This window comes from Triplophysa rosa, linkage group LG6, assembly GCF_024868665.1.
Source record: "Triplophysa rosa linkage group LG6, Trosa_1v2, whole genome shotgun sequence".
Classification (NCBI taxonomy): Eukaryota; Metazoa; Chordata; class Actinopteri; order Cypriniformes; family Nemacheilidae; genus Triplophysa; species Triplophysa rosa.
Window position 1 is genome coordinate 16,399,970 of NC_079895.1, and position 72,089 is coordinate 16,472,058.

General features: G+C 39.9%; 2 protein-coding genes across 3 annotated transcripts; both read left to right on the top strand.

The window, feature by feature from the left end:
• Nucleotides 1–1,836: 1,836 nt before the first annotated feature.
• On the top strand, nucleotides 1,837–17,345 carry wars2 (tryptophanyl tRNA synthetase 2, mitochondrial). 2 transcript variants are annotated; one of them, XR_008963193.1, is made up of 7 exons: nucleotides 1,837–1,947; nucleotides 11,616–11,873; nucleotides 13,930–14,010; nucleotides 14,636–14,718; nucleotides 14,805–14,923; nucleotides 16,021–16,870; nucleotides 16,966–17,344. XR_008963193.1 is itself a non-coding variant. In XM_057336957.1 (6 exons), the coding sequence occupies exons 1-6, from the start codon at nucleotides 1,843–1,845 to the stop codon at nucleotides 16,467–16,469; spliced, it is 1,095 nt and encodes a 364-aa protein (XP_057192940.1). In that variant the 5' UTR covers nucleotides 1,837–1,842; the 3' UTR covers nucleotides 16,470–17,345. The 2 variants fall into 2 exon arrangements, 1 of the variants encoding a protein (XP_057192940.1); XM_057336957.1 differs by having other exon boundaries at nucleotides 16,021–17,345.
• A 3,372-nt stretch (nucleotides 17,346–20,717) lies between these two features.
• Nucleotides 20,718–40,619, top strand: tbx15 (T-box transcription factor 15). Its single transcript, XM_057336025.1, has 8 exons — nucleotides 20,718–21,216; nucleotides 25,278–25,482; nucleotides 27,476–27,577; nucleotides 30,741–30,912; nucleotides 33,111–33,278; nucleotides 33,515–33,579; nucleotides 34,736–34,833; nucleotides 38,684–40,619. The coding sequence occupies exons 1-8, from the start codon at nucleotides 21,015–21,017 to the stop codon at nucleotides 39,517–39,519; spliced, it is 1,848 nt and encodes a 615-aa protein (XP_057192008.1). The 5' UTR covers nucleotides 20,718–21,014; the 3' UTR covers nucleotides 39,520–40,619.
• The last annotated feature ends 31,470 nt before the right edge of the window (nucleotides 40,620–72,089 follow it).

Below are 72,089 nucleotides of genomic sequence, written 5' to 3' on the forward strand. Positions count from 1 at the left end.
GGAGCCGTTGATGCAGGCTGAGGCCCAGGCCTGGTTCCAGCTCTCCCCAGGCCCCTGCCCTCCTAGCCCTGCCCCGTGGTGGGCCGTGGCCCCCTGCCTCTACATATTATCACAGGTGGGCTGTTGGTTACAGCCACCCTGCCCATTCTCTCCATAGCACATCGGGGGCGGTCAATAGGCGCTGGTTCTATTACTCCGATGTGGGGCAACGGAAGAAACTTGGTCGGGCGAGATCCATGAGGGTGGTTGAGTGGATAGATGTGTGGTGAGGAGATGAACAATTAGCGATCGGGGAGTGCGATGAAAGAGGTCGACATTTGTGCAGAAGACAGACAGCCTTGAAGCAAGCAGTACGGGTGCAAAAGAGTTGACAGCTAAAGTGTCACATGAATTATTAAAATGATGCATATGCTTCATTGACTTTTGCCTCTGCAGTATCACAAATATATATGCACAAATATATCAACGTTGACCGCAGCCATATTTTGTTTGTTATTTAGTTACACTCTGAAGTGAAATCTTATCTTTGCATAAAACGTATAAATAAACAGACGTATTGTTGTTGTAGGACAAAGGAACCTCAGTAAAGTCAAAGAGAATGTTATTCAGGGACCACACACACTCACACATTGAGATTAGCCACATATTATTTTTCCAAAGTCTATCACAGTAGGTGTGCTGCCAGTTCGGTCTCTGCATACCCAACCCCTCATTTCTCTTCTCTTTCTCATTCTCTCTGTCTTTTCACACTCTTACCCACACAAAATGGCAACCCAAAGCATAAGGTGCCTCTTCCAAGCACCACAATCTTTTTCTTTTTCTTTTGACTGCAGCAGCACATTTAAACGAAGAAATGGAGTGGGGGCTATAATGAGATGTTAGAGTAAAACCACCTTTTCTCAAGAAATAGAGAGAAATATCATCAGCTCATAGGAAATTCCTCTCCATAGAAGTGCAAGAGGCAGTGCGACTGGGTGGTCAAGAACTAGATGCCAAAGGCACAAACGCGCAACACACAGACAGAGAAGCATAGGTTTCAGCATAGACACACTGCTTTATCATGGACTGATCATGTGCTGCAGCGCACAGTGCCGCGGGAGACGCTCCTGAATCTAGAATATGTGTGCGAATACAACCAGATGCAAAGGTGAGATGAATTAGCAACAGATGTGGATGAGGGGGATTCAGAAGTCTATACTCTGAAAAACAGATAACTGTTTGTGCCTCTTTGTAAACATCTGTTAGACAAACCAAAGGGGTTGATATTCACAAGAAGTACTAGAGCTGCTGGACTGTGATACTGGCTTAAAACCCGAGTTATCTGTCTGGTGTCACAGGTAATTTCTCACCGTGCCAAAATGATGCCCATAATCTTGTCTTGGCAAGCAGTGCTCTTTACACAGACTTTAACTATTTGCCAAGGACAGCAACAAGCATGCAAAATGCTATTTTGTTGCAGTTCTTTAAACCACATGGATGCAGCTGATAGGCTACTGAAATGAAACTTATTTACAATAAGAATGAAAAATCCTAGTAACAGCTGGTATAAGTAAGACGTAACTTGTATAACTCATAACTGATCAGTGGTGCAAGTACAGTCAAATATAAATGTATAAAAATGTTTAAACCAAAGCTTCTTTTCATTATTATAGCCTACTGTAGGTTGGTCGACTGTCAGCAGCAAGCAAACATTGTACTGTCGTTTAAAAAAAACGTTTTAGAACGATCTTCACGACAAAAAAGGTTTTACTTAAGTCTCTGTGAGCATATTTTTTAGAAACGACTTTTTGGCTGTATGTCATGTCCCTCATTGGGCACCGTACGAGAATGAATGGATTCAAAATGGCGCTTTCCATTCGGTTTAACGTTAAATCTGTATTTCGCTATATTACGAAGAATAATTGCCCAATAAGACTGTTTAAAGCCCAGCAAAGCACGGTAACAACGGTAAGAAACTCTTCTTTCACCCCCTGTTTTGTTATTTCCCAATTTGACAGCTTTACAGGGAATATGCATGTTGATTCCCCTTAAGTTGTTACCTTCTAATAAACTGAAAGAAAGTATCGCAGAAAGAGTCAGTCTGTGCAGTTATCGCCTGTTAAGATTTAATGTAATGTTAAGGCAGTGGACACGGAAACATGTTAGTCGTGATTCCATAGTTACCACGTTTAATAGTCTATAATAGTTCGATTTTATGCTCTATAGAGAATATTATTAAAAAATGTTGCAAGTAAGCAGAAGAGGATTTTATGCATTAGTATTGTTTCTGGTTTCTGGTGTTATATTATAAAATATTTCTTTCTTTATGCTTTAAAACGTGCATTTATGTTCTCTGCTCTTTGGCTGAATATTTACATTTAGGCATGTGGTAAATAATATCATTGTGAAGGTGCAGTTGAGATTGTAGGAACAGACCTTTGCCACTTATTTTGATGGATTAATTGGTGCATGAAGTCTCAGAAGATTGGTGGAAAATAATGAAATTCTGTCTGTTCCTTGTGGTACATTTTTCCAAATAAAAATAGTTTGGAAAGTGAAGAGTTTTATTCAGATATATCCCACAACTGCATCTTTGTTGTGACCTTAATGTCTTTTATTAGGCTTTTCCTTACTTGCATACTGACATAATTGTATGTACTTGTTTTACCTAAGGTACTATAATGTTTGTTTTTCTGCTCTTTAACTGCTATTCTAAAGATTTGTTTGTATTGCTTGTAGAGAGATTTTTTTAAATTCTTTAATAGTTTGGAAACGTTTACTGTTTAGAAGAGCAGTCTTAAACAATACATATGATACTCATATTTTGATATTCAAATTTTAAAGTTGCAAAGTTTGATTACTTATAGTCGGAATGCTTGTTTCCTTAGACACTGTTAGAATCCTAACAAATTTGTATGTCTCACTATTAGAATCCAAACAAAAACTAAAATGTCAGGAATTGAGACAAGCGTTACAGCCTTTTGTTTATTTTTAAATGACAATTCTGTCATTTATTCACCCCATGTTGCAAAGCTATATGAGTTCCTTTTTATTGTGAATCACAATAAAGGAGAAATTGGAAAAAAATTACATACTGTGAAGGGTAATGGTGACCGTCAGAGATTAACATTCTAGGTAGGTCATGCATGGAAGAAAGAAATTCTGTTTGCAACAACGTGAGATTAGTAGCTTTTACTGTGCTTCTGTTTAATTTATTTGCTTTGCTTCAGTGGAACAATAATTCTTATGTAAGTTTGCAGCAGCATGAGGTTTATACAGTGGTCGGATATTCATTTTTAACTGAACTATCGCTTTAAGAGACTGTTAATTAACAATGCAATTCCTATGGTGTTTGTAAATCTAACTGGACCCAAACACTGTGAATTCCTATTTTTAAGCCTTTTACAGAGCATGTGGGAGCTTCGGTGTGCTCAGCCTTCAACATGGACTTGATTGACAACCAGGGTTTATTTGATGGCTTCTGCACACTTGCCGTGTAGGAATGTGCATCCACCGCTGGCAGTCAGTCTCTGTTTTGTTAACTACAGGCAGCGTGTCACTTGGGACGCTAAAGTTTGGAGCGCCGCGACTGTGGGAGTGAGTGAGGGGGTGGTTGTGGTGGGTTATAGAAAGACGTCAAAACCATCCCAGCAGTCCTTTATTACCAGCAACAACATTTGAAATGAGGTGTTGGTTTTCATTTCTTTTAATTTTCTCCAAATGTTGGCGAGTGTGTGTTAACGCGGACGTTCACAATGCCCCGAGGTGTGATGTGCGTCAAAACACTGAGCGTACTCTTTGGCAAAAAAAGGTTATTAAAAGTCATTTAGTCGTGATATGACATGACCTGATCGGCACAGATCTTTCTGTCCAAGTGTAAGCGAGAGTGAAATGTAACCTAATCTATATATAAATATATATAAATAAACATGGTTTATAAAAAGTGTCAAAAACGTATCTTGCCGATTTAATTGTGGGAAAACTGTGAAATGAGCAGTTTATATGTAATTTTATTTTCTGAGTCAATACTGGGATTGGGTGCTTCTTACCTCCAAAGTCAGCAAGCTCACGAATGAAAATGAGATGTTAGCCTTTTATTCAGCGTTGAAAACTGTTGTTGTGCTTATAAGGAATTGCTGAAAGACCCCGTTGTGTAAGTGTTTTATGCACTTAAAAATAATAAAACTCAAGTAAATTCTAAGCTTTTGTTTCAATCAAATCCTGTAGCAACTCTGATTAGCCTTCCATACTTTGCAGTGGGCCTTTGCTCCAAGCTGTGTTATAAAACATGAAGTTCCCTATCCGGCCCTCAATCGCCTGTGGTCTTAATGGCTGATATCAGTCATCTCAACCTCGCGCTTCGCAAAAGGGAAATGGCTCTTAATTCTCCTTCAGGTCGAAATGCTCAAACTCTCATGTCAGCTAAAACCATTAAACCGACTCCCGGAGTCTCTCTGGAGAGGAAACTGCAGGAAAGGAGGTGCACATGAGCTTGGCCTGATTACATTTATTAATTACACGATTTGTTTTTACATGTCAGCCGAGCACTTTATTTCACACTACGCTGTGTATTTCAGTTTATCATTCTGAAGGATGAACGCAATATAGGCGGAATAATTCCTCCAGAGCTCTCGTTTTTTGATAATTTGGCGTGTTTTGGATTTAAATTCCTTGAGTTCTGCCGGACCTTTGCTCTATCGTGAAGAAGTATGGGTACAGAAAAACTGACGTACTAGTTAATTGAATTGCACTCACTATCTGGTATCAAGCTTTGGGCTGTGCTCAAACCAACAGTCAGTGCTTATGTTGGAGGAAATTAAAGTGAGAAAGAAGCCGCGAGTGAGGAAAAAACCTGGCGCTTGAGTTTGTGAGAGTTACCATAATTACACATTGATAAATTTATGAGGTGCGTGCAGGTTATTTCTGCTTCGTTGTGACTTTTATGTGTTTAATTTGTCATTAGTAGGCTAGCGCCTCTGCTTTTTTCCTGGCCAAAAAGGAAAAAACTGCAGAATTGGCTTTGTCCTTTATTTGCTGACTACAGTTTATATAAAGTGTCCAAATATTGTAATATAATCCATGCAAAACGTTTGTCATTCTCCGTGCCAGGCATTGGTTTATGGTTTGAGATTTCGACGGCCTTTTCCGTATAGTTCGCAAATAATTATATTTCATGTCAAACTAAGCGCAACTTGTCTTTTTAATATGTAATGTGATCAGCAGTGAGAAGATGGTAGGGCGGTTAAAGTGATTGCTCCTAAACGGTTCTGGGTTTGGGCTCTGGCTCTGAGCACCGGTCCGTAGTGGAGCGGCTGTCCTGTCCTGGTTATTTTTGGAGCGCGGTGCGGCCCTTTCTGCTGGGAGCACTGTTTTTGAAGGGACTCCAGCCCCATTAATCAGGCCGGGGACCCCACGGTGCGAGAGGGCCCCCAGCCCTGGCTCTCCACACTGCATGTTTCTGTTCTTCTCCCTGCGCTCTCCGCACAGTGTGAAGTGTAGAGGAACCTCATCAATCTCACCTGTCCGAAACGTCAACCGCAGATTTAATCAAACGCTCCGTCTCCTGCCCCCTCGCCACCTCCTGTACACCCCCTGAAATACCTTCTCTTTAACGCTGTCTCTTGCTCATTCTTTCGCTTCGTTTTGGCTTTGTCGCTCACTCTTCCCCTAATGTGTTTTCCGCCCAAATCGGGTCTCGTTCCCTTCACCCGTCTGTTTTATTTTTGGTCGTTCGCACTTCGCTTCAAGCTGAGTGTGTTTCAGTGCAGCAAAAACACACACCGAATCAGTCTGTTAAAGCAGGAGAAGGTGCATTTTAATGGTTTTCTGTCCAATGCTCAAGCAAAGCTGGGCTTTGTTGGTGACCCAACTGAGAGCGTGAGAGGCCGAGTGACAGGATAAAGGCCTGTGTTTCTGCCGTTCAGCGTGATGTCTCTTTTAATAGGGCGAGTGGGGCGATGCTCATAGACACTGTAACAGTAGATTCTGTGTGTGTGAAGCTGCTTGGTGGGGGACAAATGGACTGGGACGGGAGGGTCAGAGGTGCCGTTCAGAAATGGCCTCTTTAATATCACCTCCTGTAGAGAGGGTCTCCACATTGACTGAGCTGCTGATGCTTTCCTGCAGAACCATAAAGGGTGCTGAAAGGCCGTGTTGGAATTGGCATGCAAAGATGGCCGTCTCTGCTGGAACGCTGAAGTCTAGTTAGGCTCCCTCTGTTTCGTCAAGGTCAGGATGTCTCTTCGGGGTTGTAATCGTTTCTTTGTGCGTGTCTGTTAGAGATTTTTTTTTAGCATTTTATAGATCTTATTTTGAGATTGGGTTACTGTGAGCATCACAAGGCCTAAATGAAAGAATTTTATAAAATCACTATGAAAACAAGAACATTTTTAAATTGGGTAGTTGATGCATAATGTGTCCCTCAACTAAAAACAGATATAATTTATAAAGAAAGGCTTATAAGTTTTGGTCCTGCAACTGGTCACCTTATTTATGAAATTTTTATTTCTAACACATTTTGTGATCACACCGCCATTTTAAGTCCTGTGGTATGATTGATTTTAATTATTAAATTAAAAAGTAATTTCAATGTAGTCTCTCTTAATTTAATATGAGGTCATGGATTACATCAGGGCTCTTGTAAATTAATATTAGAAAAGTGGTGTGGATAGCAATTGAAGAATTGGCTGTTATTCATGTCAGCTCATCCTGCCAATCCGAGTCTCTGCACCCAGAACATAATAACAAAGTCATGTCTAAAATGGAAAGCTTTATTGCGAGATATAGGTTAGTTTTCTTAACTAATCTAATTTGTTTGTAATGAAGAATTGAAGGAGTAGATCAATTTCAAAATAAATTTTAATGATATTTACTCACCCCCATGTCATCCAAGATGTTTATGTATTTGTTTCTTTAGTCGAAAAGAAATTAAGGATTTTGATGAAAACATTCCAGGATTTTTCTCCATATAGTGGAGTTCAATGGACTCCAAACGGTTGAAGGTCAAAATTACAGTTTCAGTGCAGCTTCAAAGGGCTTTAAACAATACCAGACGATGAATAAGGGTCTTATCTAGCAAAACGATCTGTCATATTCTAAAAAAAATAAAAATGTATGCTTTATAAACACAAATGCTCGCCTTGCTCTGTTCTGCTATGCGCGTTTATGACTTCACGTAATACGTAGTTACGTTGAAAAGGTCACGCCTTTTTAATATTACAACATCCAGGATACGCACACACATTTTAAACAATAAACTGACACAAAGACATTTGAATATGTGTCATTGAACATTCAACAACCTTTGAATGGTCCTCCTTCTCCACATTTGTAGATATGGTCCTCCTTCTCCACAACGTAATTACATATTACGTGAAGTCATGAATGCGCATCGCAGAACAGAGCAGGGCGGGCATTTGTGTATAAAGCATATACATTTTTTTTTTTTTAGAAAATGACCGATCATTTTTCTAGATAAGACCGTTATTCATCGTCCGGTATCATTTAAAGCCCTTTGAAGCTGCACTGAAACTGTAATTTTGACCTTCAACCATTTGTAGTCCATTGAACTCCACTATATGGAGAAAAATCCTGGAATGTTTTCATCAAAAACCTTAATTTCTATTCGACTAAAGAAACAAATTCATAAACATCGTGGATGACATAGGGGTGAGATTTATTTTGAAAATTAACTAATCCTTTAAGTGAAATTCTGTGAAATGGAGGCAGCTGAATATTTAGCTCTGTTTTTCCATCACTCATACTCTTCACTTGCAGTATAGACAATAAAGTGGCTAATATACAAATAAAGATATATGTAAATATAGGCTAACTAATATGATATCTGTATATTTAATATTTTTTAATTATATATGTGACCCTGGATCACAAAACCAGTCTTAAGTAGCACGGGAACATTTTTAGTAAAAGACAAAAATACATTGTGTGGGTCAAAATTATCGATTTTTCTTTTATGCCAAAAATCATTAGGATATTAAGTGAAGATCATGTTCCATGAAGATATTTTGTAAATTTCCTACCTTAAATATATAAAAACTTTATTTTTGTGAGTGGGTGGTCTGCCACAGTGCCCCTGATTAACAACTTCAAAGGCGATTTTCTCAATATTTTGATTTTTTTACGCACTCAGATTCCAGAGTTTTAAACGGTTGTATCTCAGCCAGATATTGTCCTATCCTAACAACTCATATATCTATAGAAAGTTTATTTATTCAGCTTTCAGATTATGTAAAAATCTCAATTTCGAAAAATTGACCCATAAGACTGGTTTTGTTGTCCAGGGTCACATATGGCTTTTTAGTGCAGTCAAATCGATTAATCACGATACTTGATTCTAAAATAAATGTTTGTGTTTATGCATGGGCCGAATACCGGTTTCAAGGTATACCAAGGTTTGAAAGAGTCAACGTTTCAAAACCACAAAAATTTTCTGTGGTACCGTTTCTAAGGTATGAGCTGTGTTTACACAAAAATACATAATTAAGTCATGTAATGCAATGTTTGATGTTTAGGCCTAATATATGGGCTATGACAAAAATAAACAATTTTGAAAGAGTATTATAATTTTAAGGCTTTATTTTTACCTGACATACTGTATATGTTCTATGAATGTTGGTTAAATATAAAATGTATTTGTGTCCAGTTGAAAAGTTGTTGTTTGTATACGCAGACATTTGAAAATAACACAATTTAGTGTTGTAATTGCAATACCGTGAAACCGTGACACTTTTGGTAAAGGTTATCATACCGTCAAAATATCATACCGACCCATGCCTATTTGTGTTTATATATATTTGTGTGTGGCATGTATATATAAATACACAAACATACATGTATACATTTAAGAAATATGTTTAATAGGGGCAGTCGTGGGGCAGTCGTGGCCTAATGGTTAGAGAGTCGGACTCGTGACCAGAAGGTTGCCGGTTCGATTCCCAGGGCCGGCGGGTAACGACTGAGGTGCCCTTGAGCAAGGCACCTGACCCCTACTTGCTCCCCGGGCGCTGCAGTGATAGCTGCCCACTGCTCCGGGTGTACGTGTGTTCACCACTTGATGGGTGTGTTCACTACTCTCTGGATGGGTTAAATGCAGAGGTCACATTTCAGGTATGGGTCACCATATCTGACTAATAGGTCACTTTCACTTCACTTCACTTTAGATATTTATATTTTTACATAATGTAAATTATAATTAAACATAAGTTTATAGTTATGTAAATATTTGTTAACCATGTATGTGTGTGCGCATATTTACAAACATATACATCACACACATATAAACACAAACATTTATTTTGGAATTGATTAATCGCGATTAATGGATTTGACAGCAGCACTTTTTTCTTAGCCATTGATTGCCCCGAAAATAAGATTGTGACAAACCGGTTAGGAATTGTGCTGTAATAGCTCATTGCATTTTTAAGCAAATTATTTAACTATATTTCTAGTCTATATTTCTAACTCGATATTACAGATAATACACAAAATGGGACACTAAATGGGACACAACTAAATATTTCTGGAATGTTTCTGAATTTAACACCAGGGATTGTAGGTCTACTCTATGTAACCTTGTCATCTGGTGTAACATACACACACATAGCTTAATGTATAGTCCATATGTTAGACGGATGAAGAATTATTTCACCACTTTACTGTGTTGTCACAGCAGTGTTTCGTTTGTCAGAGTAAAATATGAACAGAGAAGTAACTTCTGTCATGTGTCATCAAGAATGGCTGAAGAAAGAGTCTGGCGAATGTGTCAGCTTGATGAAAATGGATCGTATTTGTTACACCAGGTGAGACTGGAGGAGCATGTTTCCCTCACCTTTGACCTGACACCATATCCTCAAATTGGTCAGTAATAAGGAAATAATGAAAACCTTATAAAGAATGAATAAAGATTTTTATATGTACTATGTCATTCACATCTTTATTTTAATTTTTCATCGTTACATCAGCCAGCCAACCCTATAAACCTTGTCAGTAGATGGGAGGTGTGATAGGCTGATTATTCCTCCGGTAGTTTGTACTTGTGTTGTTTTAGCTCATGGGCGATTGTCTCAAATGACACCATTACCATGTCTAGATGGTTAATGATCGGCCGGAGGGGAAGAGGGGTACAGCGCGAGGTGAGAACACACATGAACCAGACTCCATTCTGCCCCAAATCACTTCTGACACCTCCGAGAGGCCCAGTGCATCCGGGCCACTGCAATTACTCACCCAGTAATGGCATAAAAAGCCTGTTTCTTTCTATATAGACTGACAAGTCAATGACTCTGGATCAGATTGTATTCTCTTGGATGTAGGCTTCCCTCAAGCCAAACTGACCTCAGATCAGCCAGTGATGTCATAATATGAATGGGCCCCAAAGTCAACCATCTCATGCATGTGATGCAGGTGTTCGCAGGTTGTGTCAAACGTAAACTTTGAATTTTGAATGTTCTTGTGTTATAGAATTTTTTTTCTTAAAGTTTATAATCAAATGCATTTTTGCTATTCCAACTATTCCTTTTTTAATTGATCTTTTACAGAATTTATGTTGCAAATTTTGAATTTGTCTATATTACTTCACTGACAAAAAATAATCCAGTTTCATGGGACGCATACGTAGTTAACTTCGGTCTGTGTTTTTTTATCGGTCTGGCTAATGACTAATAATAAAACAATTTATATTTAAACCGATTTATATTAATATTCTTTTATATCAATATTTTATTGTTTATTAATGTTATAAAATAAAACATTTTTTGAATAGGTTTTGTAACTTTTTAGTTTGGCCAAGTAACAGTTCTACTGGTAACCCAAAATAATACTGGCTAGACATACTTTTAACTTGCTACCTAATGTAACTTGCTTGTTATTTCTTTTGCTTGTTATCAAAAATAATCTTCAGAGACTCTATTCTTTGCTGATCCGTACCGGAAGTTAAGTTCGGGCCACAAAAGCGTGCAAGTACAGTAATGTTTGTTTATGTTATTGCTTTGAAACCGTATATATTGAAAGCAAAATACATCAGAACAAATAAGTACGTGTATTGTGACCCTTTGTAACCCTCATCTCACCTTACCTCTGCACACTGAAATTCTCTTTTTTGCTGTATAGGAAGAAGTGGTGGCTAACTTTTTATTCCATACATTTTCAAACAAGCCTATTGTTGTATTTCTCTCGATCTCTAATATACATTACGGGTTTACAATGTTTGTGCTGCTCTCCTCTATTGCTATTTTGGTAAGGAGCACCACTAATGCGAATGTTATCCCACGATTATGTGGCTCTTAAAAGCTCCTATTGGCTAGCTGCGAACTGTTGAGTGTTTTCATTGGCTGGAAGGCAGTTCCGCTCTAGCACTCTCTCACCCAGTAGGGTGCTCTGTTAACGTAAGACGTGCTTTGGATTTATCGCTTTGATAACATTCATAAAACTGTGTTAGGCGTCCACCTTCTCCCTCTCTTTCTAGCTTTAGCCAAGATAACCCCCACACACCAATCATCTCCTTATTTAACTTCCTTTGCACTTTTAGTCCACTTTTACGCACATTCTCGTTATATTACAGTGTCTTTACTGTAATTTTCATCAGATTTCCGAACAACCTTTTTTCTTATTTCCTCTAGAGTACCCATGATGAGCGGGTCTTCTCTGGAATCCAGCCTACAGGTGTTCCTCACTTAGGGAACTATCTTGGAGCTCTAGAGAGCTGGGTGGCCCTGCAGGGAAAGTACAGTTCAGTCATGTACAGCATTGTAGATCTTCATTCCATCACCCAGCCTCAGGACCCTCAGTGTCTCCGGGAGAACATCCTGGACATGGTGGCCAGTTTGTTAGCTTGTGGCATCGACCCAACTCGCTCCATTCTCTTCCAGCAGTCTCAGGTGAGTCCCGCTTGGGTATAAACCTAATAGGCCTCCGCTGTGCGCTGAAGGTTCCCTTTCATGTAAACACCACATATTAGCGCATTAAAGCATAGCTGCTGCTAGTATTATGTTTTTAAACTGTGCAGGTTGACTTTTTCAAACCTGCTGCCAAAACAAAAATGTCCCGGGCACCTTTTTGCAAGTTTAGTTTTGAGAACAATTGGCAGTCAGCTAAAACACATATCCCGTTGCCAAATATTTATTTAATTGAGGCTCACCCTAAATGCTTATTTTACCAAACCGATTCCTATCTCTACTGCGAAAAAATTCACAGGATGGCGAAAACACAGATTCATTTTTACAGTTCACTTCAAAAGGACCACATAAAGCATAGAGAACAGGATAAGAATAGCTTTCACTGTACGCAGCAACTTGCTAACCCTATGCTACGTTTCTCTCAAACTGAGCAACTTTTGAAGCGTAACTGTAATAGGTGTGGACGTTTTCTTCCCCTCGGCCACCTGATATGCTTTCAACTGTGTGTTTGTGTATGTTGTGCAAGAGAGTGAAAGTGTGTTGGATTTGTGGAGTCGACTGTTTGCTCGCTGGACCTTTGCAGCGAGTTTGTGAAAGCACACACACACACACACACACACACACACACACACACACACACACACACACACACACACGTGCGCACACTTCCCCAGATTTTATTCCATTTTAACTTCATGCCCCATATCTTGGCAGGACTGAGGACCTCCCATCGACCATACGAGCTCAAGACTCTTCCACATGTGAAAATAATACCGTGGCCCAAGGAAAACACTCAGCTTCATTGAAAAAATGGTGACGAGCTAAAATCGATCGGATCTTAGGTTTAGGGCTTCACGTTGTGTATTTGGAATGTGTTGTACTCGAAGCTCTTTTACTGGAATAATATTCACAAAACAAAGAGAGATGAGCAGAAATGTTTTACAGACTTGCATAATTGAACTTACTTTGTGTAAAACAAAGTTTTTTTATTACGTCTAAGGAAAAGTAGTTATATTTAGCGCATAACATTGCTTAAAGGGACAGTTCACCCAAAATAAAAAATTCTGTCATTATTTACTCACCCTCGAGTTGTTCCAAATCTGTATTTATTTCTTTGTGCTGATGAACACAGCGAAAGATATTTGGAAGAATGTGTGTAACCAAACAGTTCTTGGCCACCATTGACTACCATCTCTTAGGAAAAATTACAATGATAGTCAAAAGTGCCCCAGAACAGTTTTTGCTTTAATACATTCTTTAAACTATATTCTTTTGTGTTCAACAGAACAAAGAAATGTATAAAGCAAATTTTCCTACAATGGTGGTTAATGATGGCCAAGAATTGTTTGGTTACAAGCATTCTTCCAAATATCTTTCTCTGTGATCAACAGAACAAAGAAATGTATACAGATTTGAAATTGAGGGGGATTAAATAAGGACCGAATTTTCATGTTTGCTTGAACTGAATCCCTTTAGGTTGTCCTTTCTTTGTCTCAGTAGATCATATCAATCTTTCTTGAGGTCAGATGAGACAGCACTGTTAAAACATTATTGATTCTCCAGCTATATCAGATTTTCTGCAATCCCCCTTCATCTTCACATACGCTGTCTAGCCCTCTCGTGTAGATTATCTGGCTGTAATAAATATCACTCTCATCCCGTGCCATAAAATGCCATAAAATCCCAGGGTTGACGTCAGACGCCTCAGAATCCTTCTGTGAATCTGAGAGATGGCAGCTGTGTCACTGTATTAAATAGAAAGATTTGGGCTCTTTGGATCTATGCGTATTTCTAGAGCTTTGTGGGTAATGTGTAGATTCAAATGAGTCTTTATCATGGATGTGAGACAAGCTTATACTGTGCCACTGTGCACCTGTTGGGAGGTCAGGAGGGTCTTGTTTTCCTCACTGCCACATGGGGGCACTATGGGGTTCCCGGTTTATATTTAATCTACTTCTTCATTTATTAATGCATTTCGTTATTGTTTGATTGGGTTTGCTACTTCATGAAAATTTTATCTCACATTTTACGTGTGCAGGTCTCTCAACACGCCGAACTCTCGTGGATCCTGGGCTGCCTCACTAGCATGCCTCGATTGAGACACCTGCCTCAATGGAAGGTAAAAACATGGTTGGTTTCGTGGCATAGCTGGTAATTAAACCAGCTTAATCGTAAAAAGGTCCCAACTTGGCTTACCGGCTCACACACAACTTTTGTTCGCCTGTGCTAAATAAAAAGAAACACGATATACCAGCGCCCTCTGGAAGATGGTATGATGCCAGCTTGAACATTCAGGCTTCCCTCCTCTGTTTGTTCTCAATGTGGCACGGCGACAGGCTTTTCCTGTACCGGTCGAGGGGGTGGGTGGACCTGGCAGCCAGAGACAGGGCTCGATAATGACTGTGATTCACCCAGAGAGGACAACCCTTTTATTGCTGCTTACAGAGCGCTGGGCCAGAAGCCTCCTACCGCTGCAGGGAAAACACCTAGCTGTTTACTCAACAGCTGAGTGCACGTGAAACGTGGCGGAAAGAGTCCTTTGGATGCTGCCCGTGTGTGTTAATGTGGCAAAACTCCTCAACGCAGCCCGAACTGGGACACGGAGACAGCGCTTGATGTTAGACACCATTGTAATAAAAAACATATAGAACGTCGCAGCCAAGAGTAATGAAAGGTGCTTAAGATTTATTTCAGACTTTCCCCTCAATCCTTCCAGTAGTTTCTGTTGTTTCTTCGACTCGCAGATGAAGAGCAAGCAGAAGAATGAGGGCAGTGTGGGACTTTACACTTACCCGGTGTTACAAGCTGCAGACATACTCCTCTACAAGTAAGCCTGCCTACGGTCTTCATCTGTTTAGTTCTGACTGTGATCCAGGTTTTTGTTTAAGAGCGAGCGATGTTATTGTTCTGCAGATCCACACATGTGCCAGTAGGGGAGGACCAGATCCAGCATTTGGAGCTCGCCCAGGACCTGGCCCGCATCTTCAACAACCAGTACGAAGAGTTTTTTCCCGAACCTTGTGCCCTGCTCAGTACGTTTTCACTTCACGACATTAACTTCCCATTTTAATCAGTCTGTTTTCCTCATAAAGGTTCACCTGGGCATGGACCCTGAAAAATGAAAAACAGGACAGTTAAGACAAATTGCGTGGTGTCACACAAAACACACACAAAACTAGTCAGCGCTACAGTATCAAGTGTCTCCTCAAGCTCCCCTCTTTCCTTTTTCGGTAGAGCGGTGTGTGTTACAAATATAGATGCAGACGCAGCCGTCGTACCCTCAAACAATCAAGTCTTCCGCACACGTGGCTGGCATGTCGGAGCATCGTAGACAAGGTCGTTTTTGAGCTACGCTCTTTCATTTACTACAATTATCACCTTCATGGAAGCGCAGTATGAATTCAGTCATGTGTGTGATGATACTTTGATTAAAGGATCGGTCTCTTCCTCCTATATCTGCGTGATGGGGTGATAATAGATTTGGGGGGGTTTCCATATAGTGACATCACAAAGGCTTCTGTGTGTATGGCGAGAGGTTGTGGAGAGGTCTGGATCAGTTTCCTTCTCCCTGTATACATCTTTGACTGCTTTTTTGAACTGTCTCTGTATCCTATATACCAAGGCTGAAGGAGAAGAAAAACAACATCTGTTGCCCTGAAATCAATTACAAGTTATCTGTGTTGTGATATCACAAGAAAAAATAATTATACAAATTTGTTGCTTTCCTGAGAGGCTTTAATTTGGAACATTTTGTGTGAATAGATGCTATATGTTAGTTGTGTGCTTCTTTCATCATTTACTCACCCTCGTGTCAATCCAAACCTGTATGACTTTCCTTCTTCTGCAGAACACAAAGGAATATAATTTGAAAAATGTTGGTCACCAAACAACATTGGCCCCCATTCACTTCCATTGTATGGATGCATTTCTCAAAATATCTTCTTTTGTGTTCCACAGAAGAGTCATAGACAGGTTTTTAATGACACGGGTGAATAAATGACAGAATTCTTATTTTGTGTGAACTATCCCTTTAAGTAATGTTGTAAAGGGAGCATTTTAACAAAATCTTGGTTTAATGCACTGCGGTGCCAATAAAAGATTTTAACTTTTAATTTCTTGTACTTCTCAGGTTCCACTCGAAAGGTGAAATCTCTCAGAGATCCATCCTCCAAGATGTCAAAGTCTGACCCTCAAAGGTTAGCTACAGTCTTTTTGACTGATACACCTGACGACATTGTCCTCAAGATTCGCAGGGCTGTGACAGACTTCAATTCTAAAGTGACTTATGAGCCTGAGAGTCGGCCGGGTGTATCAAACTTAGTCGCTGTGCACGTGGCCGTGTCTGGACAGAGCGTGGAGGAGGTGGTCAGGCTGGCTGACGGTTTGGACACCGGACAGTACAAGAATGTGGTCGCTGAGGCTGTTGTACAGAAGCTGGAACCCATTCGGCAAGAGATCCAGAGACTTAGGGCCGACAGGGGGTATCTTGAGAGTCTGCTGGCTGAAGGAGCGGAGAAAGCTCGCTGCCTTGCAGCTCCTGTGATGATGGAGGTCAGGAAACGGGTGGGATTCTGTTAAGCCAATGAATATTGTTGTTGAATATTCAAGAAATGCATTGCAGGCATGTAATATATGCTATGGAAAAGAGACTGAAAAGAACATTTAAGGATTCGAAACGTTTGGTGGTAACATTGCTTTATTGTCACCACTGATTTTCCAAGTGGTTTTAGTGCTTTTGTCTTATATTTTCTATTTATTAAATAATAAAACAAACGTCTTTTTATTTATTGGTATATGAATAACATACACATGTAGAATACTTCTGACTCTCACATGTGTCTCAGCGCACATGCATTACATGCTGAGCAGGAAAAATTGCCGATCCAGGAGTGGTGGAAAACTCTTGCCAAAGCTTCTCAGGGCTAGATGACATTGCAGGCGCATGGGAGGAATGATAGCATGCTGTGCTTAAGAAAACAGTTTGAATTTGATTATTTTACAAGATTTATTCGTAAACAAAAATGCAGCATTCCACTGTATAAATGTAATTTTTATGCACTTATTTTTTTTATAGAAGCAGATGAAGACCATGAAGGGAAAGGCATTAAGTCTGATGTCTATTTATTCATAAAATGTTTATATCACAATTGAGGCCTTTTCTGAGTCAGTACTCTTGTTTAATAAACAAATGCTGCTCCTTTTAAACGTGGACAGAAACATGTTACTTTTTCAGTTTGTAAGACATATGGGCTGCCATTCACATTTACAACCCAAGATGATTTGTTACCCTATATGCCTGTTATTTTAAGAATACTGAGTTATCCTTGTAATTTTAAATTGGAAAATATTTTAACTCATAGGTTTTCGTACCTAAATTCACACAAAAATAACATTTCCTGGTTCGCAATGACCTATACCCTGCCAACATATCCTAAATAAAGTCGTCATAAATCATTAAATAAGAAAACATTAACTTTACCCAAGTTTTCTGATTCTTTGTGTTATTAAAGTTTCCATCTTCGTGTACTGCACAAACATTCATTTTTAAGAATATATGGGAGGATTAGGTGGGAGTTTATGCGTTCGGGGCAAGTTAATGATCAGTCCGACAAAATGATTCGTTTGTTTAGGGCTGCTTTCTCGTCGTCTATAATGTAGTCTGACGAAATGGCCAGGAACAGTCGCTAGTTATGTGGCCGTATTTCACGTTGTGCTATTTACTTTGAAGTGTCATTCGTTCTCGCCCTGTTCAAATGCTCTATTTATGGCTAAGGAGGTTTGCGCCAATGTTGTAAGGCTGGTATAGCATCCATATGCGAGATAAAATGTGACCCTGGATCACAAAACCAGTCTTAAGTAGCACGGGAACATTTTTAGTAAAAGACAAAAATACATTGTGTGGGTCAAAATTATCGATTTTTCTTTTATGCCAAAAATCATTAGGATATTAAGTAAAGATCATGTTCCATGAAGATATTTTGTAAATTTCCTACCTTAAATATATAAAAACTTTATTTTTGTGAGTGGATGGTATGCCACAGTGCCCCTGATTAACAATTTCAAAGGCAATTTTCTCAATATTTTGATTTTTTTGCGCTCTCAGATTCCAGAGTTTTAAACGGTTGTATCTCAGCCAGATATTGTCCTATTCTAACAACCCATACATCTATAGAAAGTTTATATATTCAGCTTTCAGATTATGTAAAAATCTCAATTTCGAAAAATTGACCCATAACTGGTTTTGTTGTCCAGGGTCACAAATGTTAAAACAGTGAGCGTTTTGAATGATCATTAAACAGCATTGACAACGAGATAAAGCAAGAAAGTTGGTTGTAGTGGCCCGTGTGATGTATATGCCGATGTCTTTATTTCGTTGAGGGCAGGCAGGGGTCAGCCTTTTTTCTCCAACTGCGTTAACAGTCAAAGACAAAGATAGCCTATACAGTGGATTCAAATGCGAAACAATTTAACCTTGGGATTCCCCTTTAAAACTTTATGATGATTATTGAAAATTTCTTATTAAAAAAAGCCAAGATATTAAATTAAAATAGCCGACGTTTTAATAAAGATGTCCGCGGTTTATGAAAATGCTGTTTTACAGGTCGAACCAAAAGAGCAATTACTCTTATAGTTGGCGGCTATATCGTCTGGAAAGTTGTTCAGTTTATCGAAATAATATCGAAATAGTATTGTTTTTGACTTACTGTCATTGGTATCCGAAACAACGCAACATGCATTTAAATCTATTTAATTGCAACACACCTCATGATTAAATCTGTGGAATCGGCTCATATATTGCTTGAGTGTGGAAAATCCATTTTAAACACCATTATTAATACATAATTTTAGAATTATGTACGGAAACAACTGCTTTTAATGTTCATAATAAAAAAAGCAATTCATTGAGATGAAAGCAATCAATTAAAAAGTAGGTAATTATAGAGGTGCAATGTGATAATGTGCTCGTTTTTTTTTGTTTTTTTGATAAATTAAATAAATGTATCAGTTTGTCAATTTCAGGTAGTGGCTAACTGATTCATTCGCCGTTTTTATTAGGCGTTCAGCTGTGCTTACTTAGCCTATTGTAACAAAGCAGGCTTTGGTTATTCAAATATCAATACAATTTATGCGTATACACAGCTAACTGAAACCTTACAGTTAAAATATAGGCTAAATCAAACCAAACAGGTTTAATGTTTTAATATGGAGAGAAGTAGGTATAAGCTTGGTGTGATAAAACCCGTAGCCGAAGTGTTTCAGTAATCTCTTGTAGAAAAAAAACATTGAAATTATTAATTTTGTAAACTGTCCTTTTACTCCTTTAATTCTGTTTAAAATGTTTAGTATTTTATGCACCGTTTGTCAGTTGTGCTACAGTCTTTATAATTCATCAATTTTCTCAATTCAATACGCGCAGAAGTTTTAGAGCAGTAACGTTTTAATATTATTAACTTAATTAGCCAATTAAGTTTCGCTTTAATACGCTCAACAATATTAATGGATATATATGTATTTTGTTGGTTTAATCAAACTGTATTATTTTATAGCTATAAATTCGTATAAGAGGTATATTTAGCTATTCTATTATACTAATTTTAACAGTTTACAGTGATTCATTGATTGTTTTTGTTATAGTTTATTACACCTCTAAGATAAAAGATCATTCTTCATCTTTCCAATTGGAACCATCAACCAGGTGGAAATAGGCCTCATGTTACGTTAACACTTTCATATAAAACTTAATTACGACAGCCCCTGCCAAACGTTTTGAACAGAATGCACAGAAGCAGAACTTGCCGTCACTACAAAGTAAAATCGCCAGTGTAAAAAAGGTCAAATTAACTTTCACAGTGTATATATAATCCTATATAATCCACACTTTGAGAGTGTGTATTATATATACACTGTGAGTGTTAAATTGACCTTTTTTAACACTGGCGATTTTACTGTGTATTAATGTATGATGTCTTTACTGTTTTAGTGTGGATTTTGAGGAGCATAGACACTTTGAGATAACAAGCTTGTTATGGGAAGGGGATCTGTGTTAAGGTAAACGGGATTAGTTTTGCGGAATGATTTATAAAGAATCGGGGGATATGCAAGGTAAAACCACAAGGCTCATGTAGACTTTTTAAGGGCAAATATAAACACTTAAAAATACATCAGTTTTGCATTCCATTTGACTTTGTAGATATGTAGATAGAACCTTTTTGTTTTCTGAAAAAGTAAACAAGAATGGGTGGGTTTAACTCAGTTTTGACACAAATGTCATTAAGAACCTAATTACAAGGTGACGATTAGCTTCCATATAAAAGCTTCCATATAAAATATAAAAAATTCATCATTAAATACCATATTAAATGACAAATACATTAAGATAGTCATTTAATTTGGGGGAAATTAAAAGGTTATTACAAATCAAAGAAAAGTTGACCATTTCAAATGGTCAGAAACGCCAGTTGTTTATCATAAGATTGCTCAAACCGACATTTTACAATGACCTGCACAAATGAAATACAAAAAAATAATAATATATTTTAATTGATTAGCCATCTATCCGTTTTTAACATTAACAAAAATATCTTTAAATAGCTATTCTTAATCTGTTTATCAAATAGAATAAAGTTTATGTAAGATGGCCATCTCAAAAGTCCAACTCAGAGTTTCTACACCACGCTCATGTCCCTCCTCATCCATTGGACGACATATTTTGGCTCTTTCTCTTGCTATGCTTTCCATTGGACGGTCTGCATTTGACAAGCAGACAGAGGGTTGCCCTTAACGCTTCGAAAAAAGTTTTCCAGAAGTGAATATCAATCAGAGAGACTCTAGGAGAGAAAAAGAGAGGCAGAGAAGTTGGACGGAGCCGCAAAACATCGACATATATATATAGGCTATAAGTAAATCTTCCTCACGGACAAGGTATTGAGCCAAAGAGTCTTTGCTGGGAATGGGTGCTTATATTTTCGAGCCTTTAAAAGGCAAACATTAGCTTTAAATTTGGATTACCGTCTTCACCGGACAGCAAAATCAACCCGTTAGAAACATTTTGCGCGTGCGGTGATCCTGCGATTGCCGGAAGGAGATTTTTATTTGTCCTCCGTTGGATTTGCAGTGGGAGAGATGAGTGACAGGAGGCGATCGGCCGCCGCGCTGAGTTCACGAGCTCACGCCTTTTCGGTAGAAGCGCTGATCGGGACGAACAAGAAGCGGAAGCTCCGGGGTTGGGAAGAAAAGGAACTGGAGCTGTCTATGGAGAGCCTCGCGAGCAACGAACAATTGGGAGACAGCGAGGACCCTGCCAATTGTCTGGATATCGATCCGGGTTAGTGCGTGATGACACATGGTGTCTCGTGTAACTGCAATTTTGACACCGTTTACAAGCTAAGGTGTTGTTCTGGAATATGATTCGTAGGCATTGTTAGATGTGATTCCACCGTGTAGCCTATAGCATAGGCCTGCACAGTTGATCCGAACATCACTTTTAATTCTGTGAAGTTTTTCAATAATATAAAGTCAACAATTATTTACAGACTATTGTTTTTTCCTATTTAAATTATTTTGCATAAACAGAGACATTATGATGCTCTTTAGTAAATTCATACTATTTCAAAGCCCTGTTTTTTTAACCTAAAACCATAATTATTTATAATACTGATATACGAAAAATATCTGCAATGTCCCACCTGTGAGTTTAGAAAACATAATCAGTGGCAGATTATTAAAAAGTTCGTAGTTGAAATTGTTTCGTGTCTGTAACTAGAATCCACGAGGGCCCTGCAATTTTGTTAATGGTTAATTAGACAAACAGACTGTACATTAAAAATTAATTGGAAATATCACAGCCCACTTTAATATTATTTACTGTAGATGTCTCCAGATCGTCTCATATTGTAATTGCTCTTGTGAGTTCACTGTAACAGGCACTTATGGACACAATTGTGTGTGTATGTGTGTGTGCGTGTGTGTGTGTGTGTGTGTTTCTCGATTTCATCGCTGTAGTTCAACTGTTGCAACGTTAGTCATCACTTCATTAGTCTCGCTTCAGAAGCATTTGCCATTAGGCAGACCATTAAGTTGCAACAGGCTGCTGACTGACCATTTTTATACATTTTTTATATGCTTTTGACGCCGGTGTTAAAATATGACTACAACCTAGAAAAACATAATAGTATGCATGATAGATGAAGGTAAATTAAGCCATAGTAAAATATAAAATAGCGTAATTTCATTTAATTTTAGAGGAACATCAAAGACTGCAGGTGAGTAGTCAAACGCCTTTTCGTAAAATCGCCTTTTTAAATAAATCTACTTATACTTAATTCACATTTCCCACCTGTAGGCCTAACCTTTCATTTTTAACTTCTAGGATTTTAAAATAGGCCTACCGAGTTTAGAACGAATAACGGTACGATGTGCTCTCTGATGTTTTTTCAATTGGATTATTACGCGATTATGTGTTCCGGGACAAAATGTCACAGTAGGCCTGTATTACGCAGATTCTTTCATTATGTTTTGTTATAAAACAATCTGACGAACCCAAAAACACATAAGGTGACATGTCAAAGTTATGTTTTACACTTAAAAAAGCATTGATAAACGTTAAGCAAATATTTATGTGTTTCTTACATTCTATTAAAAATAAAGATATGGACCTTTAGGTAAAAGTAAGAATGTTTTATTTTATTTTTGTTGTTTTTTAAGAATAACGAAAAGTTCTTAAAGTAGAATAGAATATTTATTGCGACACCACCGGGTTGGTACAACGGTGCAACCATGCAAATTATAAATTAAGCACAATCATAAATTATTTAAGATAAACTAAGTGGCAAATTTCAGTTTAGCTAGTGGCGCTATTTTATATTTTCTCTGTTGCGCATACAGGATAAGTGACTTTTTAATATATTTACAAACAGACACGATCGACAATTTCTATATTTGAGTCTTCATTTCTCACTTCCTTGAGCAATGCGAGTTTACTAAAAATTACATAAACAATTTCGGATAATGTTCAAAACCTTCAAATTCACAACCTCCAGCGCTTTCATGAGACTGATGACTTCAACCACGACCATGGAATAGCGGACTGACAGCTGACCCCTTATTTATTTTAATGTTATTAGTGTTTTGATTTATGAACCACAATAATTTTAGAAGTTAGAATAAATTAACTTGATCGATGTTTTACTGCAATGGCTTGGATCTTGTTACAGATTTCCATCTGACTAATCCCTGTCATGATCTTTTATTAATTTTATATTTGCGTTCTTTTTCTTTTAAAACGTTATTGTGATCAGCCGTAGACTTGCTGATTAGTTCCACTTTTTTTTCAGTAAACAGAGTTTACTGAGAAAATGAGTGCTTTACTAAAATAAATGTTCTGCAAAAACAAAGTGATATTTACTTTTATAGATTATACATTAAAATTTAGGCTAGACAAACCTTGATTTATGATACCGTTTGACGACTTAGCCCACGGACTAACTAGGCCTATTTAAAAAATAATTATGGATATGATAAATATGAAATTCTTCAATAAATATTTTTGTATATTTCCGTAATGTTCCCTTATGCTGTTTTTTATTTGACGTCGCTTACATAATTCACAAAGAGACAAAGTTAAAAACGAAAAACGACAGATGTGTATATTTAAATGGATTCTTAAGCTTTATTTTTATTACCTCCCTCTTACATGAGACTGAATGAAGTCGAGCGGAAACAGGTGGTTTTGTTCCTGGTGGATTGGGTTACGCTGCAATTTCATGCTTAGTGGGTCGTCTGTACCCAAAGAAATAATTAGGTGATTCTCAACCAAATCAAACACTGTACAAGAGAGTTAAATGATTTTTTATGTGAAGATGATATTTTGCAATATTCTACGTGGGCTTAGCATCAGGCCCAATTTGAATACTACAATCAAAATATATAAATAAATTACTTTAAATAAAGCAGAATTTTTTTGTTGCGTTATGTCTTTTATATAGATGCAAGACAAATTCATATATGTTTACGCATTCTGGACTAAGTAAACTAAAACTTGTTTGAAGTTCCTAAGATTGGTTTTATCATTCCCAAAGTAAGCTTTTGTTGTGTGTTGCTGTCCAATTTGAGGGAAATATCAGCCGCTTTCTCGGTTTTCGTTAAAGCGAAAGCTATACTTTTCCTTATGCTCTATGTAACTTTGGCAGAGGGCATTAAGATAGACACTCTTGCTGAATGGGCGAAGCCCTTCCCAGCTTAATAACAACAGCTCATAAACGACAACACATTGACAAGTTTAGATGGAGTCGACAGCCATCGTTCTAACATGCCTGAGAGAACGTGTGATAGTTGCTGTAATTATGCTGATAGAATATCTCAAGAAGATGCTGAAAGTCTGGCTCTGTCATGCTAAGGCTTTAGGGCTTCATAGCTTTTCTCCACTGTCCTCAGGGGTTCTGGTGTGCTGTGCACATCGTGCTGGTGGTTTGGCCCGGGCTTCTGGCCCTGTCTCTCTGCAGCTTCACGGTTGCACATTTGCATGACGTGTACAGCCATAACAACCTTGCTCAATGGCCTTTGTAAGTTTTGAAGTGACTTGAAGAATAATGTGTAGATAAAACAAAAAATAAAATGTTTAAAATTTTATTTTTAACTATCATACTTAAATTTATTTTTGTTAAGTTTGTCTATGTGCTGCATATTAATAACATTAAAGAATCTTGTTTACCTGATTGCAGGGTGATAAAAAATATCGCTGGTTTTTGGTTGCTTTTGCGCTTTGATTTTTTTGCTGTTCCAAAAGACGCATAGGCTACATATTAGCTCGTTTAGGATAAACTGGGTTTTGGATGTGTTTTGAAAATGCAATAATTGTTTAGTTTTATTCAATGAATACTTTTAGACTATAACTAACTAACATGGTAAATTCTTTGTAATTTCTCAATGGTTAACTTATTTTTACGAAATCAGCAAGAACGAAAGTGTGAAGAATTTTATGCTCTTAATATCAGCCCGTTCTTTCACATAAATTCTTCACGATCTACTTTCTAATCGTTATAGGACTTTTTTATTTTTGGTGTCCATCCGTTACAAATATGCAGGGGTATTGGAAGTAATGTCAGTGAGTTGGTTGACGTGTCCCCCGCGTGTCCAAAATCATCAAATATGAATACAGTACATTTTATGCATGCAGCCAAGCGGTGGAATCAGATTTTACACTTTATTTATTTTGCTTTATTTTTCCTTAAACATTCAAGGCCTCATCCATGATTGTTTAAACAAATCCTAATCGGTCTCCTTTACTGCTACAGGTGATTTGGTGCTAGCACTCAATACTGTCAACAGGCCTCTTGAGGCCTCCTTTCTGCAGTTGGCGTTTATAATGATTTTATATACTCTTTGTAGATTCGGAGGCCAGCCCGGGTTCTGACGGTGAGGGTCTGGCAGAGAGGACGTCCTGCTCGTTCGGCTCCCCGGCGGACCTGACCCCTGCCTGCGATCCTTCACCCTCAGTCTCTATGGAGGAGATCCAGGTGGAGCTGCAGTGCGCTGATCTGTGGAAACGCTTCCATGACATTGGCACAGAAATGATCATCACAAAGGCAGGAAGGTGAGCCCTTATGAAATGTAAAACAAAGCAAGTCTACGAGAACGAGAAGTGGAGTGTAAAACATGTTGTAACAACATTTAATGCGCTAACAATATTTTTCAGTGCGCTACTGGTACCGTATTGCGGAAAAAAGAAATTGTCACATAGTGGAAATGTAAAAAGTATGGACAGCTATACCCAATTAATTAACTTCTCATAGTTTTTTTTAAATAAAGTAGGCCTATTAAAATGTTAAACTAAATTATAGTTTAAAACTAAATTATAATTGCATGCATGTAATATGTGAGAAAACCAACCTGATTACATTAAATTACATATAGCCTACAAAAGTATCAAGTAGCTTTATTGTAATAACCTATAACAATATTTTTATTTGCAGGTATTATAATCAGCCTATTGTTATTATTATTTAGAAAGGTGTTTTTCTGATTGTATACATAAAAAAATACCCATACATGCGTACGCACATCACACTCTCTTTTTCTGGGACACGCATACAGTATAAAGTTGTTTCTCAGGACGACGTTGTTGCGCACAGGGACTAACATGAAAACACTGTTTTGGGGGGAGCTAATGTGTTACACATGGGGGCAGGGGTACCTAATCACAAACCACAGCCTGCATGATGAGCTACGGTGGGGCTATACTCACCCACTCTTATAACGTCAAGCGCAACAACACAACAGCAACTGTTTCTAATTAATTTGTTTAAAATATGTTTTTCGTTCCTTTGCTCTTATGGGCGGCAATTACGGCCCAAACCGAGCATATAACTTAACCTACACACACAGTAAGACCTTTCGTCCCATTTTTTATAGCAAGGTAGCCTATTTCCCCGCCACTTTTACACTTTACGATCAAACCAACATGAAAACATGTCTCAGTTGCTTTGTGTAAACCCTTGTATTAACCGGGTAAAGCGTGCTAAAGAACACTTCCTAAATTGTGAGACTATCAAATAAAGATAATTTAATAGGCATTTAGCTCGGTTAACATAACAAATGAAACCAAGAAACCAGTCTATTCGTTTTAGACCCACACAATTTTTTAAATGGTTGTTATATACAAACCTTTTAATTGTTTCCCATATTAACGGAAAATGAATGCTTTTTCCTTGCGTTGCAATGAATAGTCTATTTAATACAGAAATACATCTGTTATTTGCAGTTACCATTGATTTGTAATGTTTTTTAAAAAAGACATACAATTACATTTAAACAAACATTTTGGGGGAATTTGTTTTTATAATTCTAAACATTATGGTTATATTTATTTTCAGTGTCTTGAAGCTTTATTAAGAAACGCTTGCTATATTGCTGTGATTTAACATTTTCGTAGGCTACTTGCATCAATAGACCCTTTCTTCTGATTTTTCAGAATTGTGCAATAAATTTTGCGGCTTGAAATTATTAAGAAATATTTTGTTCGTACCAGTATCTTTTATCCAAGGACATAATTGGGGCATAAACTTTTAACAACGTTTTCGGCTAGTCATTCCTATTGTGTTTATTTTAAGTCACAAGAAGGCTATAATTTCTTTCTCTCATTTTAGACTCCATCAATAGTTGTGTATTTTGTGTCCATGCTAATAATAATGATGCCTATGATGTAGAAAGAGTTTTTTCCCTCATTATGAACAGAACGATTTATGATGTTTAAATGAGGACACAAATAACACAAATAAGTGGCTTTTAAAGTTTAAAATATGCAATTAAGCAATAATGTCTTACACAGCAGTCTGAAATGTTAAATATTTTTAATGTATTCATTTAGTTTGTGTTTGATCCATTTAACTGTCAGAGTTTGAACTGATTAAATCCCTACTTGGTTAGTGTGGTAAATTGCTTCTACATTAACCTTGTGTATCAATATTTTTATTTTCATTTGACTCTCTATTACCATTTTGACAAGATTATTTTACTACATTTGTACCGTCACTGTTTAAGTAATTGCAATTTATTTATTGATAATAATTACACCTGTTCCATTTCAGGAGAATGTTTCCTGCTATGAGAGTTAAAATCGTAGGACTAGACCCACATCAGCAGTATTACATTGCCATGGACATTGTACCTGTGGACAACAAAAGATACAGGTAAGCACAGCTCAAGAGACTGTAGCACATTTGGCCATAAACAAGAAAACCGACCCCTCCTGAAATGGGACAGGAGCTCAACATGTTTAAGAGATACTGATGGCGGCCCTGACAGAGTTGCCATATCAGCATTTAAGGTGGTGTTGTGTGTCCCTGTGATTGTGCTCTCACCATGACAACTTTCCACCACACATGCTTCCAGACAAGCATTACAAGCATAATGCAACTAAACCTTCATGTACAGTTTGCAAAAGTGCACTTGACCTCTCAATATTTACTTTTGCTGTGTGTCTTTAAAAGTTTGTTGCTGCAGTTAATTTATTTCTAATTTTCTATAATTTATTTCTAATATAATTTTAATTTTTACCTTTTTCGTGTTGAACAACTTTTGATATTAAATATGTATTAGTAAATGTTAAAATGTTAATAATTAACACAAATACATGTAAACTTATTGAAAAGTGTTACAGTTCTTCATCATTCAAAAGCATCAGATTTTGTTTGTATAACTATTTGAATAGTGTTTATGCTTTAGTCTCACACACTGCTTGTTGGGATCAGAACTGAAAAGGTTTGACATCTGAACCTTGTTTCAGGGGATTAGGGGTAAAGGGAGAAGGATATTTTGGTCATTAGTCATATAACAGTGCATTACATTTACATAAAATGTGTTTCTGCTTGTTACAAATAAAACTGCGATTACCAGTCTTTTCTTGTATATATTTATGTAATAGGATAAATAGAAAGGTAATGAATGTTTAAAATCAACTGTATAATGTTTTCTGCTTTGAAAAACATTACCCTGCTGGTTTTGTTACACATTCATTATGTTGTGAAAAATTGACAACACAACAATCGTCAAGTTCAATGATATTTAGATTAATGTATGCATTTACTGAAAATAAAACCACAGTCATCCAAAGACTGGTCTTGAAGAGAGCCATTTAGTGTCCCCAAATATCATAGAGGATTTTAGAAGCCAAAAGATCTTGTAAAATTAAATAGGATTTTCTTCCTGGCTGGGGAATTTACCACAAGGCTTTGCAAATGGAGCAGAGAGCTGTCACTGGAATGCCTCATATGTCTCGCGGGCTCGGGTCTGGAAACGTAGCCTTTATTGGAATTTACTCACTTTACTTAGGCGCACTGCCCTTTTCAATGGACATAGAGTTTATACTAGACTTGTTAAAACTTTCTTTACATGTTACTTGAATTACTTTACTCTTTAATGTGGCCATTTGGTATGGGTTATACTTAAAAGAAGAAATAGGAAAATGCAAAGCAACCCAGATTTTTAAATATCTGTTGCAGTCTCTCTCTCTCTCTCTCTCTCTCTCTCTCTTTCTTTCTTTCTTTCTTTCTTTCTTTCTTTCTTTCTTTCTTTCTTTCTTTCTTTCTTTCTTTCTTTCTTTCTTTCTTTCTTTCTCCGTCTCTTATTAATGTTTTCACAAATATCCCATCTGTATATACTGTATGATGGCTTGGTTGTCTCCTCGTTCTCTTTTCTTTGTCCAGCTGTCCACTTCATACATGCTTGAGCTCTCTCCCATTCCATAGGCGCACACATTATTACATAGACACACATGGAGCAAACACTTCATGTACATACAGAGTGCACAAAGCAGGGTAGAGTAACTGATACTTACTCCGTCATTAACTTACCCAATATATGATTTGGTCAATTTACTGCTGTGTTGTAGGTGTGTGAAATTAATAAAAATACCAAAACACCTGCACTGTCATAACATTTTCTTTGTGGTATATGTGTGTACATTTAATTTAAATTGACTCAAACAACTTGTATGTTAGGTTACATCACGAAAGGACATTTTTTAAGGATTATTCTTCAAATAAAGCTGACAACTGCTTTTTCACATTTTACAGCTAGACTTTGTGTCGCTTTGCATTTCTGCATGTAAACACTCTTGCGTGTGTACAGTGTACTGATGTATAAATATCGATAGACTCTAAGGGGCAGTCGCTCAACCATCTGTCCAAAAAGGTGTCATGTAAAGTCGGATCATTATTGATCGTGCTAGTGCCAGATGGCAGAATTACGAAAGATGAAAGAGGGCTAATCAAATTTCCAGTCCTTTTTGGGCTTGGGTTTCCCTCTTCTTTAACACTTTCCCTGCTACACAGAGCATAACCCTAAACAGGGCTCCAAACAGGAAATTACAAAAACGCCTGGCACTCGAGGTGCATGTGTTTGCGTGTGAGGGAAAGTAAATGCGGGCAAGTGACAGGGTTTGTGTGTTACAGCACAAACTTTTGTACAGATATCTTGTTAAATGACTTATCTATTCAACATTAGATCAAAGAAATGAATGCCTATGTGTGTGCATGTGGGCTGCCGTGGTGTGCTCTGGGAGAGAATAATACAGACATGGATGATGTTTAATGCTGCCAAGCGCTAACAAAAGCAGTCAAATATGAGTTTAGTCCATGTTTGATGAATGATGACTTTGGCAGAAGTGGTGCAGCTAACCACTCTCAAAACTGAGCGTATGGCCAGAACTAAAGGCATCCAGCTGTGCCTCGGGCAGGCAGCTGCGGGAATGCCCTGCAAACATTTTAGAAGTACCCAAATACTCAGTTATCAAATCAGCATTAGTTGCAGTATTAAAACTTTTTAATGCTTTCCATTTGTTGTGCTTTCAGCTTCTAACTTAGTGACATCTCGTACATGCGTTTGAATTAGGAGTGAACTAATGAAGACAGACAGCGTTGTTATTTTAGGCAGTCTAGTCTTTTCGATACTTTATTTGGTTTGTTTATTTAGTCTTTGAGTTTGTGTTCCTTTAGATTTTTTCCATTTAGAAAGTGTAACTCTGGTAGGCCGTGACAAGTCTGCAGCTAATAGTTAATAGGTTCAAAATTTGAACCGTAATTCAAAGTGGTACTTTGTTTCCTGGTATTGTGAATCTTATACATTTAGGGCCTTTCTGTTGGTGATTAAAAAGTTTGTGTAAACACAGAGTAGTTTGTTGCTGTTACGGCTTATATGCGCAGTAAAAGACACATCTGTTTATAAGTGCAAAAACTTAATTTAAAGTATTTTCATTAATTGAGGGTTGAATGCAGGATATCAGTATTTATGGTATTATTCATACAGACTATGGGCTACAAAAAAATGGTAAAACCATTGTCTCCATTTTTACAGGTATGTGTATCACAGCTCAAAGTGGATGGTTGCGGGTAATGCGGATTCCCCAGTGCCTCCCAGGGTCTATATCCACCCGGATTCGCTGGCTTCAGGAGACACCTGGATGAGACAGGTGGTCAGCTTTGACAAACTCAAACTCACCAACAATGAGCTGGATGATCAAGGCCATGTGAGTGGAAACATTTTAACATCCTCAAAACCTCATTTTTGCAATCTGTGCATATTAAAAAATTCACCACAACATCCACCTAAACACACTACTACAAAAAAATATCTATGAGACAGCACGTACACCTGCTATTCCAGACACCTCCACATCATAGGATTTATAGCACACACACAAGTTGATGGATGATGACCCAATAGACTCCCCCCAAGACATCTGTATATTCTCTCAAGTAAGAAAACCATTACTCAGTGTATTCTACGAAGGACTGGCAGAACTGGAAAAAGAACGTTTTTAATGTACCTGACTGATATTCCCCATGTGTCTGAACACAATTGTGGAAAACAAATGGAGCATGAGCACATGGTATTGTTTGAAAATGTATTTATGATTTTTCCCCCAACATACGTAATGTATTCGAGTATGTCATCCAGATCTTTTCGATCATTTTTAGGTCCAGACAATTAACCTCATGCAGTGAAGGACAAATTTTGATGCTTCTTTTTTTGTACAATGTATTATTCAGTGTTGAAGTTTGACTTGTGCCTGTGATGTAAAAGTGAGAGAATGTGTGCACATGAATGATTTTATTCTTGAAGCATCAGATAACACTCCCACATCCCCAACGCGTTTTGCACGGTTGTCATGGTTATGTATTGTTGCATCGACAGTGGCTTTGAAAAATGGGGTGATACGTCCAGCTCTGTCCGAAATAATGAGAGCCACAAGAAAAATGTACTTAATTCTCTCAGTATGGTTTAAAAGGCTCAAGATGGTGCTTGCTCCTTCCAGGAATGTTATTTATTATGTGCTGCATTTGTTAGATTAATGTTGAGAATTATTTAAAGTGATACTAAGCTAATGGTTACAAGTGTCGACTTGCTCTAAATGGGGATGAAAATTTGGCTTCGGCATAGAAGTGATATAAAGGTTTTTCTCGAAGTGGAACAGTTGGATTATTTTGATTCGTATCACTGACCTTTTTCAGTTGTACATCTACATATAGTATGACCAGTAGAACAGTGCTTTAGGTTATGAATGCACATTGCAGGTCTCACATTCCTTGCCATAATGGAGACATACTGTGCATCAGCATTTTAGATGCAGAGTTGGTGTTAGCCGCACGAGGCCAAGTCTGCGAAGATCGCTGCCACGCTGCCATCTTCTCTGGATATGCGGCTGTTTTCACTTGAATCACTGATGTTATCGCTCGAGTATTCTGACAAATGTAATTACATATGGGTGTTAGAACTGCAACAGGCTGGTGTTTTTTCAGGAAGAAGAGAGCGGACTTTTCATATGCCACAACCTCGTAAAAAGAGACTTTATTTTTTGTTCGCCTTGAGGGCGAGCGAGGGTCGGAATTGAAGTTAACCCTGGAACGCCCTGTGTGGGACCGTGCCTTCATAAATTATATCAACTTTACCTCCCTCCTCCTGACAAAAAATAGCTACATTTATCATTGTAAATATATTGCAGTATTGCTCGTGTAGAAAAAAAGATGTGAAATTGTGTTTCTATTGCAGTATTAAATATAAAAAATTACAATTTAATATTAAAATGAAATTCTGATTTTACTTAACATACTTGCTCTTTCTCGGTCAGAGATCGCCTGCAAATTTCTTGTTGGCAGATTTAACTCAGAACATGTTCCTGATCCCAAACATCTAATATCTGTGGGGTTACAGCAATGTGGCTTTGAGCACTTCCTCTGTGTTGAGCTGGTGTTGTCTGGCCTTGGGCATCACCGGCGTCTCCTGGGCCGTGCATTTGGGTCGAGTAGAAATGGGGAGGGAACTGGAATATTAAATTTACTGTCATCAAGCTGTTTTGCAAAGGCCCCTCTTCTCCTCCCTGACCTCCTTGGTTGCGGCAGACCCTGGAGACGCACACTGACACGGGGAGTAATTAGAAACAGGCCGATGGCCGGAGGGAAAACTGCAGCCTCCACGCTTTGACGCCAGCACACTGGTGTGAGATACTCACCCCGGCCTGATTCATATCTCATAAACATGTGTACACACTGTGATACAACATGTTCTCATATATGACCTATGTGGCTACAGGCACAGGAACGTGCAGCTTTCATATTCACAGCCTCATTATGCCACAGGCCTGTAATACATACGGCAGGAGCCGCTTAAATGCACTTTTGTAAATGCGCCAGAATAGGTGATGAATATGACTCTGTTTATTCCTAGATCATCCTGCACTCCATGCACAAATATCAACCCCGTGTCCATGTGATCCGGAAGGACTTCAGCAGTGAGCTTTCTCCAACAAAACCTGTTCCCACCGGGGAGGGTGTGAAGACTTTCAGCTTTCCAGAGACCGTCTTTACCACAGTTACCGCCTACCAGAACCAACAGGTCCATTTCTGACAGTCAGTGTGTACCACTGTAAAACCTAGACAAAGCAAAATTTTAGTAGTTAAAAAATATTAAAATATGTTTTTTTGCATAAAAAAATACAAAAAGATATGTGACTTGTTCATTTAAATATCAAAATTTTATTTAGTTTGTTTGTTTTGTTATTATTATATATAAAACGTCTAAATCTAAATAATACTGAATTTGTCTTTTTTTGGGTCTCTTCTCCATAACAGATCACCCGTCTAAAGATCGACCGCAACCCATTTGCCAAAGGTTTCCGGGACTCTGGAAGAAACAGGTAGATTTTCTCTGTATCGTCCGTGCTGCGTGTGCAAATACACACATATCTCAGCGACGGCCTTTCATATTGAAATCCACCCCAGGAGATCCCTTCTATAATCCCACATCCCGCTACATTAAAATCACTCCCTCATTCGGCTGCCAAGAAAACTCTGTTGATCCGTGATAAAGCGATTTGATTGAGGGACAGCGGAAAGAAAAATCATTCTTTTTCTCGCTTTTTTCAAACTCCCTTCCACCCTCTTCTGTCTTTATTTCCATCTTTCCTCTGCTCTTTATTGCTCCGTCTCTGAGACCGTGAGTCAGAACGGTCATACACTGAAAGTCTGAGACAGGCCCTCAGCACATGAAAGCACGCTTCCATCTGGAGAGTATTATCGCCACAGATATTTGAGACATCTTTTTTCATTTTTCAAACAATAGACCGCCTGATTTATGGACTAGCGTTAGTTTTTCATTGCAGAAAACATTGAGATGAAAAGATTATTCAGGAGCAAGATATATATAGCGAGAAAGCACTCTTGCCCTCACACATATATCCTTATTTAACTAATGCTGCAAAAATATAAAGACTTTATTGTACAATAAACCTGTTGATCCATCACAAAGTAACCACAGTTCCATTTTTGCAATAGATCCCTCTCGTTCCAGTTTACAAACCGCAAATTAAGTTGTAATATTGGCTTTAGATGATCGGTGGAATCAATTGCACTCGACCAAGACATAAATCAATAATTGAATGTAAATCACAATCAGTCTTGTTAGCCACATATTACTTTATAGAAAGGAATTTCGTGACAAATTCAATCGGGTAGTATGCACCTCCAGTCAGTGCTTAAATCATTACCGTGTCTCACTAATGAGCAAGAGGGAGTGGAGGAGAAATATTGCCTCTTAAGGCACACGGCAAGGCCCGGCGCAGGAGTAGAGAGGAGTAAATCACACAGGAAGGGGAGGCATGTACAGAACAGAGATGAAACATCACCCAGATTTATGTTCACACAGTAAAAACCTGCTCCTTTTTACAGGCTCTGGTTTCCTCCGACTCCCCCCTCCTCTCTCCCTCCCTTTCGACCGTCGTCTCGAGTGCGTAATCTGAAATTCTCACCTGCTTTCTCTACCTTTTCACATTTCTGCCGTCTTTCTCTGTGCAGGACCGGGTTGGAGGCTATCATGGAGACGTATGCTTTTTGGAGGCCCCCGGTGAGGACGTTGACGTTTGAGGACTTCACCAACATGCAGAAGCAGCAAGGTGTGTATGCAGTGAAGGGTCCAAGTGACAAATATCCAAATTCTGTCAGTATTCACCCTGCATGTCATTGGAAATATGCGCTAGACTCTTTTCTTTTGGCACAAGAGAAGTTTTTTTTTTGAGAAAAGTGGTTTTGTGTCCAAACAATGGAAGTCAATGGGGGCCAATGTTGTTTGGTTACTAACATACTTCAAAATATCTTCTTTTGTGTTCTGCAGAGAATAATATGAGAGTGAGTAAATAATGATCCTCCCATTTCCAACCCTGCAAATATTGAAGGTTAACCAAACAACAAAGTTCAAGCAACATAGTCTCCACACTGATCTTTTAACATGTTTTCTTGAATAACAAAGGCCTCTGTTATAAAATATTGCTTCATCGATCATGTAATGTTTCTGTGTGACCACAATAGTGACATAACATTAACTCTCTAGCCTGTAGGGAGCTCTACTATGGGTGGGACAAGTTTTAAAAGTTTGGGTTTTGGTGTCCAGGAGTGTTTGTGTACCTGCTTGACATATCTTGATTCTCAGTCCCTTAAATGTAAAAAAACCACCTGTTTTGAATCCTTTTTCTCACACCCTGTCTACACCGGAAGTGAGTTGTGTGTCAAAATCAAATCCATTCTACTATAAACAATAAAGCTGTCGACATTGGGGTCTCATCGCTAATTGTTCATACAGGCAGATGTAACATTTTGAATATTATTACAGATGTAAATAAAAAAATATAATAATGAGTTTCCATTGATAATACAGTTTGCAACACGTCATCGGTCACAGGTCGAAAGGGTGTCACACTTATTTGATTACAGAACACTTGTTCACCAGGCTTATACGCATAGATAATATTATGGTCCAGATGATCAAATGCTGATGTAACTATATTTTCCCACCCTGGGTTCATCATCATAAGGTCAGAGTAATGTGATCATGCTATTTTGTCTGAGTGGACATCTGTTTGTCATCACAAACTCCTCGAAACAGATTTAATGTTAATTAAAGTTCTCGCACGGCTGACACAAATGTGAGTCCTCTCCTTGCACCACCTGCCCCCCCCACAGCCTGTAATGGATTGCCCTCACCAAGTACATGCAGATCAATTGAAGTAATTACTTAAAGGAGCTGTATGTAACATTGACGCCTAGCGGTTGAGTTTGGTATCGCAGTCCAAATTCAAAATATTGGTGAGGGTTTTTCCCGCCCCTCCTCCTCAGGAGTGTAATGGAAAGCATAAACTCTTGCACTGTAAGTTTATCTGATCATTTGTACGTTTGCAGTGGTTTTCTTGTTTGCAAATATAACTCAATCAGCATCTTGTTTCCGAGGTTACGTCCTCCGAAGGTCGCATTTACAGGCCATATTGCTGTCTCCTTTAAATAACTGTAATAAAGTTGTATATTACTCCTCGTAAGTTGTAAAATAATATAGTAATCCTTTCTAAAGTCCTATTCGCACAGGATTAGTATTATCTGGGGACCTCTGGTCATTTGTAATAATCGCAGAGATTGTCTGTGATCTTAATCCCGTGCGAAACGGCCATGTCTGTAATTTGTCAAGTAAAAATTCCCCCACAAATTACCTACCATATTTTGACAAACACCGACGTCCTGTGATAATATTAGTCCAATGCGAATCGGCATCTCTGCGATTTGAAATTTTGAACAAGATTTGGCAGGATCGTATCTCATTTTTTCAAGGTTTCTGTGCGCCTTTTCAGTGATCTTTCGCAAAGAATGGAAGCTGCGTTGGAGTGTTTTCACAGTATTTTGGGTGCTGGGTTATGTCGCTACATACCAGACAACAATAATATTGGCAGAGAGAAAATATTCACTATAAAAAAACATGACAGGATCAGAAGAGCGAAACAAAAAAGAAAGAATATATGGAGATGGATGACATGCATGGCAGCATGCGGTAAGGAACATTCTTCTGTTTACATACAAGTACACCTACAACGACAAGACTTTCAAGTAGGGCTGTCAACGGTAACGCGTTAACGCATGCTATTAATTATTTCAAATTAACGCGTGAAAAATATTTAACGCAATTAACGCAGCATCCGTTTGTTTTGACATCCTTTGTCTAGCGTTACATTATGTAATCACGCTCTTATTCGAGCGATTTGAAACAGTTGCTTTGACATGTTCAATGAAGATAGCTTCTAAACTGTGGGACGCGGCAAAACGCAACGCGAGGTCCAGCCTGGTGTGTACAGTAACGGGTTAAAGGTGGCGTCGGTGAATCTCTGTCAGACAGCGCATCCGTGTTAAGCGCTCTTTTGTGCCATGTTAAGAAAGAGGGAAGCGCCTTCACGTCATATTCACGTCCGGGAGATAAGTCAGTAAATTCGAGTAAAATCACAGAGTTCACTTATCCAGTGCGAATGCGCAACATGATCACAGACAATCTCTGCAATTATTACAAATGACCAGAGGTCCCTAGATAATACTAATCCTGTGCGAATAGGGCTTAAGTTTGCAATGTAATAGTACCGGTAAGGGTGGATTCTGCTCTGACCCAGATTGTTTGTTTGCTGCAATATGCAGTGATTGTCGCCAACTGGCAACCGAGCTGTCGAAATACACTAGTGGGTAAATCGTCAGTGGGCGGGGTCACACATTCCGGCACGGAATGCACATTTCAGCGTGGAATAACTGGCTATAGCGTTGTTTTTTGGACAAACCAATATATGAACTTAGCATGTTTCCTAAATGTCTACGAACATATTAAGGTATTGTTTTGATTTAATACAGTAAAATTATTACATACCGCTCCTTTAATTTCTAAGCACACTTGAAGCTTCTCTCATTCCAGCCTAACAACGGGGCAAAACGTGACAACACTGCGAGGTCTCCTTTACTTCCGCCAACAGAGTAGAGCCACGACTAGCCGACCAGATGGGGTTCGTCTAAACCTCAGCCAAGAGAGTTCAGACTTATTTAGAAGTCCATAGTTTATGTCCCATTCCCAACCATAGACCAGACCAAATTTTTGAAACAACAAACTGAGTGCTGGCCAATTTCTCATTAATAACAAAATATGTGATTGATACGCTATAGCTATTATTCAGTTCCAAGTGTTTGACTTATTCGCTGTGCATCTCTGCCAATTGCTTTTTTCTTCTATGAACATATGCCCAAACGCTGGGGTTTATACTGAGAGAAAAAGGCCAGCTCAGAGTTCTGTTGACCAGACATGCGTGCTTTCAAACTCAAGCCACATTTGCTGCAGTGTCCCTAAGATGGCTGCAGCCAGTTAGCTGACATAAAAAACCTAAGAAAACTAGAACCAAGAAACTGAAAATTTAGACCATTATCACAATGAGATCATGTGAAAAGTGGAGTTCCATTAGGACTGGTTTGCACTTCCCAACCAAGTCACAGTTTAAGAAATATTTGAATAGGTTTTAGAATGCTGGAAGACAAAGCTGTCATTTTCAAACTGACCCAACAAACACCAACAGAGTTGGTCACTGATCCAGCAAAACCCAACTGTTGGAATTTAGCATTCGTTGTCATTTAGACCTAATATCGTGCACTTATGGGTTAATAAGTGGCCAAACTTGAACAGTCCTCTCATTTGAAAAGATGCCGTGCTCGCCCTAAGGAGCCATCGAGACTGCTCGTGGTCCGCAGGATGAAATAAGAGAAACGCTGTCAGTGTGATTGTTGGACAGTGTTTGTGTTTTTAGAGCTGTCTCTCTCTCTCTCTCTCTCTCTCTCTCTCTCTCTCTCTCTCTCTCTCTCTCTCTGTTCTCTTCTTGTGTGTGTATTCACGTATTCTTCATGCATAGATGTGTGTCCTCAGGGTTTGTAAGTTTCTAAATGTTTGCTGTCTGTATTTTTCAGGCGGGAGTACTGGCACCTCTCCCACTACCTCCAGCACGGGCACCCCGTCTCCTTCTGGTGCGACACACCTTCTCTCCCCCTCTTGCTCTCCTCCTACTTTCCATCTGGCCCCCAACACCTTCAATATGGGCTGCAGGGAGAGCCAGTTGTGTAACTTAGGCTTGTCTGAGTACCCGGCTTGCGCCAGAAGCAACATGGCCGCCCTGCAGGGCTATGGAGGGCTGGCCGACGGTTCCTACGGGCGCCTCCAGACAGCAGGAGGCCCTGTAGCCTCGGGCCAGGGCTCAGATTCCTTCTTGCCTCAGAGGACTTCTTCTCTTATCGCTGCAGGGATGCAGGGTGGGGTGCACACCTCGCTGGGCGCTGGAAACAGCAGTGGAGGCAGCGGCGGGGGTAAGATGGATGCATATGGAAGTCAGCTGGCATCTTTTCCTGCGTCGCAACTGCAGTACGTAATGCAAGCAGGGGCAAACCCCGCCTCCGGGTCGTCGGCTCCGTCAGGCACCTCCCCTTCGTCCGCCCACATGTTCACTGGGAGCCATCATCACGTGCAGCAGAGCACATACAACGCTTTTTCCCTTCACAATCCTTACAACCTGTACGGATACAACTTCCCAGCCTCGCCGCGCCTGGCAGCCAGCCCAGAGAAGCCTCAGGGTGGCTTGCTGTGCTCCTCCTCATCGGCCGGAGCATTCGCTGAACGCCAGTACCTGTCCAACAGCAGCATGGACAGTATGCACATGATCGGCAACCACACCGGCAGCCAACAGGGGGCCAGCAGCTGTGATGGACGCCAGTATGGCTCCTCCACTCAGATGTCCATGCACATGGTTTGAAACAGTTGAAAAACAAAACAAACCAAAAACAGATTAAAACACAGACATATGCTGCAGGTCTTTTTCGAAGCTTTCATAATTCGAAATGTCTGATGCATTGCCGTGTACTTCGACATTGTTGCGCTGCTGGTGACGCCAGCTATTTTAATGTGGTGTTGGTATACGAAAGACTTATCATCTCATTACACAAAAATCTGACTGACAGAAACTGCGTGAAAGTTTCTTACATACTGGTAAATGAAATACAATGGATGTACAAGCTACAATGGCCTTGCAAACTTAACTTAAGTCTCTCTTGCCGACTGGCTAACCTCAACAACATGCAGAACTGAACAAAATTTAGAGGATGTTCTTGATGGATTCTATTGAGAATTCCTATCTGGTGCAATACTGAGCGCAATAACACAGCCCCACAGACTCTGAATGAGAGACATCAACAAAACTGTGAGCAAACACATTCAGTCGGGATTCATTTTTGTTGTTGATAAGTGGTAAAATGTGATGCAAGAGGTCATGATATAATGTTGGGAAACTGAACAAGATGAGGTCTACAGATATACTGTAAGTAAAATGGACATCTGCTCTATTGAAACGAAATGTTGAACTTTTGGTTGGAAATGGCTTGACTGCATCCTGAGATGATTACCTTCATAAACATATAAGCAATAGTAAATGCACGCAGAGGTTTGAAATTGTTGTGTGGATAAAAACAATAGGAAGACAAGGTAACTAAGGTATATGCTTTTGAGTGTTGTAGATGAATATATTTAAATGCTAAGCAACGATACAATTATATGGCCAGTCTATGGTGAAATTAAAACAGTGTGGGGGAGAAATGAACAAATACTGTTTCAGGCTTTGAAGATTGTAAATGCCAGTGCCAAGCACAAGAAGTTCATTAAATAAACATTATAAGTCGTCTGTATGTTTGTTGAAAAATCTTGTTTTGTTGTTTGATGGGTCTTAAATCGTAAAATCACAGATTTGGATGACAACAAGATACAGTTTAAGAATATATTAATTTTGTAATAAATTAAAATTGTGTTAATCTATATACATGATCTCATACAGAGAGCGAAGCATTTTAAATAAAGTCTGTATCACCACAATCTGAAAAGCGACACTACAATTTCTTTACCTTACAAAAATAATTAAAAGTTGTTTTATTTATTGTGTGATTCATAGAGAACAATCAATCCCATCACCCTCTCCGGTTGCAACCCTCTTATGCATATTTATTTACCATCTATTAAAACCAAGGGGTTGACTAAAGAGACAGAAAATGATTATCTGAAAATCCATATGTGCCAAAACAAATTTTAAAACAAAGAAGTAATCCTGCTGTTTTTTTTGATACAAAGAAGAAAGAGATGACCATGTGGATCACATTCATCCATCACAATGTAGTGATGCACATAAACACACCACCTGTTTAATGCGACTGAGAGATGAGGGAAGAGAGGAATATGTTAGATGTTGTATGCGGGTAATTCTTACATTTCTGGTTTTAATTTTTTTCCCTCCTAATACATTTACAATATGTATTTATGATCACTTGTCTCATGTCTCTGGATTGACCCTCATTATCCAGACACGAGCCTCAGTGATTTTAAAGCATAATCAGCATCCATTACACAGATGTCTTCAGAAGTGAGTAATTTTCTCTGCTGCTCTCTGTTCCTCTTTATTTTTCTTTTTTCTTCAAATCATTTCTCATCATGTGCTCAGTTCCAGCCATGAAAAATCATATCTGAATCATCATCAGAAAGTAAAAAGGACCGTGGAGACGTCTCCCTGTATTGGAAACACCTGTTTTCCAAGTGCAGACCTAGTAATGACTGGATGTACAGACGAATAACTATGATTTCATAATTTGGCACATCTTCCTCTATCTGGACATCAATTCCAACAATTATTCGCTTTTATTTGTCTGATGTTTTGAAACAGCACTTTGGCAAAATATCAGGTCACCACCAAAGCTTTTTTACATTCAAAACAGAAAGGCAAATATATGCAGAAATGTTCATCTTGAAGTCTTAACAAAGGTTAGGGATGAGCTTGTTTACCTAATTCTGTTAATCATGATGTAAGAATATTTACTTTGCTTTATAATGCTCAAAGATTTGATGAGCAGTTGATGTGAAAGGAAACTTATCCCATTATTTATAAATAATGACCTCATAGTAGTCCAATCCCCACTTGCTGTCAATCTCCAAGACTGTTTAATTGGGAATTTGGAAGTGTGTCTTTTCACGACCCAAACAGCTGGTTTCAGGGCTGGACTGGGAAGAAAAATTGGCTCTGGCATTTTTAGGCCCGCATCAGCCCTCCACCGAATCTGTCGACGGGGTGGGGGGGGGTTGGGCTTGGGGGGGGTTTGGGGTGCATGCATACGTGTCTTTTGCATATAAGTTATATTGCGTGCATTCACATTTAAAATACGTCCGTCTAAGCGGCCAACGCCTCCGTTACGGCCCCATAAATTAGCGGCCACCGCCTCCTTTCCGGTCCCATACGTTAGTGGCCCACTGGGACATGCCCGGTACGCCAGATGACCAGACCGCCCCTGGCTGGTTTGAAAAATGGCCATGTAAGATAGTCTGATAAGATTTCTGGTAAACTATTGCCCTCTTGTGTTTCTACGTGATGTATTCTACCTTCATTGAGTCTATTGTGAGTAGATTATAGACCAAGATGTCCTGATAAAATCAATATAAATCATGTCAGTGTCATCTGCCATAATGGTCTAATTACCTTTATATCTAAATCTCAGTTTATCTTTCCAACACAAATATGTCATTTTTACTCATGAATATGTGATTGTGTGTTTTTTTGTGATATTCAAGTACAAACAATTATCACAACCAAAACACATTTATTACATCCTTTCATGAGGAAGGACAGCAGTGCTTGACACTCAGTATTAAAATATATTAGTTTCTACACTAAATCCACTTTTATTTCAAATGCTGTAGTGTTTTCTTTAAAAACTAAGGTATAACTTGCAATAAGTATGTACATATGTTAAAAAAACCATAGGCATGCAGATCTAAAGGAAATGTGTGAATTTTTCTTTTTGAGGGAGGAAAAGAGATGTTTGAGATACCAACACCCTCTCAAAGCAAGTGATTCTGATGAAACGATAAGTCCAGATGGAAAAAGCTGAGCCCAGAGCCAGGCCCCTTTTTCCTGTGGTTCAGTACCTGCAGAGTACAGAGACGCCCCACCGAGCCGCTTCCTCCTCTAATGAGAGAAGTCCGGCCTAGCCTGGTTCCATGGATCCAACTAGTGACCCTGCTGAACCTGTCAGTGAATCAGACATGTCAAAACCAGGTGTAAACTATGAAGGTTTTTAGCATAGAAGAATAGGGTGGAGTGTGGCTAGAACCTCAGAATACAGTTTCCAGTCTTGTTATACGGAGACTGTCTATAAACACTTCAGTTAAAACATTCACAAGCATTTACATGATTATAAATGTAAGTAACTACTGCAAGCTGTGGTCATTTTATTCATTATGTAGCCACACTGCCCTATGCTCACATGTATGGGAGGCAAATCCTGCCAAATTTAAATAAATAAATTAAACGATGAAAATGAAAATGAAAACCAGATTAGCAATTTCATTATACACAACTGCGTGCACAATATGTGCCAAAATGAAAATTAAATTAAATTATTTTATTTTCATTTTCATTTTTACACTGACAATGCGTTGTCCCTGTCAAATTAAAAAAGAAAATGCAATTGGTGATTTGACATTTCATTTTCACTAAAATCTCGAGGCAAGACTGCCAATTTGAAAATGAAAAGGCAAATGTGAAAAATAAATTGTAAAAACATTTTTACAAAGGTTTTATTAATGTTCACGCAATAATACTGACACAATTCAAATTAAAATGTAAACTTTGATTTTTATTTTATTTTATTTTCTCTTCTCTTTTATTTCATTTTCGTTTTCGTCTTCGTTTTCATTTTCTTTTTCTTGTTCACGGTCATGCAAATTACATGTTAATTAGTGGGTGTGGACGAGCGTCTGCATTACTGGGAACGCCCACAAAAAACGTCATATCCGTTTATTCGAACGAACGTGTGTAGACCTTGTCAGGCGCTTGGCCTTAGCGCTTTGTAATGATGACGATGACTGTGCCTGGTGCAATACCGAAAATTGTTGTGTGGTGTTCTGCATCTCTGATAAGTTAACAGACGAACAAACTAAAGCATTGGAGAGCCCGTATCTCTAGCGTGCCCTGAAACATGCCGGAGCGCGATTGTCCCCACTCCGCCGCTGACCTGCTCTTACACTGTACATTACCATCCGCACCCGAGCACGCTATCATCATTACACTGTGACTGCTTTTAAGAAAACATAAACAAAGCGATCTTTCTCAGCACAATAGAATCCATCGTAATGTTCGGTTTGAGGTTGATAAGATGTGTTTAACCTCACGCGCGCTGTGCGCAGACCAATTCGCTTATGGTATCACAAGAGCGGCTCATATGTGTTTAAATCAGCCCCGCGTACTTCATTCATTATGATTATGAGCCAATCGTTATACAAAGTGCTGCACTATGTTATGAACGCATGTTTTAAATGATGCGCCTGTTTAAATTCCTTGAAGTTCAGCTGTCATGGCAAAAAACATCTAATACGCACAGCACTATTAATTCATTCGAATGGTTTTTTTTGTCTCACGGCGCGGTTACACAGGCCTGCACTTATAAGTGTTGTAGGTATTAGATGTTTTTTGGTATGACAGCTGAACTTCAAGGAATTTAAACAGGCGCATCATTTAAAACATGCGTTCATAACATAGTGCAGCACTTTGTATAACGATTGGCTCATAATCATAATGAATGAAGTACGCGGGGCTGATTTAAACACATATGAGCCGCTCTTGTGATACCATAAGCGAATTGGTCTGCGCACAGCGCGCGTTAAGTTAAACACATCTTATCAACCTCAAACCGAACATTACGATGGATTCTATTGTGCTGAGAAAGATCGCTTTGTTTATGTTTTCTTAAAAGCAGTCACAGTGTAATGATGATAGCGTGCTCGGGTGCGGATGGTAATGTACAGTGTAAGCGCAGGTCAGCGGCGGAGTGGGGACAATCGCGCTCCGGCATGTTTCAGGGCACGCTAGAGATACGGGCTCTCCAATGCTTTAGTTTGTTCGTCTGTTAACTTATCAGAGATGCAGAGCACCATACAACAACTTTCGGTATTGCACCAGGCACAGTCATCGTCATCATTACAAAGCGCTAAGGCCAAGCGCCTGACAAGGTCTACACACGTTCGTTCGAATAAACGGATATGACGTTTTTGTGGGCGTTCCCAGTAATGCAGACGCTCGTCCACACCCACTAATTAACATGTAATTTGCATGAGCGTGAACAAGAAAAAGAAAAAGAAAACGAAGACGAAAATGAAAACGAAAATGAAATAAAAGAGAAGAGAAAATAAAATAAAATAAAAATCAAAGTTTACATTTTAATTTGAATTGTGTCAGTATTATTGCGTGAACATTAATAAAACCTTTGTAAAAAATGTTTTTACAATTTATTTTTCACATTTGCCTTTTCATTTTCAAATTGGCAGTCTTGCCTCCAGATTTTAGTGAAAATGAAATGTCAAATCACCAATTGCATTTTCTTTTTCAATTTGACAGGGACAACGCATTGTCAGTGTAAAAATGAAAATAAAATAATTTCATTTTATTTTTCATTTTGGCACATATTGTGCACGCAGTTGTGTATAATGAAATTGCTAATCTGGTTTTCATTTTCATTTTCATAGTTTAATTTATTTATTTAAATTTGGCAGGATTTGCCTCCCATACACATGAGGGTTTTTGGTGTAATCATATGTTGTGATCGTCACTCATTTATACTCATGTTTAATACGTTTTATGAGTCAACTTGCATCTCACTGTGTTGCCAACTATTTTCAATGTAGCTAAAGATGCAAGCTTGAAAAATTGCTAAATGTCGCTAAATTATGTCATGCACTAATTAGCATATTAATGACTTAATTCTTTCATATTTGCACTCAATTATATGAATGTGATTAGTTCCTTGAAACACTTTTGTACGTTAGTGTAACAAAGTTCAATAGAAGGGAAGGAAGGAGGCGGGAACCGGCGAACATTTAAACAATAAACTTTAATCAAAAATAAACAAACAATAACACGGAAGTAAAAGGCCGGCAGCCACCTCACGGTCCACTGCCGGCCACACAAACATAAATAAAACTTAACATTTCCGGGCCCGGTCCTCTCTCTCGATGGTCCGGTCGCTCGTCCTCTTATGCTCCCGAGCTCCCCCGTGAGGCATGCGGGGACCGGCGGTCGCACAGCTGACACTCGTTGCCACTTACGCCGCCGGCCCCGCCTTACTCGCCCCACGGCTCTCGCCCCGCCTTCCTCGCTACAGTTAGATTTGTCGCTACATGCTTTTTTGAAAGAAGTTTAAAGTTGCTAATTCTAGAGACCAAGTTGGCAATACTGGCATCTCATCTCATTTTTTTGTTTAATAGAAGTTATATTATTATAAATCTCATCACCTTTGACTTTATAGTAAGTACATTTATATTTGCAGACACTTTTATCCAAAGTGACCTACAATGCAATCAAGCTAGTATAGATCACTTCGCAAGATGTAAACACTGGCAGTTGCGGTTTAGTTTTAATTTATTTTATTTTTAAATATTACAAAAAAGTGTCAGTTATAAATGTTCTGTTGATTGTATTTTGTTTGAGCGTTTGTGTAGTGTTAAAAATTGAAACAGGAAGTTCTTCTGGGCCAGTGTTGAATCAGAGACTTTTTTTATTTGTCTGTTCGCTGGAAACCTGCACTTAACAAAGTTAAGTTAAGTTGTGTTTAAAACAACACAATCTTTGTTATTTCTGGGACAACACATTTTTGTTAGTTTTAACTTAACATGCTTTTTGAGAGTGTACATACAGTCTGCACTGTGAATGCAGAACTTTAGCATTTGAGCTACAGGAACATCTATCAGCAATTAGATATGTTATCTATGGCTTTTGTAAGTATACAACTAAAGACTTTAAATACATGCGAGAGTATCACTGAACGATTCTTCAAACTGTTATAAAAACATGACAATTTGAAGGTCAGACCTGTAGAGAAATACATTTGGACACGTAATTCAAATAGACGCAAGTAAACTGTGGGAAATAAAATAAATGTCACGACCTGGTTTTGTCTGTGTGTCATCGGATAGGAGCAGAGTGTTTTGTTTGTTGGCGAGCACATGTTCCCCGCCGGGTGACGGCGGCTCGCGTGCTCAGTGTCTGCGTCAGTCTCCCCACCCTTGCATTTCCCCGTTAGGCTTTTCTCGTTCACTCGTCACGCCTGCACCTGTAGATCGCACCCATCACCTCTGACATCTTGTTCCCCCTTCTTAGTCTCACACCTGCTCCCTATTCCCGCTCGTTAGGTTTCCTCTTTATTATCCCTCTGTGTGTCTTGTCCTGTGTCTGACCGTTGGATTCCATTGCCCGTGCAGACACCCTTAATACCAGAGGCATCCTGCCTTCTCTAGTTCTTGTCATAGTCTCAACCATGTTCTAAGTCTTAGTCTCAGCATTGTATTTCATAGTACCCGCTTCTGTTATAGCCTTGCCGTGGCATGTGTTAGCTCTCTCGTGTGCTTCCTGTTTCTCCCTTTCGTCTACCTCTGTGACTCTTCTTCCTGGCAGCTCCCGTTGGCGTCCCGGACGGCGATCTTCTCCACTACCCGGCACTGTTACCGCAGAGCCAGATCTGCAGCCCTCCAGGGCGACACCCACTTCTCTCGCATTGCGAGTCTCGGGTCGAGGAACCTCCCCGAGCCCACTTCTCTTTTGTCTCACGTCCGCGGAGGATCTATCGCGCGCTGCTGCGCATCCCTCCACCCCAGTTTCTATCCAGCCCCACATAGGAGGACTGTCGCCGGCAAGTGTCTTGTGAACTTTTTACCCTGTTGCGGTTCTCAATAAAGATCTGGTTATTCCGCAATTGAGTTTCTCCCGTTGCCCATGCCAGAACCCATGCAAATTGGAAGCTCACGGCTTTCACCGGCTCAGAAGCAGCAGCGTCTACTACAGGGACTTTGCTTTTATTGCAGTAAGGCGGATCACAGAGTGGTGGACTGCCCTTTAAAAGCCAACGCCCGCCCGAAGAGTCCAACCATCCATGGTTGTCACAGCATAATCCTCACATTGATTGGGCAAACACTGCAGTCTTAGAGTGGAGTCCTTCTTGTCTTGTCTCTTGTCTTGGTCCTGCTCCTTCTCCTATTTGTGTGTCCTCTATGTTACAGGTATGCCCCGATGACCTGACCGGAGTCCCGGCGGAGTACCACGATCTGCGATCCGTCTTCAGCAAGTCACGGGCTACCTCCCTCCCTCCGCATCGCCCCTGCAACTGCGCCATTGACCTACCCCCAGGCACTTCTCCGCCCAATGTGTCGACTTTATTCCCTGTCGGGTCCTGAAAGAGAGGCCATGGACAAGAACATCCGTGAATCTCTTAATGCTGGGCTCATTCGCCACTCCTCCTCGCCGGCAGGTGCGGGTTTCTTCTTCGTACAGATGAAGGACGGCTCCCTACGCCCATGTATCGATTATCGAGGTTTGAATGAGATTACGGTAAAGAACAAGTACCCCTTACCGCTCATGTCTTCTGCCTTCGAACTATTACAGGGAGCTCGGGTCTTTACCAAGCTAGACCTCCGCAATGCCTATCATCTGGTCCGTATCCGCGAGGGGGACGAGTGGAAAACAGCGTTTAACACCCCATCGGGACATTACGAGTACTTGGTCCTCCCCTTTGGCCTGACCAATGCTCCCGCCATTTTCCAGGGTCTCATCAATGACATGATTAACCGGTTTGTCTTTGTGTACCTGGATGATATTCTTATTTTTTCCCCCTCTCTCCAGGAACACACCCAACACGTCAAAGTGGTCCTCCAGCGTCTCCTCGAGAATCAACTGTTTGTCAAGGCGGAGAAGTGTGACTTCCACTCCGATACCATTTCGTTCCTTGGCCATATCATCTCACCCCGAGGCATCGGGCCGGACAGCGCCAAGATCAAGGCTGTCGCCGAGTGGCCCGTACCCAACTCTTGTAAGGCATTGCAGCGGTTCCTGGGGTTCGCCAACTTTTACCGGCGATTCATCCGGGGGTTCGGCCAAGTGGCCGCACCGCTGACGGCATTGACCTCCACAAAGGTGCCGTTCACCTGGAACCCTCTAGCACAGTAGCCTTTGATAAACTCAGGTCCCGTTTTGTCTCTGTGCCTGTGCTTTGTCTTCCAGATCCCGACCGGCAATTTATTGTAGAGGTCGATGCCTCCGATGTCGGGGTAGGCGCAGTCTTGTCCCAACGCTCCAGTCATGATGGAAAGGTGCATCCCTGCGCCTTTTTCTCACATCGCCTCAGTCCTGCAGAACGAAATTACGATATCGGTAATAGGGAGCTGCTGGCGGTCCGTCTGGCCTTGGGAGAGTGGCGCCACGGGCTGGAGGGGGTGCCGCAACCCTTCCTGGTCTGGACGGACCATAAGAACCTAGAATATGTCCGTTTAGCCAGGAAGATGAACTCGCGCCAGGCCCGCTGGGCACTATTCTTTGGCAGGTTTGACTTCACCCTATCATACCGGCCGGGTGCCAAGAACACCAAGCCTGATGCCCTCTCTTGCTTGTTCGAGCCCCCAGGCCAGGCGCCCTCCAGGGACCCCATCCTCCCCGAGGAGAGTGTAGTCGAGGTCCTCACCTGGGAGATCGAATAGCGAGTGGAGGAGGCCGGTTGTAGGGTGCAAGTGCCAAGGGGGTGTCCGGCGGGCTGGCTGTTCGTTCCTGCACCCTTGCGTCCGGAGGTCCTCCAGTGGGGTCATTCTTCCAGGCTAGTCGGCCATCCAGGAATCCAGGGGACCCTGACGTCCGTTCGTCAGCGGTTTTGGTGGCCGTCGGTCTCCTCCGATGTCAGACAGTTTGTGTTGGCCTGCCCAGTCTGCGCTCAGAGCAAGACATCCCGCCGTCCTCCTGCTGGTCTGCTACGCCCCCTTCCCATCCCCTCCCGCCCTTGGTCACACATTGCCCTGGACTTTGTCACTGGCCTTCCCCTATCCAGAGGGAATATCGTGATCCGCACAGTGGTTGACCGTTTCTCCAAGGCGACCCATTTCATCCCTCTTACCAAGCTCCCGTCCGCCCGAGAGATGGCTCAACTGCTGGGAGACCACGTCTTCCGTCCCAATGGCCTGCCGGTCGACGTCGTGTCCGATAGGGGTCCCCAGTTCATCTCCGGGTTCTGAAAAGAGTTCTGTCCATAGATCGGGGCCTCTATGAGTCTGTCATCAGGTTTTCATCCCCAGACCAATGGACAATGTGAGCGGGCCAATCAGGATCTCGGTCGGAGACTCCTCTGTCTGACATCCAGCGACCCCAATTTCTGGAGCCAACAGCTCGCCTGGGTGGAGTATGCCCACAACTCCCTTCCCGTCTCGTCCTCAGGTATGTCGCCATTTGAATGCTCTCTTGGTTACCAACCCCCTCTCTTTCCTGCTCAGGAACTCGATGCTGCAGTCTCCTCGGCTCTGGCATTCGTCCGACGGTGCCCCCGCACCTAGACGAGGGCCAGAAAGGTTTTGGCCCGAACCGGCCAGAGGACCAAAGCAGCGGCCGATCGCCACCGGTCCTCTCCTCCCGCCTATGTGTGCGGTCAACGGGTGTGGCTCTCCTCCAAGGACCTGCCTCTCCGGGTGCCCTATCGTAAGCTGGCCCCCAGGTTCATTGGACCATTCCGGATCACCAAGGTGGTTAATCCACTGGCCGTGCGGCTCAAGCTTCCCCCTAGGTCGAGTTCACCCTGTTTTTCACATCTCCAGGGTTAAACCGGTTGTCACCCCTTAATCCTGCCAGTTCTCGGCCCACCCCTCCTCCCCCGCGGCTCGTGGACGGTGCTCCGGCGTACTCGGTCCGGAGGTTGTTGGACATTCGCCGCCGCGGCAGGGGTTTTCAATATCTCGTGGACTGGGAGGGTTATGGCGCAGAGGAGAGATCTTGGTTACCATCCCGTGATGTGCTGGATCGGTCGTCTTCTGTCTCATGTCCGCGGAGGATCTATCGCGCGCTGCTGTGCATCCCTCCACCCCAGCGGACGTTTCTATCCAGCCCCACGTAGGAGGACTGTCGCCGGCTAGTGTCTTGTGAACTTTTTACCCTGTTGCGGCTCTCAATAAATATCTGGTTATCCCGCAATTGAGTTTCTCCCTTTGTCGACCATGACAATAAAAGCCTTAGTAAATGTAACACAAAAATAATTCTACAAGTTGCTTGTATGTGATGATTGTTTTACTAGTACAGTATGTTGAAATCATGTTTACTGAAATTGTGATTGACTGGACTTGCTTTAGAGATTAAAATAGTGAGGTCAAAGTATTTGTGGTGTAAGTATCAAAATGTAGAATTGTATACCGTCCATGGAGTGACGATAGAGTAAATCTCCATGCTGTAAACAATATAGGCCTGTAAAAACACCGAGCAGCTTTAGGCACGCTTTCCCAATCTCTATAAACTAATGTACCTCCTCAGTCCTTGACCAGGCCTCTGCGCCCACATTCTGCAGTTTGATTCGCCATGCTCATTATTTTCACAGGATGTTTGTTTAACGGACAGCGTGAACAGCCATCGCTCAGACCGCTTTAAAACGCAAAGATAATCCCCCCCGACAGTTTAATATTCTGGGAAATATTCTGCCAACACACATGCGGACAATAAATCACCTTTATAATGCTTGTCACATAAAATGTTACTATGACTGCTGGTTTAAGATTGTGTTTGTGGAGTTGGGTCTAGCACTGTACCATAGCATCCATGTTTCCCAGTCATCAATCTGTGCGTAGAGGCATCTAGATATGTAATGGGTGCGTGTCTGAATGTAGGTTTAAAGAACAGCCGCTGCATTCCTCCCCACTCCTCACCTGGGCCAGTGTGACCACTGCTTTCATGGAAATTTCATGCTGGCCTTTCCAAAAAGCCCCACGGTAATCACCTCGCAGAGTGATTACATGCGTAAAAATGCCGTTCTTACATGCTCGCAAAATGCTATCAACACAGCTCCTAATCCATAGTAGCAGGCCTGCTGAAAACTCTCAGGCAATGTATTTGTCACACCAGGGTCGCGAGCTTACCCAGAATGCATTGCAACATGATCTAACCGTAAATTGCCTCTATTTCCCCCAATTCAAACGGCCTTTTAGACCTGTTTTGGTGTGCATAATGACCTCTAAGGGCAACTGGCTTCCTGAATACTAAAGCTCTCATAAGTCCATGAAATGTGTCCAGTTGGTAGAGTGTGGCAAATGCGTGTGTTCCTGTGCCGGACCGCTCACGTGTCTCTGTAACAGAGGATAGCATGAGTTTAACCCTTTAACATCGCATTCATGGCAGGAGGATGACTGGAATTAGCGAGCAGTTTTTGTTTCACGGTCTGCTAGGCTTTTCAAGGAAACAATAAAGGTTATAGCAAGATTAGCATCCTTGTGTTACACACTTGTTCTCTCGATACGGAAAGCAGGTGCTGAAAGGGTGCGGGAGAAGTCATGATAATAGTGTAAAATCACAGCTGTGAGATAAACAGAGATAATGTAAGTTGTTGTTTAGATTTAATAAAAATAAAGTCTATTATAATGAACATTACTTTGCACATTTACTAAAAAGTTTTCCTAGCAAAACTCATAAAACAAACACTAGGCTGAGAGCCATGATAGGAAACAGGTCTTAATATAGGAATGGCATTAAGTTTAAGTTCATGTGTCCCACAGCAACTGCAGCCTGGACCTTTTGTTCCATCCTGCATCTCTGTGAGCGGAGCCTCCCTCCTCCCAGCCCTCCTTCAGACGGAGTAAATCCCCAACACCTGCTGCAAACAATGGAATGCCAAGTTAAATTTACTGCAGTAAGGAAAGACACAGGCTTTTAATTGAAGGCATTTCTTGCTTGAGCTAAACAGACTTGAACTTCTATTTATTTTTTGTTGTTTGTAGAGTTTGTAAAGTGTCTATTTTTAACACTGTTCTGAATGCATATGCAACGCTAATGATAGGCTACAATTAATAGCATTTGAGAAATGGTTGCATGAATTCGGTAACACTTTACAAGAAGGTCTAATTGTTAACATTAGTTAATGCATTGGCTAATATGAAAGAACAATAGTTCTACAGCATTTATTAATCTTAGGTCATGTTAAGTTCAGCATTTACTAATACATTTTTAAACTAAAACACTGTAACTGTTAACATTGAACTATGAACTAACATACAAAGCTGTATACATTTTCTATAGCATTAATAAAGTATGAAAAACTACATTTGTAGTTCATGTTAGTTAATGCATTTACTAATATTAACAAATACTCTTATTATGAAGTGTAACCAATTTTATATGTCTAGACTGAAATCGCAGAATAGATATTACCATCTAGGCTTCAGCCCTCCAGGGATCCTAAGGAGGATAAGTAAGTTCAGAGAATAGAATCAGCGGTCACCAACCCTGCTCCTGGAGATCGACCGTCCTGCAGACTGCAGCTCCAACCCTGCTTCAGCACACCTGTCTGTAATTATCAAGCAAACCTGAACACCTTGATTAGATAGTTCAGGTGTGTTTGATTGGGGTTAAAGCTGAAATCTTCAGGACGGTTGATCTCCAGGAGCAGGGTTGGTGACCACTTAATGGATGGATATTGTTATTAACACACTGTATTGTGTAACTACAATTCTATGTAAAAATCTGTCTGATTTTAGGGTGTGTATGCAAATCAGATAACTCTTAGTTGTAAACATCATTATTTTAAGGAAGGATTAAAATATAATCCGTGTTGGGCAAGTTACTCTGAAAAAGTAATTCATAAAAATAAAAAAACACAGTAGTATTACCAAAGTATTACAAATGTGAGAATTATACATTAAAGCACAAATTTTAAAGTTAGACTTTGAATTTTTATGTAAATTCCACTATTGCACACACATACTGTATATTCCACACAGAATTTAGTTGAATTACTTCAGAAGTAACTGTAATTAAATTACAGAAAAAATAAGAGTAATCCCTTACTTTACTTTTTCAAGGGAAAAGTAATTAAATTATAGTAACTAATCACTTAGTAACTAGTTACACCCAACACTGAATATAATACCATAAAAACCTGCAATTCCTATGGGCTCTGATTAAAATATAAATCAGTGTGCACTGTAAAAAAAGATTTGTGGCCTTAGTAAATATGGCTCAATTAAATAGGCTGATTTTCCTCAAAAAAGTAAGTTTTGCACATTACTTAATTTCTTGCTATAAATGTTACAAAATTTATTGATTGCAGTTTGCTTAAAATAATGAGTAAACACAGCAAGTAATTTTTAGTAAAGTCGCATGAATTTGGTTATTAGTCAATTTGATAAAACATTTTAAGATTCGGTTAGATCATGTGACACAGAAGCGGCCATTTTCTGAAAATCATCTCCTCAGACGATAAAGATGAGTAAACTGAACTTGTTTTATACTAAATTGTTTTATAAAATAAATCCCACCAATAGTGTGAAGATACATGTTTCTTAGCGTTTTCATTTTAAATAAGTTTAATTGTGGTGCTGCACGTTTCTTAATGTTTTAAATAAGCTCCTAGATATCAAATGTACAGAAACGTGCGTGCACAGCGCGCTTCAACTTTTGTGAGAAGAAAGTTTATTTAAGTTGCTTAAATGAGATTTGTGGTACAATCACGATTGCCTACTTTTATGAAGGCATCAAAACACGTTGATAGTTATATTCGCCGTCCAGCTCCTTGAGCTTTTTAGTTTAAATTTGACACAACGCGCCACATTAACAGACAACGTTTTTAAGTGAGTTAAAAAGAGCACGAAGCCGTTATTGCTTTATTTCAAACCTTTCATCTGTTTATCTATACCGCGTGCGAGCGTTGCGATGCATCACGACAAACGCCTTGTTGTTAATGGTTTCTGTTATCTTTTGTCATATGGCATCTTGAGGTGCGGACAGGATGTGACCGCTTACCGTGAGCTACAAGTGCGAGGTGGAGGCTGGAACAGCGGGCTCAAATCTCTATGCATCCTGTTGGTTAGAAACCTCCTTAAAACGGCACACTGTCACTTTGCAGACACATAGAGAAGAATTGTGTCGGCTAAGGCTAGTGATTAATTTTTCTTTTATTGTAGTACTTATATAATTGTTTGTGTGTGTCATAAATGCATATTTTGCATACTGAGCAGTGTAAGTGAACAAAACACAGTAGTGTTATGTACAATCAACTTTGTTAGTGTGACATTACACTATGGCAATGTTGTGAAGTTCTGGTAAAGTTCCATTATGTGACTTTAATATCTTTGTTTTATATTTTAGGAAAGCCAATTCCTGAATGAATGTTAAAAAATCTTGGGAGACCTAATTTTCATAGTGAGGAACTTATACAGAACTAGGTAAGAACTTATTCAGAATCCACATGATGCAGCAGACCTATGTGTGCAACATAACAGTTCATATTGATTCTTTACATTCTTTTAATTATCAGTATGTATATGTCTATATTTTATACTATTCTAAATTTATATTATACATTAATATCATATTGTTTTGTTTCAGGACAACAATGGTCAAGTTAATTAACCTTGCAGAGCACACAGTAATCACCAGAGGGGGATCTCCAGATCTCCATATTCAGCTCAACACCACACGTAACATGCAAGCATACAAGACCACACACAAACATTATATAAATAACATAAGTGAAAGTGACCTATTAGTCAGATATGGTGACCCATACCCGAAATGTGACCTCTGCTTTTAACCCATAAAGAGAGTAGTGAACACACGCACAGCAAGTGGTGAACACAAGTACACCCGGAGCAGTGGGCAGCTATCACTGCAGGGCCCGGGGAGCAAGTAGGGGTAAGGTGCCTTGCTCAAGGGCACCTCAGTCATTACCCACCGGCCCTGAGGATGGAACCGGCAACCTTCTGGTCACGAGTCCGACTCTCTAACCATTAAGCCACGACCTTAGCCATGTTGATGGTTACTCTTGTTATAATGTTTCAGAATGTCTGTTGTTTAGTATCGTTTATTTGTTTTTGTTGTACAATGAAATTTACATTTCTGAACTGCTGTATGTTTCATGTTTAAATTATTCAGTGAAAAAATAAAGCTTTTAATATTTCACAGCTGTCCATTGTTTCTGTATTTTAGGTGATAAAAACATAAAATTATTCATTTAAATGAGCTTACATTTGATCATGAGGGTAAACTACACTTTTTTGGTAGAAATAACAAAAATGTGTTACTAAAAACAATGTAAAATTGTGAGTCACACCAACCGAAAAAATTAAGCAAAATCCCTTGTGTGGAATAGGGTTAGGGTTACTCAAAAATTTAAGCAATGCCTACTAAATAATTTAAGGTAATGCTGCTTAAAATTTCATGTAGAACTGTCTTAAAAAATTGGTTGCAAAAAGGATGCACTATATTTTTAAGTGACTTCAGCGTAATTTTTTTTTCAGTGTGGTGTCCACCACATACCACCTATGAGTGTTATGTTATTAATAGTGCTGTCAATCGATTAAAAAAATTAATCGGATTAATCACACATTTTTTCTGTGATTAATCACGATTAATCGCACACAACAATTATATTTTAAAATATACTTTTACATTTTAATAATTTCACATTTAATCTTCAAATTGATGTAGAAACAACATATTTCTTTAACAGCATCATTTTATGAAAGCTAACATTTTGATATTAGTATTGTAACTGATGTCTCTATTAAATTGATTATTTTAACATTAATTATAGCCATTCAACAGTATAATTGAGAGCTCATGTAGGAAATTGAAGGACACTTTACAGTCTTTAATGCTAAATTATAAATTAAATGCAGAAGAATTCTCATTAAAGCTATAAAATCACATTGATTTCTTCTTTTATTTTGTTCTTTGATTAACATTAGTGACAGGAGTCACAGCAGCACGTTTAAGAACGCGGCCCCTTTAAGAGCTGTCTCAGTACGCAGATCTGACCGTCACCGCACTCCCATTTTCACAACTCTTTGCATTCATTTAAGATTTTATTTTACACTTTGAAGTCTGTGCTTAAGAAAATGCTAGACAAAACGGGCTTTCTGACATAATCTTGTGTGGTTTTATCCATTCAAGCACGAAAGAGAACTTAACACGGATGCGCTGTCTGACAGAGATTCACCGACGCAGCCCTTAGCGTGACTGTTTACACCAGACTGGACCTCGCGTTGCGTTTTGCCGCGTCCCACAGTTTAGAAGCTGTCTATCTTCATTGAACGCGTCAAAGCCAGGGCCGGATTATCCAATGGGCATTATGGGCACAGGCCCAGGGGCCCATGCGCGCTTGGGGCCCAGGCAAGAGAAAACATTTTCACATAACAGCGTTTACGCCATATTCATTCTGCCGTGCGCTTCTCTCTCCCGCGCACACGGAGGTGCACACACAAAACAGTGTTTCTAAATTAGGAAGTCTGTCTTTTGATTTAATCGGATTTTGTTTAGAAGAAGCGCATAGCGACAAATCTAGCGACTTCTTGGATAAACCTTAGCTTTCATTCAGTGGGAAAATATCGCCAGTGCTGCCCAGCGAGCGCAAGGTCTCCCTTTCCCGGCAGGAAGAAGCAGCACCATATGTAACTCGTCAATAAAATGAGTACAAAACAGCGTTTCCAACAACCTGTCACTAGCCGGGTTTCCATCCAAAGTTGCCAATTTAGCTTATGCGCAAAATTGGAATATCGCATAAAACATTTGCGAATAAGCACCGTTTCCATTCAACTAGTCAACTAGTCACTTCCTAATAAACTGGCACTAAATAACAGTAAGAAAAGTAAGAGAAGCTACTGAATATAATAGTTTTCATATATAATAATACTTGCGCAAACAGACTATTAGAAAACACAATAAATGCGCTGCTTTTGTGGATGTCTGCTGTTCGGGAAACATAGTCTGATAGTTCTAAGAGGCAATTACAGAAATACTTGACGACTTTGCTCAGGCGTTTAAGAATGACCATCACAACATTTCTGATGCTGTGTAACAAGATCAGTACTCTGGTTAGTCAGGTTACGCCGTCTCATAGTGCAGTTACGTGAGTTTTTGGAGGAATTTATTCGGCAAATGCGTTTCCATCTCCTATTATTCGCATTAACCCTTTTTCGCAAAAATGAAAAACCACCTCAAGCGATCTTAAAAACTTTTTTGCGAATTAAGGGTTTTTAATTCGAAATTTGGCGTTTCCATCACTCGTGTCTGATGCGAAACTTCAAAATACGAATAAAACCAGAGTGATGGAAACCCGCTTACTGTTATCGACTGTTTGGATATATAAATATGAACAAAGTTCGTCGGTAAATATGCACATGGTTACCATGAGGCTGTGTGAAAGAACAAATAGTCGAAATCACCGCTTTTTATTCTAAGTTGTTAGATGATGTCGCGTCATGAACTGACAACAGAAACTGAAAATATGTCAATGAGAACGATTTTATTGTTGTAAATATAATGAGTTGATATACCCTCGTGGCTGTCTTAAATCTTAAAAGATTAGAGGTTTTTTTACATTTGGTGGTGTTTCCTTGCCAATTGTGAATTATTTTATATTGATATAATGTTGATCAGTAACTGCCTTTATCTAATAATGAAGGCTAAATATTGGTAATCCACAGTGCTTTTACATACATCGCAAAATGTTTTTAAAAAAAAGATGTCATAATATATATGCTAAATAATACTTATAATACTTGTTAATGTCGTTTACTGTAACACATTACACGCTTACATAATAACGTGAGTCGAGAGGTGCTTGTTACACAAATAAAGTTTAACAAATGGACAAATTACTCTTGTAGTATAATCATTGACAAAGACTGCCCTGCCCGTTTACTCTTTGAAAAAATGAAGATGGAAATATTTTAGAATTGCATTTAAGAATATTTTTAAGAACTTTCTGTAATTTATCTGAAGAAAGTTCTTATATTTTCTCTTAAGAACAGTTTTGTGAATCTGGCGTGTTTGTGTTGAATTATGGGAGAATCTGATAGAACTGAATTAAAAGGTTGAGGTGTGGTAGTGTGTGCTTGAATATGCCAGTGAGTTACAGTATTCAGGGAAAGGTCTTAATATTGTTGTTGCTGGTCCAGGAAGGCCTTGTTGCAATCATGTGGTGTATATCCTGTATGGAGGATTTGTACAGGTGTTGATATTGTCCTTCAGGTTGTGATCATAGTTTGTAACTTGTCAATGTAATCCTGTAATCCTGAAACATAGAGGTGTTTCATACACATAGTACCCTAGGCTAATTTAAAACTTTATTGTGCGCATGTGTGTGTATGGGGGGGTCCATAACACACTTGTGCCCAGGGGCCTCTGAGTTCTTAATCCGGGCCTGCTCAAAGCAACTGTTTCAAATCGCGCTTAAGTGGTTTAAAAGCCTGTACAGGAATAAGAGTGTGATTACATAATGTAACGCTAGACAAAGGATGTCAAAACAAACGGATGCTGCGTTAATTGCGATAAATATTTTCTCACGCGTTAATTTGAAAAAATTAATCGCATGCGTTAACGCGTTAACGTTGACAGCCCTAGTTATTAATGTGCTAAAAGGATGTCCAAGGGTATGTTTACACAAAACAAAGTGCTGAATCTGGAAAATGCGTTTCTGAAAAGTTTTGCGCACAGACAGCAAAACTTACCATCTCATATACTTCGGTCTTCTGACTCTAGACTTCTTACTGTCCCTCTGTATCATCTTTCTTCCATGGGGGGCAGAGATTTTACCATCATTGCTCCCAAATTATGGAATTACCTTCCAAGATCACTCTGCTGTGCAAATAGCTTGTCTGAATTCCAAGCATTACTCAAAACTTTCAGATTGTTATTTTGGTATTTCATTGTCACCATGTCTGCTGCCTCCTGTTGTCCTTCACCATTGTTTTATTGTCTGTTTTTTTACACTCTCTGTACTGCTGTTTGCTGTTATTGTAAAGCGTCATTGAGCTTGGGAAAGGCGCTATGTAAATAAAACATATTATTAGGGCAGTTTCACATTAGCACTTTTGGTGCGCACCCGGGTTCGATTAACATCATTGTTCGGTTCGTTTGGGTGATGTGAACGCTGTCTACCAAACCCGGGTGCGCACCCGCGAACTGTACCCGAGTCCACTTAAAAAGGGAGGTCTGGGGTGCGGTTCATGTGAACTCCAATACGCTTCGCTGCTGATATGAACGCAATCGTACCAAATCGCGGAAGTGAACCGCTATTAATGACTTGTTCTTTGGTAAAAATGTGTGCTTGTGTGTGTGTGTTTCACTCACTTTTACTGTTACTGGCGCGCTTCAAGCAGAGAGATGTAGCCTATAGGCTATCTCATTTCTGTTCGCCTTCAGCGATCTTAAGAGCATTTGCAGTACATTCACAGATGAAAGTGCCGCTATGTACTGAAGCTTTGGAAACGAAACTAACGGATCAAAAACATAAAAGCGACACAAGCAAGTTATGCATTTTGCCGCCTTCTCCTGCGTCGTCATTAGAAGCGACAGGGTAAACAGCTGCAGACTGATGACGCAAATGACCTGCAGTACGGACCCAAAAAATAATAATATGAACGCAGTCCAACAGGGGGAGGGGGGTGCAATCAAACTAGGGTTCGGACCAGGCAATTGAACTAAATGTGAAAGCGACCTTAAATAGATCTGCGGAAACAAAAATGCTGCATTCAACAGTATTATGCATGCCAGGCCATTAGTTGGCGAAGTCACTTTGTAACGAAACAAGTAATATGATAATATGATATATCGGCTCCTAATAAATCTTTGGTGTTTCGAGTCAGACAACATCACGTGGGCGTGTTTCTTGGCGAGATCAATGAGCATAGGTAGGTTGTCTACATGATTAGGGTTAGGACTAGAAACACCAAGGATTTAGTCAAAACCAACAAGCCACGCCCACAGATCTAACTCGAAACACCAAGGATTTAGTGAGAGCCCATGAATATTACCATTTTCACAAATTCACATTTGATGATAATTGTTTCTTCACAGAAAACTGGGAACCTTAAAGTACCTATAACAGATCTTAAGGAACACCTACGGAAAACGTATTCTGACAATCAGAGGCATGATCCAATCTCCATTCCAGAGGAAATACCACAAATTCAGCTACCAGAACACCAGATGGACACAAGGCCCCGTAAATGGAGCGAAGTTGAGAGTGCAATAAAACGGGCAAGATCAGCTTCAGCTCCTGGACCCAATGGTATACCATACAGGTTCTACAAGAAATCCCCTGGAGTGTTGAGGTACCTTTGGAGATTAATGGCTGTGGCATGGAAAAAGCAGGTGATGCCAAAGGTCTGAAGAAGGGCATGAGGCATACTGATCCCCAAGATTTTCCTCAACGTTGTGGCCAATAGACTCTCAAAATTTCTGAAGAGTAACAACTTCATCGACACTTAAGTGCAGAAGGCAGGCATAAGGGGTTTCTCTGAATGTTTGGAACATGCTAGCATCATCTGGCACCAGTTGCAACTTGCAAAAAAGGAGAAGAAAGACTGTGGTTTTTCTAGATCTTGCCAATGCCTTTGGATCAGTGCCAATTAAGCTGCTGTGGACAGCCTTTGACTTCTTCCACGTTCCAGAGCAGGTAACAAAGCTGAATAAGGCATATTTTCAGGATATCCAATTCTGTATTACCACACAGGATAGTACACCATGTGGCAACAGCCGGAGGTTGGTATAATGGCAGGTTGCACAATTTCACCACTGGCTTTCACAATGGCAATCGAAATAATAATTCAGGCATCGCGTTGGGTGGTTGAAGGAGAACGTTTGAAAAATGGGTTGCAACTACCTCAAATCAGGGCATACATAGATGACATGACAACCATCACAATAACCAAAGCACGTTCAAAGCTGCTGCTGGATAAGCTCCAGGAGAACATTAGTTGGGCACAAATGGAGGTCAAACCCAGCAAATCCCACAGCATTTCTATTGTCAAGGGCCGGATTACCAACGACAGGTTCTGTATGAAGGGCGAGCCCATATCAACAGTCACGGACAAGCCCATCAAAAGCCTTGGACAGTGGTACACCGCAGACCTTAAAGACGAACAAGTGGAACAACTCAGGCAAGAGGCTGTCAGTTGGAAGCTAAACTCTGGTGCTTCCAATTTGGCTTGTTGCCATGCCTGATGTGGCTAATTTCAATGTATGAGCTCACGGTGTCTCACGCCAAGAACCTGGAGAGATTGGTGAATACACAAGTGAGGAAATGGCTTGTGCTACCAAAATGCCTTAGCAACATAGGGAGAAACATAGGGCTGTACGGGAATGGAGCTCTCTCTCTTTCCATTTCAGGCCTTGCGGAGGAATATAAATGCACCAAAACAAGGCTGGAGATGACACTCAAAGAATCCTGTGATCCCTGTGTAAGAGATGCTGCTCCAACAGTAGCGACAGGGAGGAAATGGAACCCAGCAACAGCAGATGTGAAGGCAGCCCTCAGACATTAGGGACATCGTGGGACAAGTTCAATATGGTAGAGGGGGACTTGGTTTGGGATCAACCACACCCACATGGCGAAAAGCGACACCAAAGGAATAGCGTCACCTGGTGGTGGAGGAGGTTCGGCATCAAGAGGAAGCAAGTAGATGCGCCAGAGCGGTCTCTCAAGCCCAGCAAGGCTGCTGGATGAGGTGGGAATGCGCAAAATCCCGTTTAGTGAGCTGTGGTGTATGGAAACAAACAGGCTAAGTTTTATCATAAGAGCTACATATGATGTGCTGCCCTCACCAACAAATGTGCATGTTTGGTGTGGACAGGATCCAGCCTACCACCTATGTGCAGCTCCAGCAAACCTTAAAGGGGTCACATGGCGTGAACACTTGTTTTCTGTGTTTTTGGTGTGTTATAAGTTGCCCATGCATGTATTAGACACGCGAAATTGCAAAAATTAAAGTGTCGGAACAAAAGATGCATTCTATCTAAAAGCGAATGCTCACCCAGACCTGCCTGAAACGCCTTGTGTAACCACACCCCCACAAATCTACATCAGTTCGTGGTATGAGTTAACTAAAACCAACCAAATGTATATGCAAGTAAGGTGGGCGTGCCTGTCAGTACAAATGCTTTGGAGTCTGATGTTCCACATATGGTAAGAGGCGTTACATTACGGTCACACGCTTGCAGTATTCGACCAATCACTATGCACTAGTTAACTGGCCAATCATAGCACACCTCGCTTTTCAGAGTGATGAGCATTGTTAAAAATCTGCGCGTTTCAGAAAGGTGGGGAAAAGCGGATATAGAAACATGCACGGTATGTGAAAAATACAGCGTTTATGAACCTTAAATCGTGTATACACATTGCATTACATCTAAAACATACGATAATATTTGTTTTAAAAATGTCATTTGACCCCTTTAAACATATTCTTGTGGGTTGTAAGAAGAGCTTGACACAGGGGAGATACACATGGCACCACAATCAAGTACTAAAGTGCTTGGCTGCAGCAGTAGAGGCCAAGAGAGTGGCAGCAAATGCCATCCCCCAAAACGCCCAGGCTAACTCGCTAAAAAAGCAACCCTTTATTTGGGAGGGGCAGAAAAAGCAGGCCAAGCCCTTATCCCCAGATTCAGGTCTGCTGAGTATAGCCAGGTATTTGGAAATGCGAGTTGATTTAAACCACAGACTTACTTTGCCCTTGGAAATCGCAGCGACCATTCTGCGGCCAGACATGGTTCTATGGCCCAGCTCCAGTAGAACAGTCATCATAGTTGAGTTGACTGTACCTTGGGAAGAGGCCATTAATGAAGCATTTGAAAGAAAGAATCTCAGGTATGCCAACATGGCAGCGGAGGCTGAAGATCGGGGATGGACAGCGAAAGTGTTCCCGGTGGAAGTGGGCTGCAGGGGCTTTGTTTCCAATTCCACTACAAGGCTGCTTAAGGAAGTAGGGATCAGAGGTCAGGCCCAATGGATGGTAGTCAAACAACTTGCTACTGTTGCTGAGAGATGCAGCCACTGGCTGTGGTTGAAACGGAAGGACACGATATGGGCTGCCAAATGACCACGTAATAAAATGGTGTTGTGTGTTGTAATGGTACGCCATACGGAACAGGGGGCACTGAGCATGCATTAATGATGCCAGTGGGGCTTGAACAGCCTTAGCCAACGGGTTGGCACGTAAGGTTGCGTTGAGTTTGGTAATGTGTTGTAATGTTATGCCATACGGGACCGGGGCAACGGGGCCAGTGGGGCTAGAACAGCCATAGCCAATGGATTGGCACGCATGGTTGCGTTGATGTTGGTAATGTGTTGTAATGTTATGCCATACGAAACAGTGAGCATGCATTAATGGTGCCAGTTGGGCTAGAACAGCCTTAGCCAACGGGTTGGCACGTATGGTTGCATTGAGGTGTGATGCCACCGAGCTACCAGCAAAGCAAGTGTTGTTGAGGCTGCAGCCACTAATCTGGATGAGCTAATTGGCACGGGAAGTGGGGTTCAGAGGACAGTTCTGGTGGAGGATAATCAATAACTGGCCAGTGGTGTGGAAAGAAGAAGCCACTGGCTGTGGTTGAGGCGGATGGACACAGCATGGACTGCCAGATGACCATGTAACAATGCGACACACACCCAGGTCTGATCAACCTGCAGTGGGCCTCCCTTGGCTGAGGGTGTCTTGTGATAAAGGGCCGAAACACCCAATGAGGCTGAGGTGCACAACTGACGATGTGTCGCATTGTTGGGAACCATACAAAGGCCATTATCAGCAGCATCTCACCAAAAGGCATCTTTCCCCCAGGATAATAGATGTGATGAAAGTGGAACGGACACACAACTCATGAGATGTCTCTCTGATAATAGCAAGGGAAGGTAAGTATAAATATGATATGTATTTCTATAATCATAGATCCCCCAAACACAGAGGATGCCTACCCGACGAACCAAGTGAAACCTCAGACCTCCTTTCCTCTATTCATATTCTTGACTGCTCCCCCTGTCCTGCATAGGGGCGTGGGAAATGTCCTATTGGGCAATTAAACTGTTCTGAAATAGTGGGATTATAACACCTAGTCCTATTAAAATAATCCATAACAAACACTTGCACTTTGAAACCTGTCTTCAAAAGTTTGCGCTTTCAGGACCAGAAATGCTGTTATCGAATAAATGAACAGCAGAAATGTATAAAAAGTTTTTCATTTTGTCCTGAAAACAATTGTAATGTAAATGGCCTTTAAAACTCAATATGTATGTCGTATGAACTATATGGTTTATGTGGTACTTTTTTTCTTGCTGTTCGTTTGTGTTTTGTCAAATGTAAAATATTTGTCAAACTTTTCCGAAATGAAGTTCTCATATAGAGACTCAACCCTGTCTGTATAGCTCAGTCTGTGTGTTGCTAGCTGCTTGCAGTGCAGATTTCCACCCATGTGCCTTGGTCCTAATCCATTTAAAACCAATTACAAGGCTATTATAGTGATCGCCCTCCCAAAAATGACAACAGAGTCACGGTGTGGTTGAGAACGAGAACAATGGCAGCCATTTGTCGTACCGTCTGCACCGTCATTTCTGATCAGCCTCCGCAAAACTGGCTTTGTTCTTTCGGTATCTCGAACACTGCAGGTGATGATGGATACAATTAGAGCAGTGCTTTGCCTAGAGGATATAGGCGTTGACTGACATATTCAGAGCCTGGGGTTCAGAGCTCAATGTTTTGGGGCCATATTGAGGTGGAATTGAGGCATAGAGTCCCCTGAATCTTCTTACCAACTGACTTTGACAGTTTGATTAGATTGTTTTTGACTGTGGACTTGAGAAAATGTGCCATCCCAGCGGTGCAGTTGGGCTACTATATTGAATACACAGAGCAAAAGTGTAAACAAAGTAAATGTTTAACATGAATCGTAATTTGGGGTATTTAGTCTTCTTTCCATTGCATTTATTTCATTCTACTGGCCAAGCACTGCTAAAAAAATAATAGTTTAGTCCATGAATTCCCATGCTGGATTTGTTATTAAACCAGCATAGCCATGGAATTTACAACATGACCAGCTATGTTGGCTTTTATTCAGCCAAGAGTGTATAAAGTAGTTATTTGCTGATGTTGTAAATCCCCTTTTGAATTGTCAAGCCTGCATTATGAAGAAATATGGGCCAACTTATTGCCTATAGTCCTTATTAAGACATCAGGAACTGTTTTATGCTGTATGTTTGTCAGGGTATTTGAGAAATAGAGAGAAAGACGCAGAGAGCTTTGTACGAGACCTTTGCGTGTGTTTCATGGCCAGAGTGTGTGTGCATTTGTCTTACATATGGTACACACACAACACCAGGTATTCACAGCATCACAAACCACACGTTTATTTAATTAGGCAGGAAGCAGTTCCTGTGACATTCTCCTGCTTATTTATGACGTGTAGCGCCTAATGCAGAGGCCAAAGAAACGCTGAGGTGGAAGCCCCCCGTTTTGGAGTTTGTTACACATTTATTCCAAGCCATAATTCTTCATAGCATTTATGTCCCACTTTAAGTTGAAGGAAGCTGCAATTAGTCGGGTCTGTAGACTTCCTCCGTGAGAGGGGAAACAGTGTCTCTCTGTGAAGTCTGAGGCCTGTACGCAGAAACAACAGGATTCTTGTTTCATTTGATAGTTATTGATTTATTTAAAAAATAATTTCTTTATAATAACCTAGTCTCGGCCTCAGACAGACCGTTGGCTGAATGTCTGAGGAATAAGGCACCATTTTCTGGAAACACTTCAGCATGTTCGAAGTCATCTGATTGGTTGAATTTGACAGGATTTCCGGGAGTCATGCACGTCGCATTCTTTAGCGGTCTGGATGGAAACAACACGAAGTCATCTGATCTAAGAAATAAGCTGTCGTGTTCATAGCGATTGCAATAAGAATTCATCACGATCGACTAAACGCTTAATTCTTAAAAGTATGCGTAAACAAAAAAAAAACTTTTGCATGGACACAAAACCAATGCAAGTCAATGGGTACCGCTGTTATTAGGTTACCAACATTCTTCAAAATATCTTCTTTTGTGCTCTACAGTAGAAAGAAAGTCAGTTTGAAACGACAAAAGGGTGAGTAAATGATGACAGAGCTTTCTTTTTTGGGGGGTGAACTAGCCCTTTAAGGGCGTTGTTTTGCCATAACTTGGCTGCATGTACAATTATACTACTTAGCACAGGGGTACACAGGGGCAGAGGTGGACGAAGTACACAACTTACTTACTTGAGTGAAAGTACAGATACTACTGGTCAAATATTACTCCACTACAAGTAAAAGTTGTAAAGACAGATTCTTACTTGAGTAAAAGTACAGAAGTACGTGCTTTTAAAAGTACTCAAGTATTAAAAGTAAATTTCCTTTATGTCAGTTGTGCATTGTTTTATTGTCGTATACCTTGTGCCTCTGAAGCAACCTACTGAATACACCGAGTAGCTCACAGTATCAGTTGTATTAAAGGAGTAGTTCACTTCAAAATGTACCCCCATTGACTTTCCATAGTAGTTTTTATTCCTACTATGGAAAGTCAATGGGGGCAAATTTTGCAGTGAGCAACTCCTTTAAGAGCTTTATATGTTTAGCACACATATGTTTAGTTTAGATATAATCCTGTATGATCATTTAGCCTAATTATCCTCATTAGCCCCCTAGGCCTATGTATTTATGAGCAGTGTTCTTTTATTTTGTATATTCCCTTTACCAGTTTTAGCAGCAATTTACCAGTAAGTAGTAAGGTTCTTGTAAATAGTAAAGTGTAGAAGCCATGTGTTTGTTGGACTTATTACCATAATTTAACTACAAACATAAACTATAGCTAGTATAATAATGAATATAATGAAACTATGGTATGTTTAGTTGCTGTGGTTTTACTAAAGATTATTAATTGGAGTATGGTTCCTATATTTAGAAAATGGTAAATTTGTGGATACTGTGGTTTTAATGCAAATACCATCCCTGCTGAAAAAAAACTATGAATTTTTTAATTAGAATGAGATTTTTAAATTAAATTCCTCTTTGTAGTGTGTTTTGGGTCTTATTCCAATAGGATTTACCATCCCACCAATAGAATCCATCACATACAAGTAGACAACATAGTATCCATAGTACAATTCCCATTTATAACCATTAAATCCATTACATTTTATGTTGTATTTTGGGCAGGGTTCTATTGTTTTTATTTCAACAGGAATACTTCAACTATAGTTACTTCAGTAAAAACATCATTCATTCTCCAAATCGCTTTAAATGATATAGCAGCAGATCAGAAGTTAACACGCACGTGTAGCTCAAGGTGTATGTGATGCTTATTTACCGTTTAGCCGTTATGCCGATCATTTTCATGACAATGTTTCTACGATCTTTGACTGATCGTAAGCCACAGATGATTACACCACACTTTAACATCTGCCTTTTTCCTCTTTTAATGTTCTATTTGCCTTTTTAGAGCGCTATCAACGATGTAGCAGCGCCTACGTTTACATTAGTTTAGCGGGGAAGATCCCAGAGTTGCCAGATTTGCGTTAAAAAAATCTGACAAATGGCCATTCAAAGCTTGCCGGAAAACCGCGAGCTTAGAAAAACTGAAATACTTGGCAACAGTAAAAGGTCCTGGAAGATCGCAAGCCAGATAAATTGTGCACACAGGAAACCCCGCTGCATAGAAACCATTTTCTACTTTGGGACCTTTTTATAAATGTAGTGGAGTAAAAAGTATGATATTTGTCTTTCAAATGTAGTCAAGTTAAAGTACAAGTACTCAGAAAAAATAATACTCAAGTAAAGTACAGATACTCAAAAAGTGTACTTAAGTACAGTACTCAGGCAAATTTACTTCGTTACTGTCCACCTCTGCACAGGGGTTTTTAGTTTTAGGCTGTTGTTATCAGAGAATAACATACTTTGGAAAGGGTGAAGATATATACACACATCTGACCATGTTCTTTCCCAAGTAAATGGTCAATTGGTCTGGTGTTGAGTGTATAGGCATGATGCCATTTTGCTTGTATAAGCTCTAGGTGAAATTTTATGTATCATCTTTTTCAGACAGACAGCGCTTGCCAGTATCAGTTCTTACAGAACATACATATGATGGCCTATCTCATTACCATGTGTTTGTGTGTGCGTTTGGCAACGACGGGGGACATTTGTTGAGTGAAAAATGGCCTCTTAAGCTCCTCTACTCACCTTTCGCAGTGGTAACATTTAGCACTGCGTGCAGACCCCCCTCCCGTCCCCTGGCTCTATTCCCCTTTGCTTCTCCCAGCATCCAACCATCACCCATATTTCCATATTAAGTTTTCACAACCTGTTTTAGAAGCTATAGTAAGATGAAGTGATTTTAAAGAAGTAATACCCTTCAACAGATGGTCAGACACAAGCAAATGAGGTGGGGGAGGGTGGTTTGGGGTTTTCGTGGGGTTTGAGCGAGGGGTCGCGTGTGACAAAATGTAAAATGGAATTCACCGGCACCTCCATTCCAGAATTGGCCCAGGCAGTGAGCATGCGAGAGGTACAATGGCATGTCCTTCGCGGGCCTAGCGCGTTTGTCTGACAGCTGCGATGTTTATAGGCCGGGTTCGATGACAGTCAGGAGGGGATGGCTCGGCTCTTTTCAGACAGGAATTAGGTTTGTCATCAGATTCTAAAATCCAGCTGATTTATGACATTTCCACTCTTGGTTTCCTTTTAGCCTAACCCCTCAACCCCGCAAGCCTTCCTCACTTTGGGTTGATGACATTTGGCGTGGCTAGTTGTTTGTTTACTTCTTACTTTCTTCAGAAAGATCACTTCTTTTTGCCACCACTACTCTGTTTTGATTGGAGAAAAGACTACATCATCACATTCAATGGACTGATTTCTAATAACAAAATGTGAAATGCATGTAACATGCATCTTTATTCAGTGGAGCACAAAAGAAGATATTTTAAGAAATGTCTCAGTGGTTTTGTGCTCAAACAATGGTAGTCAGTGGAGGCCAGTATTGTTTGGTTACAAACGTTCTTCAAAATATCTACTTTTATGTTCTGCAGAAGGAAGGAAGTCATACAGGTTTGGAATGCCATGAGCATAAATAAGTGATGAAAGAATTTAAATTTTGGGGTGAACTGTCACTTTAAGAATGCAGTGTACTGAATTAAGGATTCAATTTGGGTTGTGGGTTGGGTCTTTAAACGCTCTGATCAGTAATATTTAAGCCCTTGTATACTAAAATAAATATCCGCAAAAATGATTTAGAATAACATAGGGGTGAGTTTAATAAAATATGTTAGAAGCAAATATACACATTTAAGAAAAACCTTTGTTTTATTTCAACAAATTTTAGATACAGTCAAAATGTCTGGCTTCTAGTGTTAATAAATGTACATCATACATTTACATGCTTTATGTACACTACTTTTCAATAAAATTGGGTAAATTTATGTTTTATTTAGCCATACTCTACATATGAAGCACATTTTCTTCACAAAGGCCAAGTCTCTGTTTTACATCAACTTGAACCACTTCTTGTTTTCATGCCAACAGATCGTATACGGTAACACAGGGCACAGTCTGATTCAAACCCAATATGCCCAAATCCCCCGACAACTATTCAACCTGCATCAATCTTCTGCCAAACAGCACAGAAAGACAAATATTTGACGGTGGAAGCCACTATATTGAAATATATGCATAGATTCAGACCTTCCCACTGCAACACTGAGATTATGACCTGAAAGGACAGAGCAGACATTTATGAAGCAAAAGTCTTTATGACCTTTGGCCCCCACAGTGCCCAGACCCAAACCACCAACACAAACACGCTCCTCAGTCTAGTTCACATAAGAGCAACGTCAAAGAGGAATAATTTGTCACACACCACAGTGGCTGCTTTGCACTCTCTGACCCAACCAATAAATTAAACAAATTACACTCATTAGGGCAAATTTATGCACAAATCCTGCTTCTTACTATTAATTAAAAATGAAATAAATGACCTGGATTTACTAGGAAATATTAGTGATGTGAAAGTAGAGAGGAGACAGCTGTGGCACAGGGGGGCTTTTTACAAACCACACACAGACAAAACTCTAAGCTTAGCCTGAGGTTTTCTTTTAATAGAGGAACTAAATAATAAACCACAGCTTGTAGATATAAAATGGGAGTAGAAAGACTGTCTGTCTAAATTTCCTTTAACTGCTTGTATTGAGACTGTATCAATGACCTTGTTTTGGCCAAACCTGAAGCTCAGCAAAGGGCTCAGGGACTTTAACTGTGGGAAAATAGTGTACTCTTATCTGTAAATGTTTGCACAGGCATTCACAGTATTGCTGTATTTCAAAAAAGAAATCAAGCCGGGCGATGTTTCCTCACGTCTTAAAAAATGACATCCAGTTATGTGACATGTCTCCTCCTCCTTACCGACTGGATTTATACTCTCCTCCTTCGGTGAGCAGCATCAGACATGACGAACCTGCACACGGCAACTGCAAAAACACAGTACGGACACAGGTCGACGTTCCACACCCCCCTCCATTGTTCAACGTGCCCCCCAACACTGCTCTGTTCTGGTCTGTGCTGTTAACTGAGGCTATTTCACAAGCTGTAAATTTTGAGCAGATAAATAAATCATATGGCCGGACGGCTGAAGGGGGGGTCGTAACGGGATCTGCAGACTTTCACTACGGGGGTCACCACTGCTATTCCAAACCTGGCTCGGTCTTGGAGGATGCACTCGACCCTGTGCTGCAGCTGTCCTGGGGAGAGCTGGGATAGACTCAGCAGACTTATAATGACATATTTTGTACTATTAAATGCAAGATTGCAAGAGGAGCTCCCCCCGCTGGTGTTATTGATAGCACAGGGCTTGACATTAAGCATTGTCATGTGGTTGTCCTTCGGACAAGTAAATTTGACATTCACTTGTCCGAGTACAAAAATTACTTGTCCAAAAATAAAAAATGATATTTCATTTGAATTATAATATAATATAATCAATATAATTGTTTTGTATTTAGATTGGTCAAGTTTGCTTCTAAGCATTTTAACTAGTGTCCGCTTTGGCTGCCTGAATTTGGTTATAGGCCTACTCTCTGTGACTGCTATAAAACAAAGGCAAGCAGTAATTATTATTAGTGTTAAGGCTGTAAGTTAACTTTTTTTGCACATAGCACTGGTGCTAGAGAGGTTTAAAGTTTGGTAGCACAGGCAGAAATGTGCAAGTGTAGTTCATTATTAATAGGCAGATAACTGACAAAAGACAATAATGTTACATACAGATGGATAAATTAGGGACATATCATTTTTAGATTACCTAAATTTGTTTTAATATTTCTAAGTTCTGTGTTTTTCCTTTTTTACTATACGATAGTGGTACATTTGTCCACATAAATTACTGTAGGTTACTATAGTATTTACTATAGTAAACTGCAGTAAAATTCCTACTATATTGTTTTTGAACTTTACTATAGTATACAGTGTTTATC

Bases quoted from the DNA above. Each gene is read 5' to 3' on its own strand.
- wars2 (XM_057336957.1), top strand. From the start codon at position 1,843: ATGGCGCTTTCCATTCGGTTTAACGTTAAATCTGTATTTCGCTATATT. The intron at 14,011-14,635 runs GTAAAAACATGG...TTCGACTCGCAG, and splicing joins GACACCTGCCTCAATGGAAG to ATGAAGAGCAAGCAGAAGAA. The intron at 14,924-16,020 runs GTACGTTTTCAC...TGTACTTCTCAG, and splicing joins CGAACCTTGTGCCCTGCTCA to GTTCCACTCGAAAGGTGAAA.
- tbx15 (XM_057336025.1), top strand. From the start codon at position 21,015: ATGAGTGACAGGAGGCGATCGGCCGCCGCGCTGAGTTCACGAGCTCAC. The intron at 33,580-34,735 runs GTAGATTTTCTC...TTCTCTGTGCAG, and splicing joins CGGGACTCTGGAAGAAACAG to GACCGGGTTGGAGGCTATCA. The intron at 34,834-38,683 runs GTGTGTATGCAG...TGTATTTTTCAG, and splicing joins CAACATGCAGAAGCAGCAAG to GCGGGAGTACTGGCACCTCT.